We start from the raw sequence: 72,089 nt of genomic DNA on the forward strand, positions 1-72,089 counted from the left end.
ATTAGCGTTGATATATGGCTACACGGTTGGCACTAATTGGTTGCTATGATAATGGGCGTGATTGTGGGCCTTATTAGGCCTCATTTACAGATTTCGAGATTCCCTATTGATTGTTATGGACTGTGGTTTGTAGGTGAGATTTTGGTACGCAGAAATAATCTTTTATCATGATGCATGATTTAACCCAGTTGTAATTAACCAGCCGTTTATGAGCTTCATTCTAATTGAATATATATATATATATATATATAAGTTTTAATTAAGCTATATAAACTCAAATCTTCCTGCTTCTTTTAACGACATATTTTCAGTTAAATTTCAGATTAAAAAAAAAAAAAAAGAAAAGGAAAGGAAGTAAACGAAACCCGATGTCTTGGGCTGCGGGGCCTTCATTTCATCATTTCATCCGAAGGAAACTTTTATAGTAAGAGATTACAAAATTCAAAAACTGATGAAAGTGAGCTATTTGCTAACTGTTGCAGCTCACATACAAACAAAATACCAAAAATGTTTAATTATAAAACTAAATTATAGGCATGCGAATTAATATTTTTCTTTTGACGAAAAAATTAAAATGATAAAACTGTTAAAGAATAAATATAAACCATAACTAAATGCTTGTTTAGCGCTTATAGTTAGCTATTTCTAACCAGTTTTGTTAGAAGTTGAAAGCGTCTAGTTTTATTATTATTATTAATTTTTTTTATAAAAGCTCTATCTCTGTACTCCTGGGATATAAAAGATCAGATTTCATTAGTAGAATTTTCTCTTCTTTTCTCTCTAGATCTAGTTATTTGTTTTTTTTTTTTTTTGGTTTTTGATTTTGTTTTTTTTGTTTTCCCTTGCTTTCCAAGTTGATTAGTATATGATTGTGTTTGTTTATTTATTTATTTATTTTTTCTTGCTTTCCAAATGTAGAAACAAACACGTAGCAAGGATCATAATACTTAATTGGATTCGGATAATTACTCAGACTAAGAACAATTTATCAAGTTTTTTCAACAAGGCTATAATATAAAAATTAGAAAGTCTGCCTAGTTACTTTGCTAGTATCTAATACCAACAAAAATAATTAGCATCTGCTAGCTTCAAAGATAAAACAAACATGAATAACCCACAAATTAACAAACAATCGGAAGCTGCATGCATCAAAGAGTTCATTCACATATTATTTTTGTTAAAGAAAGTTGCATCAAATAATTCATTCACATGTTATTATCTATAAAAATCAAAATATTGGATAATTAAGATGGTAAAGATAAAATATTGCATTGCCGATCAATATTTCATCAATACCATAAAAAAGCAACATGACATATATTTGATCTTCATGATAAAATAGTTAAAACTTAAAATATTATGAACCAAAAAGATATGTATATATATTATTTCTGGAAACATTAATTTCAATGGATATATTACTTCATGCGAAAGAAAAATAATTATATATTTGCAGGGGAATGAGTTTTGTATCGACTTTAAGTCTTGTTTTTAATGTCTTATGCTGAGTGGGGAATTTGCTAAGCTAGTCCAAGAAAAATAATAATTAGAAATGAAACATACAGAAAAACTGAAGCCATATTATTATTACAATTTTTTTTATCTCGCAAATCATTAGAGGTTAAATTACTCGATGAATTTTTTGGATAAGCAACAACAGGGAAACACCAAGACACATAGATGTAATACATAAACTTAAAAAAAAAAAAAAAAAAAAAAAGAGCATAAATTTGAAAAAGGAAAAAAATTTTCTGGAAGTATATTTAATCGAACTTGGTGGACATACACTCAAAATTATGTTCAGTTAGATATAAAGATATATTTGCTCAGAAAAAAAAAAATAATAATTCAAGATATAGCACATCCTAAAAGTATAATCAAAACGAAACAAACTATTTACATCCAAAAAGCATAATAAAAACGAAACAAACTATTTACGTCCTAAAAAAAAAAGGTTAAACCGGAATATATATCTATATATATATATATATATAAATTTCTTTTCCCTATATAATCGTATAAACCAGAATATATATTGTTTGTGGAAAAAAAAAGAATAGTTTTATTCAAAAAAAAAAAACTTTAAAAAATATTTAAGACAACCTTGATCATCAAATTAAAAGAAAGATAACAAATTAATCCTGTTGCCAAATTAAAATAATGATAAAGAAAATTGTATTACCTATAAATTCTTGCATTGATGGAGTGGGAAGAGCCAGATTTCTTGATCTCAAGGACTCCATCGATGAATCTTGCAACCTATACGTAGCTAAGCTTTTCTCTCTCTCTCCCCGTATATGTATAATATTTATATGTATATATGGGAATAAAGTTTGACTTCTATATTCGTATATGGGAATAAAGTTTGACTTCTATATTGGTAGTAGTATTCCTTTTTTGGCAATCTCAATGATACAAGCGAGTTTGACTTCTATATTGGTAGTAGTATTCCTTTTTTGGCAATCTCAATGATACAAGCTTTTAAATAAAAATAATAGAAAAAAATAAGAGACACACAAAAGATAAAACCTCTTACACAAATTGATTAAACTAAAGGCCTTTAAATAGGTAATACACAAGCAAAGAAAAAGCAACAAACTGCTACTAGCTTTAAACGTGGATTGACCACTCCTGCCATAATAAACCACTACTAACTTTAAACGTGGACTGACCACTCCTAGCCATAACAGACTCTTAAACCATGCCACAACAAACTCCTAAAACATAGACAAAGTAGTAGATCTCCTACTGACCAAGTTTTTTACAATTATTTGGATAACAAACAATGGATACTCCTATTGACCGGTCTATTAACATAATTTTTAACACCCTCCCTTAAACTGATATCTCCAGAAATTAGTTTAGGAAAACAATGTTTAATATTCTACAGTACTCCATTCTTTAAACAGCATCCTTCAAAGAACAAACTCCAAGCTTGTTTCGAAACTTCCTACAAACAGCAGACTTGAGAGGCTTGGTCAAAATATCTGCAACTTGATCTTCACTTTTGCAGAACACCAAATTAATAACATCATCCTTACATAAATTGCATAAGAAGTGATACCTCACAGCAATATGTTTACTCCTTCCATGCAATATGGGATTTTTAGAAAGCTTGATTGCAGAAACATTATCACAATAAATTAAAGTTGGACCTTGCTGCTGGTTGTGTAAAGCTTTTAGTATTCTTTGCAACCAAATAGCTTGACATAAACTTGATGCTGCTGCGACAAATTCTGCTTCAGTAATTGACAAAGTCACTATTGGTTGCTTCTTGGATGACCATGTAACAGCTTCAAAATTCAGCATAAAAACAAAACTAGATATACTTTTTCAATCATCTAAGTCTCCAGCATAACCACTATCTGAAAAACCTATCAATCTTGACTTTCCACCATATTTATATAAAATTCCAAAATCTGTTGTACCTTTTAAATAGCGAAAAATCCTCTTTGCTACCAAAAGAGGAGCTTGAGTTGGATTCTCCATGTATATGCTAATTAAGCTCACAGCATCCATAATATCTAGTCTTGTTGATGTCAAATACATAAGACTTCCAACAATTTGCTTGTAAAGAGTAGCATCAATCATTCTACTTGTTCCCTTCCTTGTAAGCTTTAAACCAAGTTCAGTGGGAGTTGAGACTGAATTGCAATCCTTCATATTGAATCTGTCTAAAATTTCCAGAATATATTTTTTTTGTGAAATAAAGACACCAACAGATGATTACACCACTTCGATGCCAAGAAAGTAACGCATCAATCCCAAATCTATCATTTTGAATTCATTCATACATTTCTTAAAATCATCCAACATATCTCTATCATTACCTGTATAAATAAGATCATCAACATATAAACACACAATCAGCATCTTTTCATCATCTCCAAATTTTGTATTGTTAGTGTAATGTTACTTTTGTTGCTGTCATAAGTTGCTTTGTAATAATTAGTTACTGTACTTTCAGCTTTTGATAAAAACACTGCTGTATTAGGTAGCCAAAATATGACTTGTCTTTTTTTGGTAAAATGAATACCGCAATAGTAGGTAAAAATTAGATGGTTTACTGTTTCTGAAAACTTGTGGGTATATGTTATGTCCATAATGAACGAGGGAAAAAACACACCAGTTTAAGCTTCTTTCTCTTTCATTTTTGCTGTATTTTTTGTTCTAAAAATCCAACAAATAGTATTAGAGCTCTAATGATCTTAGTGGGGTTGTGAGTGAAATAGCAAAAAAATACAGAAACCTTCCTTCTACCTTTCCTTCCTTTTTAAATGGCTTCAACTCATTTTTCTGCTCTATCACCTCCTATATTTTCTGGAGAAAATTATGCCATGTGATCTATAAAAATAAAAGCTTACCTTCAAGCTTTTGACTTGTGGGAAGTAGTAGAGACCAAAAGAAATCCTCCTCCTTTGACAAAAAATCCCACTATCGCTCAAATAAAGCAACATAGTGAGGAGGTTGCTAAAAAGTTTAAGGCTTTATCTGCCTTACATGCTGGTATTTCAGAAATGATGTTCACCAGAATTATGGCTTGCACTACAGCTAAAGAGGTCTGGGACAAGCTGAAAGAAAAGTTCCAGGGAAGTGCAAGAACAAGAAGATGCAGGTATTGAACTTAAGGAGGGAGTTCGAAACTTTAAGAATGAAGGATTCTGAGTTGGTAAAAGACTTTATTGATAGACTTATGAAGGTAGTAAACCAGATCAGAATTCTTAGAGAGGAGCTAGAAGATAGAAGAGTGGTGGAGAAAGTGCTGGTCAGCTTACCAGAAAAGATCGAAGCAAAGATCTCATCCTTGGAGGAGTCAAGGGACCTGAATCAGATTTCTTTGTCAGATCTTGTTAATGCTTTACAAGCAACTGAACAAAGAAGATCTATAAGACAAGAAAAAACTTCAGAAAATGCTTTTTTAGCATTACAAAAAGGTAAGGCTCCAGCAAACAATAATCAAAGGAAGCAGCAAGGTGGAGGAAGTAATGTCAAAGGAAAACATGGTGATGGTACAAGTAAAGAAGGTGAAAGAAAGAAGTTTATGAAGTGCGCATATTGCAAAAAGGACAACCATCCTGAAAAATATTGTTGGTTTAGACTAAATGTTCAATATAGAGTTTGCAAACAACTGGGACATATTGAAAAAGTTTGCAAAAACAACGGAGGACCAGTGCAACAAGCACATCAAGTACAAGTTGCTGATGAAGCACGGCAAAGTGAGGAAAGGCTATTTGTTGCTACATGTTATGTAGAAAATGGAAGCAAAGAAGCTTGGTTGGTGGATAGTGGCTGCACTCAACATGTGACTCATGATGCTGATCTCTTCAAGACCTTGGATAGAAGCTTTGTTTCCAAAGTAAAAATAGGAAATGGAGATTTTATTCAAGTTCAAGGAAAAGGAGAAGTGGCTGTGGAAATTTCAACAGGTACTAAACTCATTTCAAATGTGTTATATGTACCTGAAATTAATCAAAACTTGTTAAGTGTGGGACAAATGCTTGAAAATGGATATTTTTTGAATTTTCAAGATAAGTCTTGCATAATATATGATCAACATGGAAGTGAAATTCTAAATGTTGGAATGAAAGATAAAAGCTTTATGGTAGAGTGGAACAAGAAGGAAAATAATATTTTTTATGCCAAAACTAGCGATGAATCTAAGTTGTGGCATAAAAGACTTGGTCATTTTAACTATGACTCCTTGAATCTAATGCATGAAAAGAAATTGGTGGAGAATATGCCTGCTGTTAGCAAAAACCTGGAAGTGTGTGAAGTGTGTCAGCTTGGTAAGCAACAAAGGCTACCATTCCCTTCGAAAGGCGCTTGGAGAGCCTCTGAAAAGCTTCAGTTAATTCATAGTGATGTATGTGGACCTATGAGTGAGAATTCTATCAACGGTAGTAGATATTTTCTCACTTTCATAGACAATTTCTCCAGAATATACTGGGTGTATTTTCTGAAACAAAAACCTGAAGTTGCTGAGATTTTCATCAGCTTTAAAGCCATGGTAGAAAATCAAGCAAAATGTAGCATCAAGGTGATACAATCTGATAATGGGACTGAAGATACAGCTCAAAATTTTGAGTTGCAATGCAAAGAAGCTGGAATTCAACATCAGCTGACATCTCCCTATACTCCTCAGCAAAATGGGGTTAGTGAGAGGAAGAACAAGACTATTATGGAGATGTGTAGATGCTTGTTGGTTGAGAAGCAATTACCAAAGAAGTTTTGGGCTGAAGCAGTAAATACCTAAGTGTATTTGCTAAATAGATTACCAACTAAAGCATTGGAGTTTAAAACTCCATATGAGGGTGGTATGGGGTCAAGCCTACTGTGGAGCATTTGAAGATATTTGGGAGCATTTGTTATATACATGTTCCTGAAATTAAGAGAGACAAATTGGATCAAAAAGCTGATATGGGAATTTTTGTTGGTTACAGCAGCAACACAAAAGGGTACAGAGTATATCATTTGAAAACTAACAAGCTAATTGTTAGTAGAATGTTAAAGTTGATGAAGCTGCTATTTGGAATTGGGAAAATAGTGAAGTTCAAGCCTCAGAAAAGAATTTTATCCAAGAACATGATGAGATTCAGGAGGAGAATGATTCAAATGATAAAGATGTTGTTGGAATTCGAGGTACAAGATCCTTAACTAATGTATATGAGAAAAACTTCCGAGGTATAAGACCTCTGGCTGATGCATCCGAAATAAGCATCCGAGGTACAAGACTTCTGACTGATGCATCCGAGATAAGCATCTGAGGTACAAGACCCTTCACTGATGCATCCGAGAGAAGTGTTCGAGATACAAGACTCCTGTCCGATGTCCGAGCTATAAGATCCATGTCCGATGTCCGAGATACAAGACCCCTGTCCGATGTCCGAGATACAAGATCTCTGTCCGATGTCCGAGCTATAAGATCTCTGTCCGATGTTTGAGGTACAAGACCCTTGACTGATGAATATGAAAGATGCAACCTAGCATTGAGTGATCCAATTACTTTCAATGACGCAAATCAGTTCAAGACATGGAGAGAAGCCATGAAAATGAAAATCAATATGATAAGCAAAAACAAAACTTGGGAATTGGTGAACAAATCCCAAGGCAAAAAGGTCATTGGAGTGAAATGGGTCTTTAGGACCAAGGTCAATGCTGATGGTACACTAAATAAGCATAAAGCAAGATTAATACTTAAAGATTATGTGCAGCAACCTGATATTGATTATAGAGATACGTTTGCACCAGTTGCGAGACATGAAACAATCAGATTTCTACTAGCACTTGCCGCTCAAAAGGGCTAGAAAGTTTACCATTTAGATGTGAAATCTGCATTTCTAAATGGTTACCTGCAGGAGGAAGTATATGTTGAACAACCTGAAGACTTTGTTGTTCAAGGAAATGAAGACAAGGTTTATAAATTGCATAAGGCCCTTTATGGCTTGAAACAAGCTCCCAGAGCTTGGTATAGCAGAATTAACTCACACTTTGTTGGAAAAGGATTTAAAAGGAGTGAGAATGAGCCTACTTTATACGTGAAGTCAGGTTCAAATGATGAAAAATTAATTGTTTCTCTATATGTTGATGATTTGTTTGTTACAAGAGGAAATTCACAAAGTATGTTGGAGTTTAAATCTAAAATGCAAAAGGTGTTTGAAATGTCAGATTTATGAGTGATGAACTACTTTCTTGGCATGGAGATATATCAATTTAATCATGGAATTTTCTTATTCTAAAATAAGTATGCTGTGAAACTACTCAAAAAGTTTGACATGGAGAAGTGTAATTCAGTTGACACTCTAATGGTTTACAATAAAAAATTTGAACTCGAAGATGGTGTTGCTAAGATTGAAGTTTCAACCTATAGAAGCCTTATTGGAAGTTTGTTGTATTTATGTGCTTCTAGACCTGACATTATGTTTTCTGTGAGTTTGCTTTCCAGATTTATGCATGCTCCATCACATATGCATTATTCTGCAGCTAAAAGAGTGCTAAGGTACATTTGAGGCACCATAGAATATGGTGTTTGGTTTTTGAAGCAAGAAGAAGGCAAGTTGATGGGCTATGTTAATAGTGACCGGGCTGGAAGCATGGATGATTCAAAAAGTACTTCAGGATACTAATTTTCTCTTGGTTCAGGTCTTTTTTCATGGAGCTCACAAAAACAGGGTGCAGTTGCTCAATCCACAGCTGAAGCTGAATATACTGCTGCTGCAGCTACTTCAAATCAAGCTTTATGGCTAAGGAAGTTGCTTGATGATTTAAATGAGAGGTAAGAAGAAGCTACCACAATATACTGTGATAAAAAATCTGTAATTTCCATTGCTGAAAATCCAGGACAACATAGAAGAACAAAGTATATTCCAATCAAATATCATGCTGTGAGAGAAGCTGAAAGAAATGGTGAAGTGAAACTGGTTCATTACAGTTATGAGGTCCAGCTTGCTGATATTTTGATGAAAGCTTTGCCAAGAAACAGGTTTGAAACATTAAGAAATGATCTTAAAAATTCCACTAAAAGTGCCAAGGAGGAGTGTTAGTGTAATGTCACTTTTGTTGCTGTCATAAATTGCTTTGTAATGATTAGTTACTGTACTTTCAGCTTTTGATAAAAACACTACTATATTAGGTAGCCAAAGTATGGCTTGTCTTTTTTTGGCAAAATGATTACCGTAGTAGTAGGTGAAAATTAGATGGTTTATTGTTTCTGAAAACTTGTGGATATATGTTATGTCCATAATGAACGAGGGAAAAAACACACCAGTTTAAGCTTTTTTTCCTTTCGTTTTTGCTATGTTTTTTGTTTTAAAAATCCAACATGTATAAAGTGTGCATTCATAAGGACATCTAAGAAAACCATCTTTATCAAAAGATAAATGAAGTTGTTTGTTTCCAACCTCACATGGGCAAATAAAGCCTTGGCAATAATTAGAAGCATGGAAGCAAAAACTAGGATGTTGACTTTTGCATGTAATTCAGAAGAAAGTCCCCTTAACAATTCCAAGACCTTGACTTTTGCCTTGGCCCCCGCCTCATGGTACCTGAAACAGTAAAGAACTAATTTTATCAACATTCAAACATTAAAAGAAACAGAAACCTTAAAACGAAGAAGAAAAGTAGCTTCCATGTCAAGAAAAATAAACACCTTGTTAAAGCGTCCTCTACCTTTGCTGTAGTAAACCACTCTTCTCCTACCTTTCTACCTTTTGAGTCTATAGCTGGTTTAAGATGTCCAATCTGTTCTTCCCCAGGTGTACCCGCCCATACAGAAGGCATAAACAGTTTTCCCTTAAAACCAAACAGCTTCATGCGAAGGCATAAACCGTTTTCCCTTAAAACCAAACAGCTTCATGCTCCCGAGCATATAATATTTCTCCCCTTGGGCCTCCAAGTGGGGCAGTCGTGGCCTTTATTCTTGAAATTATAGGCAGGAAATCTTCAGTAACCTACCAAATTGTAGAATGCTGTTGGGTTCAAAGAATATAAAAATATTTATATAATTTTCTAAGTATTTCATGGCCAAATAAAATATCACATGTTTTTCCATTTTTCTGTATGATTTGAGAAATCTAGATTGTAGAAGAGGTAACGTCAAACATGTGAAATGTTGAATCACTCAGAAAATGGGCGAAAAAAGAAGGAGACAGAGAGAGAGAGAGAGAGACAGACTGTCTCAGCCTTTACAAATGATAAACTCATATGAATACTGGAGACTTACTGCAAGAGATAAAGCCTCAGCAGCCACTTCTGCTTCTCTAAACTCTTCTTCAATGTGTATCCTCTTGACACGACCTTTCCATGCAGACTCCATATCCTCAAAAAACTCACTAGGAACAATAGAAGAAGAACTGATTTTTGAATCATTTTCACCATCTAGAGAGATCATTCCACTAATTTTGACTGAAGTCCATTCGCATTCACTTACCTGGCAAAAGAACGAGGATAGTTAGAATCATGCATAGAATATTTAACCTGAAATGAGAAGAACCAGACATTCACAAAATCTATTCTGTCATGCCTGAGGGTGTGTTGGATAGGAAGGTTACTCGTGCTATAAATTCACGGATTGCGTAAAAGCAACAAGGTTATAATTTAATGGATTGTAAGTAACCAGTGCAAAGCATTAGCTGCTTCATCACTTATCTATGATGGATGAATAATTATTTTCTTTTGTCAAAAAGTGAAAAGTAACAAATTCAACCACTTACTAATGTCTCACAGTCAATTTTTAACCCAGTTGCCACCCATGTAGGATCCATCAACAACTCCAGGATTTCTCCGAGCTCAGAATTTCTATTCATGTGTAGAATTTCATCGACTACATTTTTAATTCTACAAAACTCAATATGATTAGCCTCCCTCAGTTCAAGTAGCTTCACAAGCTGCACAACATACAAAAGCTTGTGAATTACACGGATATATATGTGATGCAGATTATGATACCATTAGTAAAAAATAATACCATACTAATAGGGAATAGGTATAATAACCATGTACTAAGAGGGGTAAAAAATAAGAAAATATAAAATAAAAGGATCTTCCAACATCAAGACTCCAAGAGCAATGATGGAACCAATTCAGTTGCAAAAGGCCACAGTTGATATGATAAGTAATCGAAAGTATGCCAAAAAGCATTTAAAAGTTATGTCGTATTCTGTAGTTTTCTTATTGAAAAAACTTATGTTTTTTACCATGCATTAACTCATTCACAAGGTCGGAAAACAACCTTTGCAGATGAAACACAAGTAAACTCAGGAATTGAACAGGTGACATTGCTCATAAGTTTGCACGTTGCTGTGTTAAGGAAAAGAGAAAATAAAATTAGTCAGCACCAAAAAGCTATATAAAAGATGACATGAATAAACAGAAAAGTTGCTTCTACAAAACACATCAGAGGTTAAGTCGTCATACAAATAGCGGACTCACAGTTAATAAATATCATCAACACTTAAAAGTTTAATAGTTTCTAATCATGTGGACAATGTCACTTTAAGAGCACACAGACAGTGGTTCATATTCCCAGTCTCCGTCTAAGGTTAATTACATTGAGCGTTTATCAAATACTACACATACTTCGTACTAATATTAATTTATTTATCAAGATTTTCTGATAAGTTTCTATCACTAAAGGATCAAGAAACTTCCAGCCAGTTTACAACTCACCTTGAATTGTAGATGCAATTTCATAAGCAGGAGGGTTGAGAAGAATATCTCTAACATACCTGAGAAATTATAAAATAACAAATCTAAGGAACAGAAAACTATCCAAGACTCACAAGCAAAAATAAAACAGTAAAAAAATAAACACGTGGACCCTGCCACACAGACACAATGTTATCATAATATCAGCATGAAAACATAACTGTATGAATTTGAACTGGTAGTTTATTGACTGCAAGCAGAAACATAAAAATACAATCTAGGACTTCTTGCACTTGGTGCGAAAGCATAATCAAAATAAAACTATATGTAAAAAAATCATGAAGGATGATAGGAAATTCAAGAGCAATGCTGTACAATTTCAGAGAAGCATGATGTTCAAGATACTGCTGTTGCCGGAAAATATCATGGTATCCTTTAATCTCAGAAATCCCCAATAAAGAATAGCATTAAAAAATAATAGGCAAGAAAGATATATACAATAGGCAAGCAAATGCAACAAAAATCAATATTGCATTCACACCTGTCCCATTGCATCATGCATTAAAGGCATGCAAATACTTACAATCCAGGTAGACCTGTGTAATTTGGAGGAAGCAACATCTTCAACAAACAAGGTATACCTTCCGTCGGTATGGCACCTGGAAGTATGCAAAAAAACAAAATATTGTTTAATATGACCGACTTCATAAATCTAGCTATTTCATATCACCCGAAAAATAAATCATAACACGTCCAATGAAGTAAAACCAACCAATCTGGGTTGCTGTTCCTAGGGTTAAAGGCCGGGGTCTATTTTCTGAAGACACAGTGACATTCCTAAATGTAATCATCAGCAAGGCCATAGAGTTCTTTAACCTAAAAAATGAAAGAATTATTATGCGATGTTTTCTTTTTTTTTTTTTTTTTTTTTTTTTTGGTGAGGGGGTTTCATAAAGAATTTCAAGAAAAACAAATTCATGAGAAATATGAACCTTAGACAAAAGCTCAGTGACAGGATTGCCTTCAAACCATTCATAATGTCTAGAAACACATTCTCCCCACAGCAGGCCTCCCTCACCAAATTCTCCCCAGTGACAAGTGCTGTGAAACAACCTCTCAATCCATAAGACTGTAAAAGCAGATCAAATGTGGAGAAAGACAAGCGCACATTTTTGTATCTGTAATTGTGCATCATGCACCATCATGGGGAATAATAATTAGAGAAAAATCTCATTTCTAAGAAAGAAAAGATTATGTGGATAAAATATTAAGAAGCTCGTACGAACCCGAGGAATTGTGCCTCAAAGATGTATGAAGGAATAAATGATGATATCTACAAGTACGAAGCTTTGTAACTAAGGCCTCTTCAGTCAAACCATCTTCTGACGAATATGTTTTCATAGTCTCGAGAACTAAATTTATGCAATACCCTCTTGCCGATCTTGAAATTCCTGAAAGCAGCACATATTATTATGAACCATGAGCCTGCAATAGTTCATGTGAAATGATTTTGTGCCTTTGACTACGATGCCACTGGTAGGGGGGGGGGGGGGGGGAACCTACAATCTTAAGAAAGAGATAACAATAGAAGCACCTGTTTTTAGGTGCAAGTAAGAGGAAAAGACTAATATATAGCCTTAACCAATCAAGGACAATAAAATCAGATGACAATAATAAAAAATGCATCATGATATCTACCAAAACAACCTTTTATTGTAATGACATGTTCTAGCCATACCAACCACAGGCATTGGTTCTGGAAAGTCAAGATCATGATCAACACCAGCAAGTCCAAAGACATAAGGACTACCAGGATGTGCATGCCTGCATATTTAAGAACAAAAGTCAGATACAAAAACCATTTATTTAAGACAACATTAAAATCCAGAAGGTGCTGCATTTAGATTTTTATAATTAAAAAATGTAGGGAACATCTACCCAGATATAAAACGACTTTTGCGGGAGCGAGCTTGAGTTGGACCCTGAACTTCTTCTACTATGCACTACAAGGGCCAAAATAAGCATTCAATAAACTAGTGAGTTAATACAAATAGTAAGATTGCACAGCATAAAGTTGTCCAAGTTCAGCCATGGATGTATAACAAACCATCAAAAGGCCACAACATCCAGAAAATATGTTCAGCAAGAATATCCGATCATCCAAGCACTATGTTTGGCCCTTAGTGGTTGAGTAATTACTACAGAATATTCATTCTGTAACAAATAGAGATCTAGAGATGTAATGCAGACCACATTTAGTCCACAGAGCTTTATTATCTCATTTGTTAAGAAACAGGGTGAATAGTCCATACCTCCATTTTGAAGATATATATTCCCATTGTCATTCAACTTTTCAAAAAAATATACATATATATATATATATATTGCTATTGGAATCTTAATATGTAATATACTAAGATAGTGATTCATCAATTTATGCAATTGGAGGCTTTTTGACTTGATTAAGCAACCAATGTACCAAGAATTTTACACCATTATTACTGTACTATGCAAAATGAAACCATTATATATATATATATATATTGCTATTGGAGTCTTAATATGTAATATAGTAAGTGATTCATCAATTTATGCAATTGGAGGCTTTTTGACTTGATTAAGCAACCAATGTACCAAGAATTTTCAACCATTATTACTGTACTATGCAAAATGAAACAAGAAATTAGATGAGAGATGAGAAAACCTAATTCATCAAATCAATCAAAGTCGTGAAAACTAAAAATTACAACGTGTAAAAGTATGAATATAGATATCAAGTAAAGAGCAGAATACACAAGGGCTCCATTAGTTAAATATGCCAGTCAGAAAAGGAAAAGGAATCTTGCACGAAGTACGTCAAAACTTTGATCTTTATTTTTGTGTAAAAATAAAAAGATCATGAACAACATCGCAAAAAGTGCTGCTACACATACCACTGAGTACCCGTTTCTGGTCAGATCATCCAAAGTTTGTTGAAGATTCTGCAAATTGCATGCAGTGAAGCATTAACCATCAAAGAGAATGAAGAGAAATATATATTATTTATTGCATACTAAATACTGAACCAAACTACAGAATTGATTCGCATTTGCCAAAATATCCATCAATATGTCCTTCAATTGGGTTATATTGTAAATATTTATTTATGCAGGCAAGCTAGTTGGAGACAGGTTAAGAAAGCAAGATCCTAAAACCACATATGTAAAAAAGAATAATTCATATACGCTGTTCAAAAATGAAAAAACAAAAAAAATTAAAATTAGAAGTGAATTCAGTGAGCGGGCCAATGTTGGCTTGCTATTGAGGCTCAGTAAATGCCATTCCCTTTTACCTTGGCAAAAACCTATCTACACCACAAGATGCCAATTCATCTCTGTTATACAACATACAATTCCAATCCAGAAGGCAATATGGCCTTTTGTAAGATATATATACCCTTCCAAATATTATTATTTTGTTGACAAGGAAAGAACATGGCAATTTGGGATCATATGACAGGATGAAAATTTAAAGCAGAAAAAAGAAGCTAAATGTAACAGTACCACAACTGGGCAACCAGCTCTTGGAATGCTATCTGAACGTAGACCTCCAAAAGGATTCAAACCTGCATATTCAACCAGAATGCAGGCATCTATTCCAATGGCTTCATAAAAATCACCAACCTGTAAAACCAAAACAATGTGCACCAATCATTGACTTTTGATAGGTAGTCATTCTACATATTACAAGAATTTAATATGAGGCAATGAAACTATGAACTTTAAAAAAATACAGCCATATGGCCAACAACAAATTAGAAACATACTCTGCAAAGCAATACTTCACGTGGAAATTTTGACTTGAATTGTAAGATCTCCCAGTTGAGTGTTCCTTCCTTCAGGCTAATGTCAACATAAGTAACTAATGAATGATTTTAAAGAGAAAGGAAACCACATTGTTGGATGCTTTTAAGAAAGAGGGAGATTACTGTTTTTCAAATCATGCAAAAATAATTTTGCAGTAATATCACTCAGAAACATACTTAAAAAGGACACTGTTTATACTATTGCCAAAACTCTCCCATCCTCTTTAGACCAGGTAACAGATTATCTACATGGGAAACCAATTCTTAAAAGTAATAGAAATTATAACAGTCTCTGTCAACTTAGATGCAAACCTATTAAAGAGCCCAAGTTTTCTCCTCCCAAATCTTTCCACTGCCTAAAGTAGGGAAAGATGATTGCAACCTTCACAAATTACAGTTTGATTACTCCTCTAAGTATGCATGATAAGACATTGTGAGTAAATTTTAGCATTAAATTGAATAAAAATCCTCCCAGCACCAATAGGAGGAAAGAACAATGGAAAACTCATCAACTACTCTTGTCCCGTTCTTGTTTCCCAGAACCATAAGCATATAAAAATAATAACAATAAGATAGACTAAAAGCACACCTCCCATTTTTCAAGTTGACATCCAAGCCTAGCAAATTGGAATACTCAAGCCTTTTAAATAACTGGATGGTTGAAGGCTTCCTGCATGCTTGCATCCTCTGTAACAAAGACATACAGCTAACATTGCTCGTAGACATCAAGAAATACCATATCCAAACAAGTTGGAGCTTATCTAGAAATTTGACAAAATTGATTAACTAGCACACCTCCTTCCACCACAGAATGTTAGAAAGCCCCTTCTCATCGAGGACATTCAAAGCTTTAAGCTTTTTGGTAACTTTTGCACTTCCTTTTAAAACTTTCCGATCTTTGAAACAATAAATCTTGCCAAACTGCCCGCTGTTGTTTGTCCACAAATTCCCCAGAGTTAGAAAGTTGACTTACAGCAACAAAGCTGCTAGCTTTAAATATTAAATCCAAATACTGTCTATAAATATGAACCAAAACTTTTGACCAATAAAAACCATAATGTAGATTATTTGACTCCATGTAAAGAATACCCTATATGACACCTTATCTGACAAACTTATTCATATAAGACCCCAAAAAAAAAAAAAAAAAATTCTTCATTAAGCTCTGCAGTATCTAAAAAGTCATATTTTTGTAATCCAAAATTCCAAAATACATAAACATTATTAATTTGGTGAATAATGACTGGACCACTGTAAAAAACAAGCAATAACTCCATATTCTCTGAAAAGATTCTTCGCACGTGGGGTAAAAGGGCACATTATCCATGAGCTTAAAAATCCCTACTTTTAAGAAGAAAATCAAATAAAACACTTTCCCAAAATGTTTCCACCGAACCCTTTTGCACCAAAGAAGCATACCCAACACCGCAAAGAATACAAGAGCCTAATTCAAGCAGAATTACAAACAGAACCCACAATGTATTAATATAAAGCAACTACATTTAGCATGGTTAGTCACATTTTAATGAAATAAAATAAGAGTAAGAGAAATTACAAGAACACTGGAAAGGGATTGAAGGAGCTGTATCGACGAGGAGAGGAGTGAAGAAGATGAGCCAGAGAACGCCAGCGGGGGAACGAAACGACAGCGCTTCTGGTAGCCACCCAGTACATGGTGGTGGTGGTGGTGGTAGTTACACTTCACTTCACTTCACTTCCTTAGAACAGAATGGATTAGAATTTACTTTACCCAAAGTTTAGAGAATCTGATTTTCACCCCTTCTTTTTTGGTTTCTAGGGTTTTGGTTTTGTGGAGAATGTTTTTCCCTTTTGTCTGAGCTCTGCTCTGTTTCTGAACTTCCCGCCACAGAAGAAGAGCAACAATCACAGACAGTAATATACTGTCAAAAAAAGAGGAAGAAAAAAATCACACACAGCAGTAAAAACAAAATCTCCAAAAAATAAAAAAAGTCAAAAAATTCATTTAAAAAAAAAAAAAATACAGAATGAAAAAGAAACGTTTCAGCTTTTGCCAAATTCAAAAGAAACGTTTCGCTGAGTTTTGTGGATTCTGATTTTTCTTTTTTTCTTTTTTCTTTTTTTTTGATACTGTTGGAGTTCCAGAATGATATTTCATTCTTTTGTTTTTTTTTTAAAAAAAAAAAGGAATGTGAAAAGACAGTCCAAGCCCCTGCACACGTGCGACTCACGCTCATAATAAAAAACAATGGATTTGGAATTCGGAAAATGCGTTTTTCAAAGATTAGAAAGCATGCCAGCTGCGTATATTCGAGTATAAAAGATCCAAAAGTACATATTGTTGGGCCTAAAATGTCCCAAAAGTATATATTTTTTTTATTTAATTTTTTTTTTCCCCTTGGGCTCTATTATTATTGTTATCATTTTTTTTTAAAATTTGATATAAATATATTGTAGAACAAATCAATTTAAAATAACTAAAAGTATAAAATTTATACAATATAATATGAAAACACGCACATCGACTTTTTAGAGTTTGATCGTCTATAATAGATATTTACATTTTCAGGAAGATCCTAATTTTATCTAATTTTATCTGGTTTTGTAATAAAGTAATTCTGTTTTTATTCATATATGTATATAGATTCATACAGTATTTACACGATGTTGTTATAATCAATAAATGGAACTTGGCCGGAATCATAAAAATCTATTCAATTTTTTATTTTTTCAAAAAACAAATGTGCCCTTCTTTATTTTTTTTTTCTGATATTATATATAACAAGTTAAAAAAAAAAAATCTAAGGATAACAGAACCAAAAATCCAATTAAAAACTATCACTTACTTATTAACGAATACATTAATTCAAATATATAATAATATTATATATTTATTGGTGCTTATCAATAATATTATATCAATGATCATTTTGTATAGAAAATCATGGTGCTTATCAAAATTAAAAATGATGCAAGGAAAGGAAAAGTGATAATTTTCTTATGAAAATCCAAGTGCTTATTGATAATATTTTAGAAAAACGGTGCAATATTGCTGGAACTGGGCCATTTGTGACAATTTAATATAGTAATAGTATCTTTATCTCTTCTAGTCGACGGGCTATTTAAAGTCTTGTCATTATAAACAAAGAACATCATCTCGAAAAATGCTGTTAGGCATACAATTCGAACATTGACTACCAAATATAAAAAAGAGAAAAATTATATGGTTGATTAATTGAACACTAAATAGTGAATCAAAGGTTGATTTCCATTTGCCAAAGTATCCGGCAATGCATCATTCAGATTGGGTTATTAGACTATTCAAGTACACAACCTCTGAAAATAGAAACCCAGATCCTAAAACAACAAATGCAAAATGCATAATCAAATATGCTGATTAAAAATAAATAAAAGATTACCGTCCCAATTGAAACCAATGAGGTTCCCCAAAATTGGTGCCAATGCCAAATTGATATTTTTTAGAAAAAGTGATTTATTTATTTATTTATTTTTTTTTTGGTATAGGTTCTGTTTTTATTCAGAGAAAAAAATTGATATATTTTTTTTTTTTGTAGTATCTATTTATCATGGGATCATATTTAATTCTATTTGGATGATTCTAATGATTCTAATTGTAGAAAAATTATATATATATATATATATATATATAAATCTTGCTTAAGCAGCATTAATAGTGGTCACAGGAAGCCTGAAAAATTAGCTGCAACCTGCAACCAAATAGAAAAAGAAATGATTATTTCTTTCCAAAATCTTCAGCCAAAATCAAGTCCACAAATTAGCTCGTAATAACAACCCGAATAAATGAAATAAATATGCACATGTATAGCTTGATTTAATTTGTGTATATTTATTAATTTCAATTAGAGCCACTTTCAGATTGTGTCAAAGAGGTTAATTATATATAAGACAGGCAGGATATCTTTGAGTTGACATGACATTCTGAAAACAAATCACATCAGATTGCAGAAAATACATTTAGCTTAGTTAATTTAAGTAGAATATATGAGTTATTTTTATTTTTATTTTTTCGCAAGGTACTTTGGTTTAATACTAATGACCAATTAAAAAAAAGTTTATTACTTTTATATTTTCAGATGGTCTATTTATAATAAAAATGTATATTTCATTATCACATTTTTTAATAAATTAAATCAGGAAATAGGGAACACAAATTAAAAACCCAAATATATCCAAAAAGACTGCAACAAAAAATTGACTTTATAAAAAAAAAAAAAAAAGAAATTAAAGATTGAGAACTAAGATTAAACATTATAACTGAAAAAAAAATGCAAAATAAATCGTATCTGATTGAAAAAACACAAAATTTTCACATTAGAAAAAAAAGAAACCAATATAAAATTTTTTTAAAAAAAATCTTGAAAATTATGAACTGCTCAAATAATATCAAAATCTGACAACGACGCCGGAAACGGTCCCCTTCTGGAATCGCCTTACCGCAATCGAATGTCGAACAGCCGAAGTGCAGGAGGTGGAAGCGGTGGAGGAAGAAGCGGCGCACAAATCGCCCGAAGCGGTGTTGAAGCCGGCGGAGTCTGCATTGAAGCAGGTGGAGTCGGTGGATTCAGTAAGCGTATTAGGATACGAGGATTGCTGATCAAACTCAAAGATTTCACAAAGAGGGTCAGCAAATGGGAACCGCTTTTTCGGACGAGAGTACGGAGTGGGTGGTAGCGGTTGAGTTTCCATGGCCGAATCTCTGTTTGGCTCGAAAGAAAGTGGTGAAAAAAAAAAAAAAGGACAACAAAAAAAAAAGGGGGAAGAAAATGGAAATAAGAGGGAGAGAGAGAGTTAGTGTAAATGTGTTTGATTGGTTATTTATAATTTTCTTTATATAGTATATAATTGCATTAGATTTTTAATGGTTACACACACACACACGCGTGCCCGTAATATGACGAAGTTGGTTAGTTTCAATAGTTGAATATTTCTTCAAATTGTTCGGAAACTGAAAAATTTTTATACACACATAATATGTTGCCATAAATATTTAGGGAGGATTTTTTTTTTAATGATAAATATTGAATATTGCTTCATATATATATATATATATATAGGAAGAAATATATTTTTATTTAATATTTGAATAAGGATATAAATAAATTATTATTATTATTATTATTGAATGTCTATAAGGAATTTAAAAATTATATCTTAATTATCTCTGGATGGAGCTTCAGTTTAATATAAATTTCTATCAAATAGAAATTCTATTTGAATATAATCATTATACAATTCTATTTGCATTGAACTGCGTATATATTTTCATAAATACAGCTCTAGCTAAATCCTTTCCAATATTCTTCCATTCCATCCATTGCAATATGCTTAATATTACGAATAATTTTGAATTATATTGTTCAATAGGCTTTGGTGATGTTTTGATATCATATTGAATATAATATTTCTTATTTTTCGTATTTCTAAAATATTTCCTCGAGCAAGAATTTTTTAATTTTATGCTAGTTGACTGCAGAGACCTGAGGGTTGAGTTCTGCCTTCTTGAATTTTTTTCTTTTAAAAATAATGATATAATTAGATTGCACATATCCATTCGTAGATTTTTATTTTTTATTTTTGATAAATCCATTCGTAAACTTTAAGCTTGCATTTATTATATTTTGTAGTTGATAAATGCTATTAAATTGAAAACTAATTTGCAGTATATAATATAGTATATACTAATTGATTATTTATAATTTGAAGGGAGGGCTTTTTTTTTCCCTGAATTTTGCTTATTTTGTTTTTTTTGTTTTTTTTTTTTTCACATGAATGTTATGAAATAAGAAAACTTGTTTGAAGAGGATATTTAAATCTATGAATTATACATACTCCGAAGAACAATCATCTTATCTTATGTTTAGCTTTTTTATGAATAGAATTGAGAAAGCCAATGGAAGAATATTATTCAGAAAAATCTTAAAAAACAAAGCATAGGATAGGAGGATTGCTCTTCTAGAAATATTCTTGGATTGACGAATATTCTTGGATTGATATTTGTTTAATACCAAAGAAACAGATTTTCTTTTAAAAATAAAATTTAAAAAAATTGAAGAAATATGCATGACTTGTATTTTCTTTCTCTGATTTATGTAATATAAATGAAACTTTTTCCTTTTCAATTGAATTTTTCCTTCTGTTAACTTAATACTTTGTTTTTTTGTTTTTATTTTATTTTTGGATTAGTAGGATTTAAATGATGTATATTTATTTATTTATTTATTTTTGATATTGTTGATTAGGCATTTATGATTGTTAAAAAAAGAAAAAGGGAAAAAAAAAGAGCAGGCCTTTTATTTATGATGTTTAGTGTGTGTTCTTATCCATCGTCTCTAAAATATTTCCTTGGGGGATCGGCAGGAGTATTTTGTTTACGTTCATATAGAGACCTGGAGTTGAGAGTTCTGTTCTCGAACTTTTTTGTTTTTTAGTTTTTTTTTGGTTTAAGTTATTATTATTATTATTTTATTTTTGGCTTTTATTCAAAAAAATTCTTTTTTTTAAAGAATAATATAATATTCATATATCAAACCTTTCATTAATAGGATTAGGACTTCTACCTTTTCGCATGATGGTGGGTTTTTTGATATCCGCAGCAGAACCTTGGTTAGACTTTTTGTTTTTTTGTTTTGTTTTTTTTTTTGAGGGTTCCTTTTCAAAGATGTTTTTTTTTTATTTGTTTTTGTTAAGTATTTAGAGTTTTATGATAAATAAAGAATTCTAGATAATCGTATATAAATATATAATTTAATTTTTGAATGGAGATAAATATTATGATTTAAATTTTATCAAAAAAAATTAGATAATCTAATTTAATTATTTAAATGGACATGATAAATAAAAAAATTTTAATTTATTAATTTATCGAACTACTTTAGAAATTATCAAAATATATATATGTAAACTTATATTGATTATACTTTGAAAATTTTTCACATTTATCTTGATATTTTGAATTTTTTTAATTTTTAAAAAAAATTTTTTTCTTACAAAGTATTCTTTTTCAATACTGTATAATATCTAGCTAGTTTAAACACAAAATTTACTAAAATAAATTCAATTCAGTTCATAAAAGCTTTTTATCGATGTTGCCCTAGAATTTATCCATCTCACCTTCTATTTCGAAAACTTTCATTGGTTTGTGTCATTTTTTTTTTTTTTTTAACATACATGTCGAGGATATATTTCCTATTGCCCAAGTTACATATTTCTTATTGCCCACGCTTATTATCGTAGGAAGACAGTAGAAACAAGACTTCCATCAGACACAAAATTCTTGCAAGTTACAAACTCTTTCTCTCTCTCTCTCTCTCTCTCTCTCTATATATATATATATATATAACCAAAAAGAATTATATCTGTATTTTCATTATTATGTTGCTTTAGAGTTGCCGACATCCAGGTAAGTATTGTGGACATTTTTCTTGTTATTAATCTGAATTTTTTTTTAAATTTTTTATTTTTCATGTGAAAGTGATGTATATTGAATGGAATTGTTCCAAACTTCTGGTATGTGATTAATTATTATTGTTATTAGTATGTAATTAATTATTATGGTTTGATTATTATTATTGTTTTTTCATCAATGTCATAAAAAAAGAAAACTCACTCTAATCCATGAATTATGCATACTTAGAAGAGCAATCATCCTATCCTATATTTGGTTTCTTCAAGAATAAAATTGAGAGAGCAGAGAGCTAATGAAGATCCACTTTTGAAAGTTTTAGAAAGGAAAAAGCTAATTGAAGAATATTACAAAGAAAATCTTGAAAAACAAAATATAGGATACGAGGATTGCTCTTCAGGAAATATTCTTGGATTGTGATTTCTTTAATCCTAGAGAAATAGACTTTCTTTTATAAATTTTTTTAAGTAATATGTATTATGTACTTTCTTGTCTCTGATTTATGTCACATGAAGGTAATATATGTTTGAACCTATATGTTCATTGCTATCTCAATTATAGTAGCTTATTTTCTATTAGGGTATGTTTTTGGTCAAATAGTAGGGAATTGAATGTAGAAAGTCTAAAAGAATTCGATTCTTGTGAACTACTTCTTTCTGTGTGCTTAATTAACTTTTCTCACAATGATGCTTCAAAGGTCTAAGAAATTTGCTTAAACATTCGTGCTTAATTAACTTTTCTCAAAATGATGCTCCAAAGGTTTAAGAAATAATTCTTAAAAATAGTAGCAATTTTTTTTTTTGAAAATTGAAAAAAAAAAATTTCAATCAGTCTATAAGTCAGTACAAAGATATTAAATTAAAAATAATTGAGTAATATATACTATAAAAATTAAATAAATTAAAATGAAACTTTTCTTTATTATTAATTTTTTTTTCCAAGTGATGGATTTTTCTTTTTATATTTCCTTTAACCCGCACTGGATTGATTTGTTTTTAACCTTGATTGGACTTTTTTTTTTTTTTGGGGGGGTTCCTTTTTAATTCCTTTTTAAGGAAACCTTTTTTATTTTTGTTAAGTTTTTTAAGTTTTATGATAAACAAAGAATTCGAGGTAATCCAATACATTTTATACAATTTAATCTTTGAATACAGATAAATATTATGATGTAAATTCTATTAAAATAGAATCATATAATCTAATTCGATTATTTGCATTGATTAACACATTAATTGATCGAACTACTTTAGAAATTATCAAAAAAAAAAAAAACAAAAATAACTACACAAATTAACTTTGTGGTTTGAAAGTTTTTCACATTTGTCCTTATATTTTAACTTTTTTTATATAATTTTTTTTCCTTTATAAATTATCCTTTTTCAATATATAATAGATTATTGTATAATGTTCATCCAGTTAAAATACAAAAAATTACTAAAACAAATTATGTTCATAAAAACTTCTTTACCAATATTGTCCTACATTTTATTTATTTCACCTTTTATTTTGAAAACTTTCATTGGTTTGTGTCATTTTTTTTTTTTTTAAACATAATTGTTGAGAATATATTTCTTATTGTCCATGCCTATTATCCAATATCTCCACGTTCAGTAGGAAGACAGTAGAAACAAGACTTTCCAGCAGACACAAAATTCATGTAAGTTACAAAAACTCTCTCTCTCTCTCTCTCTCTCTATATATATATATATATATATATATATATATGTACATGCAGGTAAGTATTGTAGACATTTTTCTTGTTATAAAACTGATTTATTTTTTTTAATTTTATTTTTCATGTGAAGGTGATATATAATGAATGAAATTGTTCCAAACTTCTAGTATGTGATTAATTAATAATTTTGCTTTTTTGTTTTTTTTATTATTTTATTTTTTGGTTTTCTCTTTTTCTTTTTCATGATTTTTTTTTCATGAATCTTATAAGGCAAGAAAACTCACTCTAAAATTATATTTATATTCATGAATTATGTATGCTCCGAATAACAATTACCCTATTCTATGTTTAGCTTCTTCAAGAATAAAATTGAGAGAGCTAAAGAAGATCGATTTTTGAAAGTTTTGGAAAGTAAAAAACGAATGAAGGAATATTATTCAGCAAAATCTTGAAAAGCAAAACATAAGATAGGAGAATTGTTCTTTAGAGAATATTCTTGGATTGATATTTACAAAAAAAAAATAGGCATTTATGATTGTTCAAAAAAAAAAAAAAAAAAAAAGAACAGGCTTTTAATGATGTTTAGTGTGTATATACAAATACTTTTCTATCATCTTTAACATATTTCCTTGGGGGATCGGCGGAAATATTTTGTTTACGTTCATGCAGCTAGCGGATTAGCAGGACACAGAGACTTGGATTTGTTCTGCTCTTGAATTTTATTATTATTATTTTTTAAGTTGTTATTATTATTATTATTATTATTGACTTCATTCAAAAGACCCCTTTTTATGGAGTAATATAATATTCATAGATCATTCCTTCTTCTTTTTCAGACTGAAATAAAAAGTCTTCGGGCCGTATGTGGGTTTTGTCCGCACCAAAATTGACTTGTTTGTAATCTTGATTGGACTTTTTTTTTTTTTTTTTTCCTTTCCAAAGAAATATTTTTTGATTTATTTTGGTTAAGTTTTTTGAGTTTTATGATAAACAAAGAATTCTAGCTAATCCTATATATTTCATACAATTTAATCTCTAAATGAAGATAAATATTATGATCCAAATTCTGCTAAAATGGTATCATATAATCTAATTCAATCATTTGAATAGATCTTATAGATAAGAAAATTCTAAAACATTAGTTCATCCAAATACTTTAGAAATTATCAAAAAAACAAAAATAAAAATTAAGTACACAGAATTGTTGTTGAAAATTTTTCATTTATATTTATGTTTTGATCTTTTATTTTATTTTTAGTTTTTTTTTTCTTATGAATTATCCTTTTATCAATATTGCCCGAGATTTTATCTATCTTACCTTTTATTTCCAAAATTTTCTTTGATTTGTGTCATCCCTTTTTTTTTTATTTTTTTTATAAACATAAATGTACATAAATGTCGAGAATATATTTCTTATCGCCCAGGCTTATTATCCAATATTTCCTCATTCAGTAGGAAAACATTAGAAACAAGACTCGCAAGTTACACCAAGACGCATCTATTTGACTTTCTTGAAATAGTAAATTGCCCTTCATTGAATGTCTTGGATGGAGCTTTTACTCTCAAATGGCACGATTGAGATGTCTCGTAGGTAGGTAAGGGTCAAGCATTTATCCTTATAATACGTTGTTTCATAAAATAGCACGAACTCGGATTGGTCTTCATTGCGCACTATCTCCTCTTTGGCTTTGAGTGTATAACCTCTGCTTGTTGAATCAAAAAAATTTATTATTTCGAGGCGAAAGCCTATAAAAAAAATCATGGTCGGGAAGGTTATTGATAACACGACTTATTGTGGAGAAGCCTACATACTCTCTCTCTCTCTCTGCATACATATATATACATATATATATATATATAGAAATGTTACGATATGGTATGTTTGCATACAGATCCCCATCAAAGTCAACAATTTTTTAAAAAAATATCAGTTTTGATGCGGATCCATATGTAAACGGATCACACCGTAGTTTCCTACTATATATATATATGAATATATATGTATATAAGCAAAAATAATTATACCTGTATTTTTGTTATTAGGTTGGTTTAGTGTAACACCCCGTCCCAAATCGCACCGGAATCCGTGCACGTTGACCGAGGTTGACCGTTGACCGTTGACCGAAAGGGGTCAAAAGTTGACTTTTTGACTCGGTGAGAATTTTGAGTTGACTAGGGTACGGTGGCGAAGTGCATGACTCCCTGAGTTCGTAGACTAGTAGCACGTCGAAAACGGAGCTACGGTTTGAAAGTTATGGGCAAAACAAGTTGAAGTGTAAACTGTCTAAAAGGTGCCGGGAGTTGACTTTTTCTTGTGATGTAATTGTGAGTTGACTCTTGTATGGTTGTAAAGTACTCGTCGATACGAGTTCATAGACTAGCGGCACGTCCGATTTGGACATGTGGTTTGAAAGTTATAGACCTGTAAAGTTTTTCAAATACTGTATTATTTTAATATTATTTTTTTTTACACGCATAACGAGGTGCCACGTGTGACTCAATGAAGGTGGCCATGTGTCACCATGGTGAAATGCCACATGTCAACCATGTGAAAAAAAAAAAAAAAAAAAAAAAAAAATCAAATTATTTTATTATTTTTGAATAATAATATTATTATTAATATTATTTAATTATTTCTTTTTCTTTTCCTTTTTCTTTCTCTTTTTCTTTTTCTTTTTCTTTTTCTTTTTCTTTTTCTTTTCTTTTCCCCACGTGGGAAAACACCACCACTTCTTTCTTTTTCTTTTTCTTTTTCTTTTTCTTTTTTTCTTTTTTTCCTTTCTTCTTCCCCGAAACACCAAGCACGCAACAGTTATTTTTTTTTTTTCTTTTCTCCCCACCGGCCGTCCCTCTCTCTCTTCCGTGTTTTCAAATTCCGGCCACCCATAGCCCTCACGCGCCAGCCACCAAGGAAGCCCGCCACCTCACGAGCTTGGCCGCCAAGTTTCACGGCCAGCCGCCGCCGGACGCGCGCCGATCGGGCCGGAGAAGCCGCCGGCCGGCCAAGTTTCTCTCTCCTCTTTTCTTGTGTTTTCCGGCCAGCCCACTCCCAATTGAGCCTCCTATCCCCCTATTTTGGGTCCTCTGAATCCAAAAATGGCCTCCAATCCCAGAAATTCGAAGCGGTTTGCGAGATATGGGGAAGTGAACACCGGTCGAAACTTTCCGACCAAATTCCGGCTACCTCCGGCGGAATTGGGGTCGACGGAGACCGGATTGGTGATCCTCGTCCCACAAGCTTCGATTCGGTATATCATTCGACCATTTTGGTTAAAGTTTGTGTTTGAGCCCCGGGTACCGGGTATTATTTACCCGAATAAAATATTAATTTATTTGACTGTCTGTGAATTTTGTTCTAGGAGCACCGGTGAGTCGTAGAATTGATCCCGTAGTGGATCATGGGTTAATTGCGTGCTCAAGGTGAGTGACCCACCTTCAAATTAATTTTGGAAATTTAATTGGTGAATATATAATGTGTGATTTAAATATTTGGAATTTAATTTCTATGTGCCAAATATTTATTTGAATTATTGTGGAATTATTTGTGAATTTATCGGATTTAAGAAAATGTGTATTTCACCAATTTATGCCATGTGGAATTATTTTATGGTTTTGAGGATTTTGAAATTGGTGTGGTTTTAATGGTAAATTGGGCACGATTTGATTTTCAAATATTTCAAGGAAAATATTTGGTTATGTTGGTGATTTCAATTTTTATGAAATATGCCCATAAAATATTATGGGATTTGATTATGATATTTCGAGAAATTATTTATGCTTGGAAAAAAAAATGTGGATATTTGAATTGATGGATTTGGGAGTTGGTGGATTTGAAAATCATGGAATTTATGGTATGGATTATAAGGAAATTGTGGAGAATTTCCCGGTTCAAGCGGATGGATTATGCCCGCTATGCTTATGAAAAATGTGAAATTTGTTTTATGATTTAAATTTATGGATTTTATAATTTTTAGATGCACCGTGCACGTACTGGTGTTCTGATTATGTGATATGGTATATGTGATATGGTTAGTGTGCACACGGTTGTGATTAGCGCGCAGGTGGGTGTGAGTAGCGCGCGGTTGATATTATGAGGGTGTCCTGTGGATGCCATCGGAGAGGGCGGCCACCCCCCTTTGGCCGGGACACCAGGTTAGCAGCGGCGCTGTGGGACGCCACACGACCGTATGCCGGTTTCTTTCTATAACCTCCTGTCTGGCGGTACCTTGGGACGCTGGGTACTGTTGGCGCCACTGGTATATAGTGGGTGCATCAAATTATTTTCAGAACTGTGTTTTAAAAATAAAATGTTTGGAAACTGAATTGGAATTAAAAATATAATTGTTACCGCTTCTGGTATTTAATTGATGTCTTGGTTTTCGGGGAATATGGATAAAGGGTTTTGTGAAATTGTTTTAAAAGGGGAACCTTTCCAACTGAGAGAATTGTAAGGGTTTTGAGAGAAAATATTATTTCCAAATAATTATTATTTATATACCTATTACCGTGGTATGATAGTGTAGAGTAGTAGGGTCGCTCACTGAGATGATTAGCATCTCACACTCTTAAATTCCGTTCCTCTAGGTACCAGATTGTCGGTGTTCACTCGGAGCGGACTTGATCTTCCTCGCTGTTTTAGTTCGGCAGTACCCTGTTATTCTTTTATTGCAGTTGTAATATTTCTTTCACTCTTGTTGTATTTATTTTGCACTGGATTACTGTATTTATTTTTTTAAGTACTGCAATTTGTGGAACCAATTTGTAGTTTGTGGGAGGAATAAGGGGATATTTTTGAAGTGTGTTTTCAGTGCAGGTAAATTTGTGATAAGTAAATCCCTTAGGGGAGGTGCTGCCGGATTTTCCGTTGGAAGGTTCGGTGGTATTTCCCTGGGATCAGGGCTGTCTAGGGTTCCGGAGGAGGAATTCTGGACGGGTCCTGACAGTTGGTATCAGAGCTCTAGGTTCTAGTATTCCTAAGGGACTGTGCATTGTTGTGCATCCTATCCGTGTTTAATCTCTCGTTTTACCCGTGTGAAAGCGTTCTTTCTGTTTGTCTCGTAGTAAATTCGTTGCCCGAGTTTGAATAACTCTAATCTTCGAGGGTGTCAATTAGGATCATCTAGCCTAACGGGAAATTCCTATGGCCTAGTCGATGGTCGAGGATGCCTTTTCTTTTTGAAGGTCAAGCTTATCATCGTGAATGGTATCCGTTTCGTTCATGGAGAAGAATGATGATTGCCTAAGGATGTGTGTCGATCGATTTCAAGGCGTCAAAATATTTTTCCAATCGATTATCAAAATTAAATGCTTTTCAACGTGGTATTGGAAATTAAAGGTGTTTTATTCAAGTATTTTTGGTTTGTGTTCGTACATGTATTTGTATGTTATATCGTTTGATATTATACTGCACCATATGGAGGCGGCGAACCAATGTGGTCCATGTAGAGCTAGCCCCATGATCATGTTGCCTATGAGCCCGGGGAATTGGACGGCCAATATAGGCAACCACCCTGGTTTGTATTGGTAGCAGAGTGTCGGCGACAGTTGGAATCATGGATTACGTAACATGTAGAAGGTATCGTACGTACCTCCATTACAAGCGTGCATATTTTATTTTATGCAATGGATTTTAAGATATGATTTTCAATGTGGAGTTTTAACAATTGCCTATGCAAGTTAGGTATATTTGAAAAATATATTTTATTATTTGTTTTATGTTATGGTTTTTCCAAAAGCGACTTAAGGTTAAGTATCGCCAATTAAGAATCCAAAGCAGGGTATCGTTGAGTTCAAAAAGGAGATCCTAAAGGAAGCACGTGATTCAATGTATGCGATACACCCCAAGGGTATAAAGACGTATGGAATGCTCACTGGATGACATGGTGGTTTGGCACGATAAAGGAAGTTGCAAGATCCGAATAAAGGTACTTAGGTCACCGATAAGTAAAAGTAGGGAGATGTAAACATGGATTTCGTGCTTAAACTATCGTTCACAAAGAGAAGGTACGACAGCGTTTAGAGAATCAAGCAAGATCCGGATAGCGACTAAAGTTCTACTTGGTGGTTGATGAGGTTAATGAGATGAGGATGATTCCTTAGGCATGGTTGGATGTTTAAGCATGGTTATTTTTCATTCTAGAAGCTAAGATCTTGATATCTTATTTCCTTGGAGATTTAAGGTTCGTATTGATGGTGCTTCATCGATTCAAGGTGGTTGATATTGTTGGTGATAATTTACAATGATAAGGAGTATGATTTTTGGGACGGAGTTAGAATTTAAGAAGTGTGGAATACTTTATTGGGTTAAGGATCTAGTGATTTGTTCATAGTATTGGTGGTGATGCTAGAATTAGGATTTAAATTCTTTATTGCTTGAGGTGTGGATTCATGGAATTTATTTGAAATGGGGGAAACTTAGGGTTTTCAAGAATGGTATTTGGATGTTGAGAAATTTTATTCATGACCTTGTTGAATTTAGTTAAAAGAAAGATTGATGTTTGTCGAGGTTAAGACTATTGGTTAATCAATGAGGAGCAAGGGTTTTATAATTGTAAGTACTAGGAGGGTAATCGAAGATAAGTGAATTAATCTCAACCTTAACTTGGTGATACCAGTATTTGAGGAAATTAGACTTAAGTTCTAATCTAACCTTTTAAAGTGCTGATCGAGTCACGAGAGTTGGTTGTTGGTTTAAGGATGCATGCTTTAGAAGCACCTTATGGTTAGCGTTCGACTATGACCAAGACTTGTAGATCGTGTTCTTGTGGACCAATTTGACTATCCTTAATTAGTGGGCATGAGAAGGAAAGTTGCACAAGAGGGAAGTTAAAGTCACTATTAGGCGAATGTAGTGGCAGATGCTTTGAGTAGGAAGGCTACTGGATCTCTTGCTCACGTCCAAGTCATCCAACTACCTCTCATGGTGGAGTTGAAGAAGATGGGGGTGTTAATGCATATGCACCCTTCAGGAGTTCTTATGGCTAGCTTCCAGGTACGACCGGTGTTGGTGGATCGTATAGTAGAGACCCAAATGGAAGATCCTAAGTTGAGGACAATTAAGGGCAAGGTACAAGAAGGTCTTGATCCGGAATTTTCCATAAGGAGGGATGGAGCCCTCGTGTATAAAGGACGACTTTGCGTTCCGGATATCCCAGGACTCAAGAAGGAGATTTTGGAGGAGGCGCACAGCTCGATGTATGCGATGCATCCGGGAAGTACCAAGATGTACCGGACGCTTGTTAAGTATTATTGGTGGATTGGTATGAAGAGAGAAGTGGCAGACTTCGTATCAAAGTGTTTGATTTGTCAACAAGTGAAAGCAGAAAGACAGAAGCCTTTGGGACTACTCCAATCTTTACCGATTCCTGTGTGGAAGTGGGAAGAACTCAACATGGACTTCGTATTCAAGCTTTCTTCCACACCTAGAAGGTACGACGGCATTTGGGTAATCATTGATCGTCTCACCAAGTCGGCACACTTCCTACCGGTGCGAGAACGTTTTTCACCCGAGAAGTTAGCCCAGTTGTTCGTGTAAGGCATACGTGGGATCAGTTCAAGATGGCCTTCTCTACTGAGTTTTGTCCTCCTGCCTACCGTGAAGCAAGAAGGAGAGAGTTCGAGGAACTACGACAGGGGAACATGACGGTGACAGAGTACGAGAGGAGATTCCGAGAACTATCAGGATTCTGCATGCACCTGATTCCCGACGATCACACGAAGAAGGTGAGGTTCATAGACGGATTGAAAGAGAACATCGGCTACACCCTTTCTGGATCAGTACATCCCACCTATCAGTCCGCCAGGGATGCAGCGCTCGAGCTAGAGAGACAGGAGGAGATACACAGACCCTCGAGGCGCAGATCATTCGAAGGATCGTATAGCGGAGTACCTCGACAGGGAGCAGCTAAGAAGAGCCATAGCTCAGGCTCAGACAGTGATGGGTTAAGCCCACGAGGCAGATTCCAGAGGAGAGATAGTTATCGCATGCCCCAGCCAGCTCGCCATTCGATCATTGTGGATGCAAGCTCGTATCAGCAGTCACGCATTGGTTCTCCGCGGATTTGTCCACTTTGTAGGGGGAATCATTCTGGGCAGTGTCAGATGGATGGTTTATGCTTTCGGTGTGGGCAGCCAGGTCACATAAGGAGGGATTGCCCTTATGGTAGTGGCAGTGTGCTAGAAGCAGGTCGACGGACACAGCATACAAGGGTATTTCCAGGATAGAGTTCCCAGGGGAGTCAGCCAGTAGGAGTTTCTTCGGGATCAGTACAGCCGTCTGCAGGATCGAGTCGAGGTAGAGGAAGGAGAACCCAGCAGACAAGTCAAGGCCGGGTGTTTGCTATGACGCAGCAGGGAGCCAGGACTACGCCCGACGATTTCACAGATCAAGGGATGGAAACAGACCTGATCCTGTTGGATCTATCCGGACTTGAAGTAGTGTTGGGCATGGATTGGTTGGCAAGGAACTACTTAGTCGAGGAAGCAACGTGGGAACCCGAAACACAGATGCGTGAGCAGTACCCGTATCTGTTCCAGTGACGTGCGGAAATTTCGAGGACGAAATTTTTGTAAGGGGGGAAGGCTGTAACACCCCGTCCCAAATCGCACCGGAATCCGTGCACGTTGACCGAGGTTGACCGTTGACCGTTGACCGAAAGGGGTCAAAAGTTGACTTTTTGACTCGGTGAGAATTTTGAGTTGACTAGGGTACGGTGGCGAAGTGCATGACTCCCTGAGTTCGTAGACTAGTAGCACGTCGAAAACGGAGCTACGGTTTGAAAGTTATGGGCAAAACAAGTTGAAGTGTAAACTGTCTAAAAGGTGCCGGGAGTTGACTTTTTCTTGTGATGTAATTGTGAGTTGACTCTTGTATGGTTGTAAAGTACTCGTCGATACGAGTTCATAGACTAGCGGCACGTCCGATTTGGACATGTGGTTTGAAAGTTATAGACCTGTAAAGTTTTTCAAATACTGTATTATTTTAATATTATTTTTTTTTACACGCATAACGAGGTGCCACGTGTGACTCAATGAAGGTGGCCATGTGTCACCATGGTGAAATGCCACATGTCAACCATGTGAAAAAAAAAAAAAAAAAAAAAAAAAAAAAAATCAAATTATTTTATTATTTTTGAATAATAATATTATTATTAATATTATTTAATTATTTCTTTTTCTTTTCCTTTTTCTTTCTCTTTTTCTTTTTCTTTTTCTTTTTCTTTTTCTTTTTCTTTTCTTTTCCCCACGTGGGAAAACACCACCACTTCTTTCTTTTTCTTTTTCTTTTTCTTTTTCTTTTTTTCTTTTTTTCCTTTCTTCTTCCCCGAAACACCAAGCACGCAACAGTTATTTTTTTTTTTTCTTTTCTCCCCACCGGCCGTCCCTCTCTCTCTTCCGTGTTTTCAAATTCCGGCCACCCATAGCCCTCACGCGCCAGCCACCAAGGAAGCCCGCCACCTCACGAGCTTGGCCGCCAAGTTTCACGGCCAGCCGCCGCCGGACGCGCGCCGATCGGGCCGGAGAAGCCGCCGGCCGGCCAAGTTTCTCTCTCCTCTTTTCTTGTGTTTTCCGGCCAGCCCACTCCCAATTGAGCCTCCTATCCCCCTATTTTGGGTCCTCTGAATCCAAAAATGGCCTCCAATCCCAGAAATTCGAAGCGGTTTGCGAGATATGGGGAAGTGAACACCGGTCGAAACTTTCCGACCAAATTCCGGCTACCTCCGGCGGAATTGGGGTCGACGGAGACCGGATTGGTGATCCTCGTCCCACAAGCTTCGATTCGGTATATCATTCGACCATTTTGGTTAAAGTTTGTGTTTGAGCCCCGGGTACCGGGTATTATTTACCCGAATAAAATATTAATTTATTTGACTGTCTGTGAATTTTGTTCTAGGAGCACCGGTGAGTCGTAGAATTGATCCCGTAGTGGATCATGGGTTAATTGCGTGCTCAAGGTGAGTGACCCACCTTCAAATTAATTTTGGAAATTTAATTGGTGAATATATAATGTGTGATTTAAATATTTGGAATTTAATTTCTATGTGCCAAATATTTATTTGAATTATTGTGGAATTATTTGTGAATTTATCGGATTTAAGAAAATGTGTATTTCACCAATTTATGCCATGTGGAATTATTTTATGGTTTTGAGGATTTTGAAATTGGTGTGGTTTTAATGGTAAATTGGGCACGATTTGATTTTCAAATATTTCAAGGAAAATATTTGGTTATGTTGGTGATTTCAATTTTTATGAAATATGCCCATAAAATATTATGGGATTTGATTATGATATTTCGAGAAATTATTTATGCTTGGAAAAAAAAATGTGGATATTTGAATTGATGGATTTGGGAGTTGGTGGATTTGAAAATCATGGAATTTATGGTATGGATTATAAGGAAATTGTGGAGAATTTCCCGGTTCAAGCGGATGGATTATGCCCGCTATGCTTATGAAAAATGTGAAATTTGTTTTATGATTTAAATTTATGGATTTTATAATTTTTAGATGCACCGTGCACGTACTGGTGTTCTGATTATGTGATATGGTATATGTGATATGGTTAGTGTGCACACGGTTGTGATTAGCGCGCAGGTGGGTGTGAGTAGCGCGCGGTTGATATTATGAGGGTGTCCTGTGGATGCCATCGGAGAGGGCGGCCACCCCCCTTTGGCCGGGACACCAGGTTAGCAGCGGCGCTGTGGGACGCCACACGACCGTATGCCGGTTTCTTTCTATAACCTCCTGTCTGGCGGTACCTTGGGACGCTGGGTACTGTTGGCGCCACTGGTATATAGTGGGTGCATCAAATTATTTTCAGAACTGTGTTTTAAAAATAAAATGTTTGGAAACTGAATTGGAATTAAAAATATAATTGTTACCGCTTCTGGTATTTAATTGATGTCTTGGTTTTCGGGGAATATGGATAAAGGGTTTTGTGAAATTGTTTTAAAAGGGGAACCTTTCCAACTGAGAGAATTGTAAGGGTTTTGAGAGAAAATATTATTTCCAAATAATTATTATTTATATACCTATTACCGTGGTATGATAGTGTAGAGTAGTAGGGTCGCTCACTGAGATGATTAGCATCTCACACTCTTAAATTCCGTTCCTCTAGGTACCAGATTGTCGGTGTTCACTCGGAGCGGACTTGATCTTCCTCGCTGTTTTAGTTCGGCAGTACCCTGTTATTCTTTTATTGCAGTTGTAATATTTCTTTCACTCTTGTTGTATTTATTTTGCACTGGATTACTGTATTTATTTTTTTAAGTACTGCAATTTGTGGAACCAATTTGTAGTTTGTGGGAGGAATAAGGGGATATTTTTGAAGTGTGTTTTCAGTGCAGGTAAATTTGTGATAAGTAAATCCCTTAGGGGAGGTGCTGCCGGATTTTCCGTTGGAAGGTTCGGTGGTATTTCCCTGGGATCAGGGCTGTCTAGGGTTCCGGAGGAGGAATTCTGGACGGGTCCTGACATTTAGAGTTGCCAACAAGGCTAGATTAAATAAGCTGTACATCCCGGTAAATATTGTAGACATTTTTCTTGCTATAATCGGATTTTTTTAAAAAAAAAATTATTTTTCATATGAAAATGGATATGTATTGAATGAAATTGTTCCAAACTTCTAGTATGTGATTAATTTATTATTTTTATTATTATTATTAGTAGGAATAGGCTTTTCTGATGTTAATGGTTTTTGTTTTTTTGTTTGTTTTTTTAACTTTTTTTATGCTATAGATGTTAACGGAATTGCTATGAACGCATAACGTTGAGACATCTTGCATGCGTTTTAGCTGGTAAAATTTGTTTAAGCACACTGGACGATTTCTCATGAAGAAAATATTTATACATATTTAAGTTTATATATATAAAAATGTTTAAATTTATATGCATATTTAAGTTTATATATATATATATATATATATATCTATGTTTATGTTTCTCTGTTATTGCTTATCCAAATAATTAACCTCTAATTATATCTGTATTTTAAGATAAATTAATTTAGCAAGCATTGTATATGATCCATTATAATAGGTGATCAATGAAATTCAAAATTTATGAATTTATGTTATTAATATTGAACGATTATCCAAAATCACCAATGCTAATAAATAGTTGTTTTGTTGTATATATATATATATATATATATTTTTTTTTTCCCGCTGCCGATTAAGTGATGATTGTGTTTGAAGGAAGGAAATTAATAAACTTGTTGCTGAAGCAGGAAAAACAAAATTGGTTTAATGAGATTGTGTTGCTTATATTTATATATGAACCATTTAGAATTGATGAAGTGAAGCCCTTGGCGTTCATTGTTGCCTGGTGAGTTCTTTAATTTCATTTATATTGATAATTTGATACAGAATTTTGAGAATCTGATGAGAAGGAGGATCATATTCTAATAGAAAACATGCCTTGAATAACATAATTACATAATCACAATATTGCAGCACAATAAAGTATGAATGAATAATTAGTGATTTTTTTATTTTTTATTTTTTTAAGATGAGAAGTTGATCATAAATAAATACCCAGCTGAAATGCATTACTACCAAGATTAATTATAATCTTAACAGATAATATTATGTAGCATATAGGAGCATAGAATTTCTTGTTAATTATAGAAGTATAGATCATATAGTTAACTATACAATCATCAAAGAATAAAAACAATCAATCTCTTTTTCTAAGTCTTTCGCAACTTGCCGCAGTTTTAGAAAATTCCAATCCTTGAACATCTACTTCAACCCTTTTATTTTATTTTATTTTTTAACAATGAAACTAATTTCAATTTCCAATTAAATTTCAAATATATATTTTTTTGTTTTTCTAAACAAATTTCTATAAACGTTGATTGAATATGTGAATTTTTTTTGGGGATGTGCAAACCATGCACATTGAGGAAGTGCTGATCATTACGGCTCCAGAAAACAGTTTGGAAAGGTGTACTTGAGAAAGGAAAAAAAATTTTTTTTTCAAGATTTGGCCCAAACCAAGGAACAAATGCCTTTGAACTTGAAATCCAAAGGGAGCCGAATAAATTCTCAAGAAAAAATTAGAATTAAAATTCGGATATAATCTAGATACATATCATTTTGATAGAGATTTTGATAGACAATTAGAATGGATTGCTTGTTAAGATGTAATTAGTTTCATATAGATATAGTATGAATTTTCCTTATCCATCGTCTGTAATATATTTACTTGTGGATGGATATTTTCTTAATTTGTTCATATGGCTAGTTTTCAATTTTTTGTTTTGACATGTAATTCTTTGTTACGTATAGAAAATATATATTAGTTTTTCATATATTTGGAGTTTTGGCAGGAATCACCAATACTATGTTGAGATTGAGAGGGTAGATCTTTCGTTGAGAATTGGGATCCACTGTTCACATATGGTTCCAGCTAGCTGTTTTCATTATCCTATTTTCCCTTTTTTTTTCATTTAAAATTAAAAATAATCGAAATATATTAGGCCTTACTAAGTCTAAAAATTAGCGTTGATATATGGCTACACGGTTGGCATATTTGGTTGCTATGATCATGGGCCTGATTGTGGGCCTTATTAGGCCTCATTTACAGATTTCGAGATTCCCAACTGATTGTTGTGGACTGTGATTTGTAGGTGAGATTTTGGTACGCAGAAATAATCTTGGGGAACTTGGCCTAATGCCTTTTTTTTAAAGCCTCTAATGAAATATACCTCTCATTTCTTAGTTTTTTTTTAATCTGTCCTCTGCTTCCCATTTTATCTCCAATGAAAGTAAAAAATTACTCTACTTTTCTTTCTTCATTCCTTCAGTCCGAAAAACCCAGAGTCTTTAGTTTCTGCACTCTATTTTTTTATTTTTCTTCATCCCCCAGAAAACCCACACACAATCTCATTTAGAATAAAAAAAAAAAAATCCATGCTCCATCTCCCTGCATCTCTTACTTCTTCTCTTGCAAACATATGAAAGACTAAGGAAAAATTGCGTTTAAGGTAAGGATCTGTGTATTTTGATTTTTTTTTTTTAGCTTGGATTTTTGCTTGATTGGCGAAAGGCGAAGACGATGATTGGAATGGAGGAAACTAGTCGAAATCAAGTAGTAGTAGTAGTAGTAGGTTATACAATTTAGTGGGGTAATTAAATATTATGAGTGAGCTTTAGGGTCGGTTTCTATATTGCTTTAAGGTTAGAAACACTTCACGAGTGTTTGTTGAATTTTTTGATTGCAACAGAATATTAAAGGAAATTGAAAGAAAAGAAAACCCAAAAAAACAAAATTGAAGAATAAGTTGAAAGCGATTATGGTTAAAATCTGCTCCAAATGTTGAATCATTTGTTTTCTTGTTTATATGACACTCACCATCCTGCTAGATATCATAATTTAATTACATAACTTCATTTTGATTTTATGTTGGTTTCTTGTATATGGTTATGAAGGTGAGCGGTAGTTGTGCAGAGGAGCTATACTTGGAAAGTTTGCAGCATCAAATAGAAAGTGATCTTATGCCAAGTGCCTGATGTGACCAAAGTGATTCTTATGGTATCCTTTTAGTTATATGTTCAAAGATGTTATACCTGCTATATGGACCATGAGGTATACTATCTATGTTGTTTAGTTTGCCCTAATTTCTTTCTGTTTAGTTTTCAGCCAAGGTTGGAATTTCTTAAGCTTGGCTGGTGGAACATTATTAATTTTCAAGTTGATTACAAATATGCTGTTGGGGATAGGATAGGTGAACTGTCTTATACTTACTCCTATTTTATGAATTTGAGGTTGGTTGCCGAGATGTGGTATTAGTTTGCTTGTGGTTTTGTATTATAGGCTAATGGCACTCAAGACTTCCATGATAAACTGATATTTACAGATTGAGAAACCCATACTATTGGTTACAATTCAAAAAATGTGCTTGAAAATGCCTTAGGTCAAGTGCATATGGTTATCCTTGTGCATTTGGTTATGAGGTTGATGTAATGTCCCTCCTTAACATATTGAAGTTGTGGGTTTATTTATTTATTTATTTTTGTCTATAAGTAATAATCGCTGCCCCCACACCCTTTCTTTGAATTTCATGTAACAATTGGTGTATTACTAGAGTGGATATCACAATGGTCTCATAGCAAGAGAAGAAGCTGTAGCGCAAGAGGGATTTAATATTGGCTTTAAGGAATCAGTCCTTGTTGGGTACAAATGGGGTCTAGTTAGAGGTGATACCAGGTAAAAGAAAACAAAAGAGGAAAATAATTTGAATGCTCTATTGCTTATAGAGTTTTTAATGAAATTGCTATAAGCATATGATTAAAAAGGAATTTAAATGCTCTGTTGCTCATAGAGTTTTTAATGAAGTTGCTGTAAACATATGATTAACTTCTTTTCTCTGCTACTTTTGTTTTCCTATTTTGTCCAATCTACATCCCCATGAACTACCTTCACTTTAGTTCCTGAGGACTTGAAAGAGAGCATTTAAATTCTCAAGATGGTAACCAAACTCTCAAAGACATGAATTGTATGGTTGCTTTTCATAAGGGTTTGACAACATGGGCTAAGTCGGTGGATTCTACTATGAATCATAGTAAAACCAAAGTCATCTTCCAAGGAATTTCTCTTACCCACTACCATTAAGTTTACTTCTTTCCCATCACCAATTTTTTTTTTTTTGAAAACCAAAAATTAATTTCGTGAATTTCTCTGATGCTTTTTTTTTTCTTTCTTTTTTTTTTTCCCTTTTCATATTTAGTGGCAAGGGATTGGAATGAGCTAGGGGTGACAAACTGTGGAAATGAGACAAAACTCCTAAGTGGATCAGGCTATCGAGGCGGATTGCCCGAGGAATTATATGTGGTGAAAGATGTATTAACTTGAATGAGAAAACATGTTCATCTGCTGGACATAACAACTCTATCACAACTCAGAAAAGATGCATATCCTGGCTTTTATAATGGGTTTAGGCGCATGGATTGTAACCATTGGTGTATTGTTGGACTTCTAGATACTTGGAATCAAATTTTTATGCATTTCTCATAATTGTTATGCTAGTTTTGGTATTTTTAGTTTATAAAAATGATCATATGGTTGCTTAGGTCCTTCCTCCCATAGATCACCATTTTCAAGGGAATCAAGTTTCAAAAATGACCGATCTTTTCATTTTCAATGTCAACTAGATATTGAGAGTTAAACATCATTAATGAAACTTTACAATCCTGGATAATTTAGAGTATTTAATATATTCATAATTTGAACCATAAATTTGCACGACTCTTTGATTTTTTTTCCCCTGGTAAATATGTCATTTAAAGGCCCACTCTTTAATTCTTTGGTTGTTAAATATGTCATTTGATAGTTTGGACCTTGCATGTTACATTAGTATATGAGTCTTGGGAAAATTGCATGGTGACGGAGGAATGAAGCAAGGCTGCATAAGTCAAACATATGCGGGATGCAAAGTGGTTTAGACTAAGACAAAGTTTTGAATCAAATTTGCACAAAAATTTGATTATTGTTGGGACTTCGGTAATTACCAATGAAACCTATGGCAATCAATTTGTCCTTACTTGAAAAATTACCGTAGGTTTCATCGATAATTACCGAAACCCTTGTGGTAATCACATTTTACCAATTTTTTGGGCCCCACAAGTCCCCTTACGTGTGTTAAATGAAAAACCATGCAAAATATGGATTCTAAAATTATCCTAAGGAGGGAAAACCCCAAAATATCTGAAACATTTCTCAAATTGGCCAAAAAATTACGATGACTGTAGACCTTCGGTAATTCCCGATGAAACCTTCGGTAACCAACATATACCCTCTGGAAAAATTACTGAAGGTTTCATCGGGAATTACCGAAACCCCTATGGTAATCACATTTTACCAATTTTTTGGACCCCACAAGTCCCCTTACGTGTGTTAAATGAAAAAACATGCAACATATGGATTATCAAATGATCATAATGAGAGAAAATCCCAAAATTGCTTAAAAAACTCTCAAATTGACCAAAAAAATACGATGACTATAGACCTTCGGTAATTCCCGATGAAACCTTCGGTAACCAACATATATTCTCTGGAAAAATTATCGTAGGTGTCATCGGTAATTACCGAAACCTTAGTGGTAATCACATGTTACCAATGTTATGGCCCCCACAAGTCCCATAATGTGTGTTAAATGCAAAAATATGCAAAATATGGATTCTAAAATTATCCTAAGGAGGAAAATCCCCAAAATCTCTGAAAAAGTTCTCAAATTGGCTAAAAATTTATGATGACTGTAGACCTTCGGTAATTTTCGATGAAACCTTCGATAACCAACATATACCCTCTGGAAAAATTACTAATGGTTTCATCGGGAATTACCGAAACCCCTATGGTAATCACATTTTACCAATTTTTTGGGCCCCACAAGTCCCCTTACGTGTGTTAAATGAAAAACCATGCAAAATATGGATTCTAAAATTATCCTAAGGAGGGAAAACCCCAAAATCTCTGAAAAAGTTCTCAAATTGGCCAAAAAATTACGATGACTGTAGCCATTCAGTAATTACTGATGAAAGCGTCAGTAACCAACATATACCCTCTGGAAAAGTTACCGAAGGTTCATCGGGAATTACCGAAGGTCTATAGTAATCGTATTTTTTTGGCCAATTTGAGAAATTTTTAAGCAATTTTAGGATTTTCTCTCCTTAGGATAATTTTAGAATCCATATTTTGCATGTTTTTGCATTTAACACACATTATGGGACTTGTGGGGGCCATAACATTGGTAAAATGTGATTACCACTGGGGTTTCGGTAATTCCCGATGAAACCATCGGTAATTTTTCCAGAGGGTATATGTTGGTTACCGAAGGTTTCATCAGGAATTACTGAAGGTCTACAGTCATCGTAATTTTTTGGCCAATTTGAAAAATGTTTCAGATATTTTTGGGTTTTCCCTCCTTAGGATAATTTTAGAATCCATATTTTGCATGGTTTTTCATTTAACACACGTAAGGGGACTTGTGGGGCCCAAAAAATTGGTAAAATGTGATTACCATAGGGGTTTCGGTAATTCCCAATGAAACCATCGGTAATTTTTCCAGAAGGTATATGTTGGTTACCAAAGGTTTCGTCGGAAATTACCGAAGGTCTATAGTCAGCATAAATTTTTGACCAATTTGAGAACTTTTTCAGAGATTTTGGGGATTTCCCTTCTTAGGATAATTTTAGAATCCATATTTTGCATGTTTTTGCATTTAACACACATTATGGGACTTGTGGGGGCCATAGCATTGGTAAAATGTGATTACCACTGGGGTTTCGGTAATTACCGATGATACCTACGGTAATTTTTCTTGAGAGTATATGTTGGTTACCGAAGGTTTCATCGGGAATTACCGAAGGTCTACAGTCATCGTATTTTTTTGGCCAATTTGAGAGCTTTTTAAGCAATTTTGGGATTTTCTCTCATTACGATCATTTGATAATCCATATGTTGCATGTTTTTTCATTTAACACATGTAAGGGGACTTATGGGGCCCAAAATATTGGTAAAATGTGATTACCATAGGGGTTTCGGTAATTACCGACGAAACCTACGGTACTTTTTGAAGCAAAATCAAATTGAACGTTGTCATTTTTTAATGCTGTTTGATCACTTACTTTGTCAGAATTTATCATTAATAATGCTACATTTAGCATGTTATTGGTTGGAACACACATGATTGAAGTTATCGGATGGAATTGTGGTGATTCATTTACGAGGGTGTACAAATGTCAATTACTGATGATGCATCGTCATTACCATTGGGCCGTAATATCATCCGTGCAATAGTAAGAAACATACAAACAACTGAACCAAAAACTGAACACGGAATGATATATTATCAAAACAATACGACATATGAATTTGACAACAAAAGAACACATAAAACCAATGTCTATTATGCCAAAACACATGTTACGCGGTTGAGCAACTAATTGCATTCCTGACTACATTGCATACACACGCATACTGCATAACATGGCCCCATTGTCTAAATATAGCATTGCGCAATTGATGGGTCTTAGGTTCAATGGTGCTGGTGGTTGGTAGTGCTATCAAGAGGTACGGCGGCGGAGCATGATTGGCTGCCATGACCAACCTGTTTGCACCTCCCGCATCTATATTGATGATGCTCCTCTCATTGAGATTGAATCCTCTTCTTTCTCAGTCTTCCTGACTGTTTGCCAATTTGAGGTGGAAGTACAACCTGGTTTATGACATCATCTAGAGCATGCCATTGACATTTATCTCCAAGTGGATATATGGTTTCCGAATATGCTTCACGGAGTGAGTCAACTAAGTAATGCGCTGAGCAAAGGAAATATGGAAAAATATGTCGATGCTTACATGCTGCAATTGCATGGACACAAGGAAATCCATCAATGTCAAATTCCTTGCATGAGCACGTCTTATTTTCTAAGTTAATAACTCCAACGAACATGCCATGGCCAATAACTTGAAACTCATATAAGTTCATTGGCATATCACATAAGCCTCTGCCATTATTTGAGAGCTCCTGCATGATTTTTTCCAACCAATTGGTAACAATAGTTTGCATTGCAGCTGCGTTAGTTCGACGTTCATACCAGCTGCGTTAGTTTGACGTTCATACCAGCTGCATTAGTTCGACGTTCATACCACCACCTTTGCAAGACATCACGAATGTGATCTAGTAATGGCAAAACAGGTTTATCCCTAGCATCAATAAACACAGAGTTCATGCTCTTTGCAGTGTTAGTTGTCATTATGTTGTATCTATTGCCCGGAAAATGTGATCTAGCCCATTTTGAAGGACTTACATCCTTGAGATATTGTACAGCTTCAATACTAACCCCTTCTAAAAGGTGCATGGCCTTATCAAAATCCTCAACAATATATGCTCTAGCTGCATCATTAAAAGTTGATATAATTGCATTGACATTACCTTTAAACTTCTTAGCACATAAATTTGTACCAAGATGATATGTGCAATGGCCATGGTGATTATTAGGGAAAACTGTACGTATTGCTTTTGCAATGCTCTTGTGTCTATCCGATATAAAAGCTATATTCGGATCATCCCCAAAAGCTTCTTTAAAGCTCTCAAAAAACCACGTGTAAGCCGCATCCGTCTCCCCAGGGCCTATTCCATAAGCAAGTGGATAAATTTGATTGTTCCCATCAAAACATGATGCAATATATAACAAACCTCTATATCTATTCTTCAGTGTAGCTCCATCGATAGCTACGACTCTCCGCATATGCTAAAACCCTTTAATGCTAGCTCTAAGTGCCATAAAAAAATATAAAAATCTGTTTTGATCGTCAGTTTCAATTCGAGTAAACGTGCCCGGATTTTGGCTCTTCAAAACGTGACTCCATAAAGGAAGTTTTGCATATGAATCTTCTGGCGTGCCTCACAAACCTGACAGTGCAACTTCTTTAGCGGCCCATGCTTTGTTGTAGCTTATGTTTACTCCGTAATTAGAGTGAATGTCATGCACGATATCTCGAGGCTGGATGATGTCTCCGATAACTGAACTTGTTGCTTGACGATGATCCCTTTTCATGATATTTAAAGAGCAAATATGCTCATCCTTGAAGGCCCTACTCATGAAGGCCTCTGTATTATCACCATGTAGTTTGGTAGCATGCATTCGCCACATGCAATTGTCGTTTGCACATACAACCTCATATCGGACTCTATCTGACTTCTTGACCTTGAATTCAAAATTTCTCCTTAGTGCATAAAAACTAATCTTCTTCTGTAGCGCATTCTTACTCGCAAAAAGTTGGTTGATTCAAATGATTTCATGGGCATTGACGGATGAGAAGCGATTGTCAACCCTAAGTTTAGCCATGGTTGCGGTAGAATCTTGTCGAATGTCCAAATGGTTTTCAGTATAAGGAGAGGCAAGCACATCATCATTCACATTATCAATTGGACTACTACCATAAGGAGACTCACCATGTCGACTATCACCAGCTGAAAGTCCCGAATATTGGGTCAAACAAATGTCTCGTAACCCATCTTCACTACGATCAGTGTTGACCTTAACCTCAAATTGTTCATCTTGATCATAATCATGTTCACGATATTCATTCATATCATTAGTGTCGAAGCGCTCATTATCATGACCATGTTCCATAGATTGCACATTGTTTTCACAAATTTGATTTTCATAGAATCCGGGTTAAGTTTTCGGCACATGAAGTTCGGTCGCTGGGGACTGCATGTCAGTATCAGAGGTACAAGTAGCTGTCTCGGGAACTGCAGATAGTGGGGCAATAGTCATAAATCCTGAACTTGTAGGTATCCTATTCCCAACACATCCAGCAGTATTAATACTCTGTGGAGCCTTGGATAACACATCAATAATAAGTGGAGATCTGTCTTGAGGTCTGTGTGAACTATACTCTTCTATAAAACTTTGTACGTCTTCATCATTTTCCACAATGTACGACTCACATGACAAACACACATGGTATATGAACTTGAAGATTAATTGATGTTGTGTAAAATTAAAGTTGAGAGCGTTGTAGACAACATCTTCAAGTTCTGCCAACGTACAATTCCTTTTGATACGTATAATCTTCGTTCTTTGACGTTGGTATGTCCAGGTACCTTCAGAACATATATTCTATGTTCCATCATAGAACAGTAAAACTGAAATTTGTGACATTGAGCACAAAGGGTTTACCAATTCAAAACATACTAAGTATCTACTTGTCACAAGCTTGTGGTAATTCGTGAGGTCGTATGACTAAAAATAATTGCAATCGTAGAATCTTTGCTGGAAGGTTTAACTATAATCCTGAAGCAAAAGTAATGAAAAAATACAAATGCATTTTCAGTAAATGAGTACAGAAAATAAGCCAAACAATTATGTTATTAACGCCTAGTGGAATAGCATTTTAAATGCAAATGAGTAGAATAGCATTTTAAATACAAATACATATGCATTTTCAGTAAATGAGTAAAGATAAAATACTAATGCATTTTATATAAATGAGTACAAATGCTTGTGGTAATTCGTGAGGTCGTATGACTAAAAATAATTGCAATCGTAGAATCTTTGCTGGAAGGTTTAACTATAATCCTGAAGCAAAAGTAATGAAAAAATACAAATGCATTTTCAGTAAATGAGTACAGAAAATAAGCCAAACAATTATGTTATTAACGCCTAGTGGAATAGCATTTTAAATGCAAATGAGTAGAATAGCATTTTAAATACAAATACAAATGCATTTTCAGTAAATGAGTAAAGATAAAATACTAATGCATTATATGTAAATGAGTACAAATGCTGTTCAATTACTGCATATTAACACCTAGTAGAATAGATACTCTTGACAGACATAGTAGATCAAGTAGATTAAGATGTTAAATCTGTGGCACATGTGTTAAATCATAACATAACGTTAGCTTGAATGGATGCAATATTGACAATGTGGTGTTCTGTGGATTATTTTGTTAAACATCATAAATATAGTTACATTTAGCATGTCATTCGTTTACAATAACATTAGAGAAGTGGACAAATTCAATTGTCCAATCGGTTAGCTTTTAGAAAATGGAAAAATGAACTATTCCGATGGAGCCGCCGTTAAATTTTCCAACAAGCAAGTGTTTCATAATTACCGATGGACCGTATGTAACAAACAAAGGTTGTAACTTTCAAATGGAAATTTTCGAACCATTTATGGATTGTTTTACATAAAATAGCACCAACATAGAACTTGCACTTATATATCATGTCAAAATGTGACAAACAATGAATCCAATATAAGGGAAAAATGTATACATATCTGTACACATATTTAAATATATATATATATATATATATGTATATATATACACATACCAAAAAATCTTTAACTCTGATCCGCAGAAACGTACAATTTAATTACACCCTTTTGAAGTGTATGGGCTCCATAATGAAGATTTTCAGTCTTATTGTCATCACAAAAGGTTGGGGGTATGCAGGGAGAGTGAACTGAACTGAAGGTGGTATTGTGTTTTCTGCAATGTTCGTCAATGCAAAGAAAGGCTGAAAAGTACGTAAACAACAAAAGAGAAAGAGAGAGGAAGACACACAGAATTCATTTAATGTGGTAGCAAGGAGAGTAAGAGAGAGGGATAGAAGTTAATGAGGGTAGATGAGAAATGAGAGATGGTAAAAAAAATTATTTTAATATTTTCCACTTTATTCGATAGTTAATGAGAAATGAGAGTAGATGAGAAATGGGAAACTGTTACATTTATTTTACACTTTCATATCCATTTATTTAAATAGTTTCCACAAGTGCACAATTAATTCCCTCCTAACAACTCTCGTTTGGACATACTACCATGGAGCCGTTCATGTAAAAGTGATTGGAAGAAGCTTGCAAGTTGGGAATCACATTTTACAATCTAAAACTAACTACATTTCAATGCATACCATTCAAACAAGTTCTAATGGTCAGAAACTAGAGAGCCAATATTTGAGAACTCAATTACCATCCATTTAAATTATCATCCTTCTTATTTATTGCTTTTCCACATATCAAATAATATGGAGAATTTAATAATGAAATTGGATCCTTACACATCATATTGACACGAGAATCATGTACAAAAACTAAAAACAAAATCTGAATTAGCAAGAGGAAATTGTACAAGTGTTTTATGAATAAAAACTAGAGAATATTACAGCTCCTACAAAAGTATACATCTTAATAAATTTATTTGATACACATACTGTCTCAATTTGACCATGCCAAAAGTATAAAATAATAGAAACAGAGTAGTTATCCGTGGGGTGTGTCCCTAATTTCAGCTTCTGAGGGATTTTTGATACCATCATCAGTCTAAAATGGAAATGAAGTTGTCCATTAGTACAAGAGATTGAAAACCGTTGGGTGGTTCTATTGCAAAGATGTAAGAGAAATCAGATAAAAGCATTAAAAAATATGGCCCTCTGACAGATCAAGAAACTGGTATGCAACGTAACTATCATCCAAGTATGTTCACTGTCAGAACTACCGAGTAAGGCTTCTCTCTCAAGATGTAACATTTATACTTTCTTGGAATTCTTTGTCTTCGAAGAAACAAGCGCATGCCTACGACAAGACAGTGGAATGAAAAAAAAGTAAAACTAAACATTTAGGAATATTCAATCAGAATGAGGACACAAGTGAAGGTGCAACTCATACCTTCCTAGATGCATAGATGCAATAGGTCCTCCATATCCAAACATCCCAAACAAGGGCTGCATAACTAAGATATGCTTAAAAGATAAATTTCAATGAGTAAACACTAAGAAGACAGTGGACACAAGACATAAAGTACAAACAAATTGTACTTCGAATATGGAGGAAGAAATGCATGCTAATAAATAATCAAGAGAAACAGAAAATAATAGAAAAGTACATGTAAGAAATAAGAGGTAGACTTCTCTTTATATTAGAATGAAACATGCTCAAGCTACAAAAGTCAGTGTCTAATTTTCACAATATAAATAAGTGTATACACAAGATAAAAGCAGAATAAAAGGATATTGAAAACAGATTTTACCATAAGGTATGGAGGTTTTAACCCTATTGCCTGTCCTCTCGAAGACTTGTGAAGTGATGCACCCATCTTTCCCATCCAATGGAAATTATTTCTATTGATTTGTTACCAATGAACCACTATTGCCCTTATGGTTCCATGGACTACTATTCCAACTATCATCTTCATCCGTTTATATTCCCTAATGTGTTATGCATACTCGCTGATCTGCAATGGTTGCACCCCGGCATATCATTACAAGGAATTAAGGAAAGAGAAAGCAAATCAATTGATCCACCATATCTCCAATCAATAGCAATCTCGTCAAATTAAAGAGTTGATGTTAAAAATACTTAACAGTTCAACAATTCAATTCAAGGGGAATATTGACACCTAATGAAAACTAAACTTTGTTATACTATAGGCTCGAAACCTTTGAAGTGGGATTACTATGAGAAATCCATAAATCATCAGTCATCAATAAATGGATTTCATTTGCAAGCACTGGTGTAAAAGAACATGAAAAAAAGAAGAAGAAGAAGAAGAAAAAGTGGAAAATAGACTAGAACTAAAAAACCAAAATTTCTTTGTTTATTTTCTACTCCATTGTACAAAAATGAATGAGAGGAAAGGCAAGGGGATTGACTGTTCAGTTATACCCTCACAATTTTATTTTCTTAGCTCATGTAGATGAGTACTCATTTTAGATGAGTGTAAACAACAAGGTATACTAAGTAAGACAGTGGTTTCTAGAGCCTAAGCATCTTTGAATGTCACATATACAGTATAGGCATACTCACCAGACCTATTTCCAGCAAACCAATAACTCAATTATACCAACATACAATTTATGCACATGTGCAGAGTAGCAAGTTAGAAAAGGCTAAAAATAACCACTCAATTGAATCTAACCTGTAAAGAGAAACAAACAAATAAAAGGTCTTCTAAAATTATATTGGGACAGAGAGGACCCTTTTGTGTTAATAAGAATTTCAAAGGAAATATGGCACTGGATGGATAGTTACCTCTCTATATGGATCATAATCTGGAATCGTTTCTACAGCATGTAATTTATGAGGACATAAAATTGTAGAATCTATATAATAGAAGGCATTCAAGTGTGCCTTTTTTTTTTTTTGGGCAAAGGTGGCAAAGGAAAGCAATGATAATTTGGAAATTTCTCCATGAAGTTTCAGCTTTTATACAGATAAGATTCAAATTTTGATCTTGTCTTCTTAGTCTGACATTGATAATTACATGTGGAAATAAACCGTCTTGAGGAAGTTATTGTTCGTTCGGAGCATTATTAACCATCACATTAATATTGAATAATGAAACAATTTCCCAACTTATTGCCATGCTTGGAGTTTGAATTTTATTGAAAAAAAAAAGGATAAAGAAAGAGAAGACAATTCCTAACATGCTTTCATGAAAAAGTTAAAATTTCTATTATGTTTACATTTCAATCTCATTTTAGAATATGAACTTCTCAGTAATATTAGCTTTAGCCTCTTGACCAAATGATGGAAAGAAAAATATCTTATATTCTCCACATATAGAAAAATATTTTATATTCTCCACATATACCTTTAGAAATCCATTAAAGCAGGGGTCTTATGGAATAAATTAGCTTTTACAAGACACTCAAATGGACTAATTGACATATGGATATTTAAAATGACAAAAGAAAAAAAAGAAATTAAATAATTGTAATATAAATTCCAGAAAAAATTCTTATCTTTTGACCACTTTCAAACCAAATAACATCCAAACAATTTGATGAGTTTATGAACAATAAATTCATATATAATCAACGACCAAACCATCATTTTGCAGATTTCACTCAAGGAAAAGGAATCATAATTAGTAATTAGAAGTTGTGCATAAGGACTCTACCTGATGATTTCAACATCCTCAGTTACATCACAATAAGTGAAAAAAATCATAAATATCCTTTTTTGTTGCTTTTGGAGATAAGCTTGTAACTTCTGTAGTATAACCACCTGGGTACATTGCCTTTTAAAACTAACAAAGAATGGAATTGGGTGAACCAATGAAAAGGGATTTAAAATAACAGGAAAAACTACAACCAAAAGCCAGATTATATAATTATATATAGCAAAATTTATCATAAATTTAATATTAACATTTCATGGTAACAAACAAAGGCATTGTTTAATCCTTTTTTTTGAATGAAGAAGACCATGTTTTGGAGGAAGAAACAAAAGGGATAAGGGAAATGTCAGAAGCTGACGCAAGACTTTATCATGTAATTGGGATGACCTTGCTTTGTGTGACAATGCTCATAGAAACCATATCCTTAGTGGTCCTTATCGCACTAAGAAGTCTAAGATAACTGGGTGCTTCTTATCCCTAACATCTAGTGAAAACAATTATCTTCCAAAACCAGAAATTAAACATAATGTTTAATAATTCTTAAGCCCAGATTAGTCTCAATTGTTAAAAATTACTGATGGATGTCATGTAAATTCATAGAATAGACTATCCGACAAAGCAATTCATAGATGCATTTTTTACCTGCTTATGGGTTATTAATTAACCAAGATTTAAGTATTGGCCAAATTGTAAAGTCCAAGCTCATACATTGTGTAACAGAAAAGATTATTTTCATCGAAATTCACTGAAGCAAACCATAAATTCAAATGCAAAGAAAACCAATAAGATACAACTGCAATAGTTTCAGCAAATTCAGAATATATTTATATATATATATATATATATACAGCATTAAACATGAAAGGCGATGACTGGTTGACTATTGAACTTTGATCACAAAAAATATATAAACTAAAAAAACTGCTTGAAATGCAAATCTTACCAAATATAAAGATTACCTTCTGTAACTCATTGCCCAGTGAGAGATTTTCCAAGATTCAGCATCATTTTCGGTCTCGAAGATTCGAATTCAAAGTTTGCACCAAAAATCGATGATGGTTTTGATGAATTCAATCTTTAGATGGTACGTTTGGTTGCTGAGAAAATGTGGAAAAAGGAAAATTTTAATAACCGCTTCGAATTCTATTTAGGATCCAAATGGGAAAGAAACCAACAAAATAAAAAATAAAAAATTGTGAAAACAAAATGAAAATTGGATGAGGTTGTTGTTTTAGTTGTCTTAGTGAGTCAGTGAGAAACAAAGGAATGGGAAGAGTGATGAGAAGAAGAAGAAGAAGAGGAGGCGGAAGGAGCAAGGAGTTTGTTGTAGACCTGCTCACCGTCTAGGTAGACGCCTAAGGCGGCGACTCTGAGGCCAAAACCAGGAAAGGCGTGGCGGAGCTGATTGGTGAGCCTAGGGTGCTTCCTCCACTCGTCCGTCCTCCTGAAGCACTCTCCAGTAGCTGCTTTGCCCATTTTCTCTCACTTTCTCTTCCTCTTTTCTTCGTGCTCCGTCCATGGCACTTTTCAAAAGAGTAATTTGGGTATATTGAAAAATAAAAAGGTAAAACAAAAACATTTGAAATGAAAGGGGTATATTTCATTAACCCCTCTAAAAGAGGGGTATTGGGCCAAATTCCCCAATAATCTTTTATCAAGATGCATGATTTAACCCAGTTGTAATTAACCAGCCGTTTATGAGCTTCATTCTAATTGAATATATACATATATATATATATATATATAAATTGTAGTTGTTGGATTAAGTATGGATGCTAGTGTCATTATGTTAATTTTTCAGTTTTAATTAAGCTATATAAACTCAAATCTTCCTGCTTCTTTTAACGACATATTTTCAGTTAAATTTCAGATTAAAAAAAAAAAAAAAGAAAAGGAAAGGAAGTAAACGAAACCCGATGTCTTGGCCTGCGGGGCCTTCATTTCATCATTTCATCCGAAGGAAACTTTTATAGTAAGAGATTACAAATTTCAAAAACTCATGAAAGTGAGCTATTTGCTAACTGTTGCAGCTCACATACAAACAAAATACCAAAAATGTTTAATTATAAAACTAAATTATAGGCATGCAAATTAATATTTTTCTCTTGACGAAAAAATTAAAATGATAAAACTGTTAAAGAATAAATATAAACAGTAACTAAATGCTTATTTAACACTTATAATTAACTATTTCTAACCAGTTTTGTTAGAAGTTGGAAGCGTCCAGTTTTATTATTATTATTAATTTTTTTTTTTTATAAAAGCTCTGTCTCTGTACTCCTGGGATATAGAATTAATAAAAGATCAGATTTCATTAGTAGAATTTTCTCTTTTTTTCTCTCTAGATCTAGTTCTTTTTTTTTTTTTTTTTTTTTGCTTTTTTTTTTTGTTTTGTTTTGTTTTCCCCTGCTTTCCAAGTTGATTATTATATGATTGTGTTTGTTTGTTTATTTATTTATTTTTTCTTGCTTTCCAAATGTAGAAACAAACACGTAGCAAGGATCATAATACTTAATTGGATTCGGATAATTACTCAGACTAAGAACAATTTATCAAGTTTTTTCAACAAGGCTATAATAAAAAAATTAGAAAGTCTGCCTAGTTACTTTGCTAGTATCTAATACCAACAAAAATAATTAGCATCTGCTAGCTTCAAAGATAAAACAAACATGAATAACCTACAAATTAACAAACAATCGGAAGCTGCATGCATCAAAGAGTTCATTCACATATTATTTTTGTTAAAGAAAGTTGCATCAAATAATTCATTCACATGTTATTATCTATAAAAATCAAAATATTGGATAATTAAGATGGTAAAGATAAAATATTGCATTGCCGATCAATATTTCATCAATACCATAAAAAAGCAACATGACATATATTTGATCTTCATGATAAAATAGTTAAAACTTAAAATATTATGAACCAAAAAGATATGTATATATATTATTTCTGGAAACATTAATTTCAATGGATATATTACTTCATGCAAAAGAAAAATAACTATATATTTGCAGGGGAAAGAGTTTTGTATCCACTTGAAGTCTTGTTTTTAATGTCTTATGCTGAGTGGGGAATTTACTAAGCTAGTCCAAGAAAAATAATAATTAGAAAGAAACATACAGAAAAACTGAAGCCATATTATTATTACAATTTTTTTTATCTCGCAAATCATTAAAGGTTAAATTACTCGATGAATTTTTTGGATAAGCAACAACAGGGAAACACCAAGACACATAGATGTAATACATAAACTTCAAAAAAAAAAAAAAAAAAAGCATAAATTTAAAAAAGGAAAAAAAATTTCTGGAAGTATATTTAATCGAACTTGGTGGACATACACTCAAAATTATGTTCAGATATATTTGCTCAGAAAAAAAAAATAATAATTCAAGATATAGCACATCCTAAAAGCATAATCAAAACGAAACAAACTATTTACGTCCTAAAAAAAATGGTAAAACCGGAATATATATATATATATATATATAAATTTCTTTTCCCTATATAATCTTATAAACCAGAATATATATTGTTTGTGGAAAAAAAAAATATTTTTTATTCGAAAAAAAAACTTCAAAAAATATTTAAGACAACCTTGATCATCAAATTAAAAGAAAGATAACAAATAAATCGTGTTGCCAAATTAAAATAATGATAAAGAAAATTGTATTACCTATAAATTCTTGCATTCATGGAGTGGGAAGAGCCAGATTTCTTGATCTCAAGGACTCCATCGATGAATCTTGCAACCTATACGTAGCTAAGCTTCTCTCTCTCTCTCTCTCTCTCTCTCTCTCTCTCTCTCTCTCTCTCTCCGTATATGTATAATATTTATATGTATATATGGGAATAAAGTTTGACTTCTATATTCGTATATGGGAATAAAGTTTGACTTCTATATTGGTAGTAGTATTCCTTTTTTGGCAATCTCAATGATACAAGCTTTTAAATAAAAATAATAGAAAGAAATACAAGACACATAAAAGATAAAACCTCTTACATAAATTGATTAAACTAAAGGCCTTTAAATAGGTAATACACAAACAAAGAAAAAGCTACAAACCGCTACTAGCTTTAAACGTGGACTGACTACTCTTGCCATAATAAACCACTACTAACTTTAAACGTGGACTGACCACTCCTAGCCATAACAGACTCTTAAAACATGCCACAACAAACTCCTAAAACATAGACAAAGTAGTAGATCTCCTATTGACCAAGTCTTTTACAATTATTTGGATAACAAACAATGGATACTCCTATTGACCGGTCCATTAACATAATTTTTAACACCCTCCCTTAAACTGATATCTCCAGAAATCAGTTTAGGAAAACAACATTTAATATTCTGCAGTACTCCATTCTTTAAACAGCATCCTTCAAAGAACAAACTCGAAGCATGTTTCTAAACTTCCTAAAAACAGCAGACTTGAGAGGCTTGGTCAAAATATCTGCAACCTGATCTTCACTTTTACAGAACACCAAATTAATAACATCATCCTTACATAAATCGCGCAAGAAGTGATACCTCACAGCAATATGTTTACTCCTTCCATGCAATATGGGCTTTTTAGAAAGCTTGATTGCAGAAACATTATCACAATAAATTAAAGTTGGACCTTGCTGTTGGTTGTGTAAAGCTTTTAGTATTCTTCGCAACCAAATAGCTTGACATGAACTTGATGCTGCTGGGACAAATTCTGCTTCAGTAGTTGGCAAAGTCACTATTGGTTGCTTCTTGGATGACCATGTAACAGCTTCAGAATTCAGCATAAAAACAAAACCAGATGTACTTTTTCAATCATCTAAGTCTCCAGCATAACCACAATCTGAAAAACCTGTCAATCTCGTCTTTCCACCATATTTATATAAAATTCCAAAATCTATTGTACCTTTTAAATAGCAAAAAATCCTCTTTGCTACCAAAAGAGGAGCTTGAGGTGGATTCTCCATGTATTTGCTAATTAAGCTCACAGCATACATAATATCTGGTCTTGTTGATGTCAAATACATAAGACTTCCAACAATTTGCTTTTAAAGAGTAGCATCAATCAGTCTACTTGTTCCCTTCCTTGTAAGCTTTAGACCAAGTTTAGTGGGAGTCGAGACTGAATTCTAATCCTTCATATTGAATCTGTCTAAAATTTCCAGAGTATATTTTTTCTGTGAAATAAAGACACCAACAGATGATTGCACCACTTCGATGCAAAGAAAGTAACGCATCAATCCCAAATCTGTCATTTCGAATTCATTCATCATACATTTCTTAAAATCATCAAACATATCTCTATCATTACCTGTATAAATAAGATCATCAACATATAAACACACAATCAGCATCTTTTCATCATCTCCAAATTTTGTATAAAGTGTGTGTTCATAAGGACATCTAAGAAAACCATCTTTATCAAAATAAGCATTTATATGACTGTACCAAGCTCTAGGAGCTTGTTTCAGTTCGTATAATGCTTTCTTTAATCGTTATACCTGATTTTCATGTCATTGCTTCTCAAATCCAGGAGGTTGATCAATATATACTTCATCTTCCAATGCTCCATGCAAAAATGCTGACTTCACGTCCAGTTGGTAGACAGGCCAAGAATTCTGAGCAGCGATAGATAGCACCATCCTAATAGTATCAAGCCTTGCAACTGGGGCAAACACCTCCTTGTAGTCAACATCATATTCTTGCTTATAGCCTTTAGCAACAAGCCTGGCTATGAACCTGTCAATTTCACCATCTTTGTTGAGCTTAGTTTTACAAACCCATTTGACACCAATGGATTTTTGACCTTTTGGAAGATTGCACAACTCCCATGTCTTGTGTTTCTCAATTTATCTAGTTTTCTCATCCATGGCTTTCTGCCATTTTTATCTTTGACAGCTTCTTTGAAAGTGACAGGATCACAATCTGCAAATAAAACAAAATGAGCAATTGAATCATCATCAGATAGGTCATCTCCATTTACATAATCTATCATCTAGGCTGGTCTCTTTCTTTGGCGTGGCTGATCACATATTATAGCATTTGTTGTCTCATGTTCACTAGAAGATTGTAGCTGCTGATCAAACCCATTTCTGTTTCAACAGATTGCATTTGCTGTCCATTCATATCTTCAGCTTCATCAAAGGTAATTGGAATCTGCTGCTGCGTTGAATTAGTTTCATTCCAATTCCATGTATTTTCCTGATCAAAAATCACATCTCTGCTGATAATTATCTTCCTCGTGAGTGGATTGAACAATTTATATGCTTTGGATGCTTCACTTACCCCGATAAAAACACATTTTTCACCTTTATCATCAAGCTTCTTCCTTTTCTCATTTGGAACATGTGCAAATGCAATGCAATCAAATATTCGAAGGTGATCTACATCTGGTTTTCGCCCACTCCAAGCTTCCTCCGGTGTCATGTTTTTAACAAAAAAAAGTAGGACTTCTGTTTAATACATGAACACTCCAATTTACTGCTTCAAGCAAAAAATTCTTCGAAATGTTCCTTTTAATCAACAAGATTCTCACCATGTTGAGGATGGTTCTGTTTTTCCGTTCCGATACACCATTTTGTTGAGGTGTATATGTGGCTGTGAGTTGTTTTTGAATACCTTGCTTAGCACAAAAACTTTCGAATTCTGTTGATGAGTATTCACCACCACGATTAGTATGAAAAGTTTTAATGGCTTTTCCTGCTTCCTTTTCAACATGTGCCTTAAAGCTTTTAAATGCACTAAAAGCTTCTGATTTTTGTGCAAAAAATATACCCAAGTTTTTTGACTTTAATCATCAATAAAAGTGATTAAATATTTTTTTTTATCTCCATTTGATGGGCCGGCAAATATCAGATTGAACTATCTCCAATATATTCTTTACTCTCCATGATTTTCCTTGAGGGAATGAGTTTCTGTGTTGTTTGCTAACAACACAATCCTCACAAATTTGGTCGGGATTCGTGATTTGAGGAAGACCTGTAACCATATGCTTTTGTTAGATAGTTTTTAATCCACCAAAGCTCAAATGACCATAACGAAAATGCCAAAGCCAGGATGAATCTTTCTCTTTAGCCATTAAGCAAATTTGTAGATTTTTGATTCGCAGTGGAAACAACCTGTTTTGACTCATATGAACAACAAAAATAGTCCTTCTGGAAAGATCATATATTTCACAAGTACCTTTATTTAGAGTTATTACATAACCCTTTTCTTGTAACTGGCCAGCACTTAACAAATTAATTTTCAAATTAGGAAGATAGAATACTTGAGAAATAATTTCTTCAAAACCGTTTTTGGTCTTTATCTTAATGTCTCCTGTTTCCATAACATTCACAGTAGAACAATAACCAAAACTTACAGTAGTGTGGAAATTTTCATTTAATGAAGAAAAAGAAGACTTACTTCCACACATGTGGTTACTACAGCTTGTATCTGCGTACCAAACATCTGGTTCAAACTTCTTCTTAACATGATTGGCCATCAATAATGTTTCTTTTGTTTCTTCATTTTCTGCAAAATTTGACTTCTCCCTCTTTTCTGTATCAGCTGGCAATTTTGTATAACACTCCGAACAATGATGACCAAACTTATGGCACTTGTAACACTCTATCTTGGATTTTTCAAATTCATGTCCTCTGCCTCTTCCATAAACAACTAATTGATCATCAGTAGCTTCTGAATATTGCCTGCTTCCATCTCTGTTGCTTTGGCCTCCCTTTCCTTTACCTCTACCTCTACCCCATCCTCTTGAGTTAGAGGATTGAGCATAAGTAGAAGCCTTTAAAGCTTGCTCATCTATGGTTGTGCTACGATTTATCTTCTGTTTATGAACTAATAAAGAACTTTGCAGTTCATCAAGTGAAAGTGTATCAATATCCTTAGATTCTTCAATTGAGCAAACAATATAATCACACCTTAGGGCTAATGGACGCAGGATCTTTTCAACAATAGCCACATCTTCCATTTTTTCACCATGGAATCTCATATTGTTTGCTATTCCCATAGTCTTTGAGCAATAACTAGTTACAGATTCACCATTCTTAATTTGTAGAGTTTCAAAGTCCTTTATCAAAGCTTGAAGTTGTGTTTCACTCTTGATGAACCTTGATATTTTTTCTTCATTAAATCCCATATTTGCTTGGAAGTATCTTTGCTAAGAATTGTCTCCAAGATAGCATGATCAATTGCTTGAAATAAGTCATTTTTTACCTTCAAATCCTTTAGCTTTAGGCCTTCAACTCTGTCTTTTTTGCCTCTACTAGAACAATACCAGCTACTGGTTTAGGTACACCAGAATCAACCACCTGTCAGTATTCTTTGGATCTAAAGAAATTTTCCATCAACATGCTCCAATGATCATAATGACCATCAAAATGAGGAATTGATGGTTGTACAAAATTTTCAGAGGCCATTTATCACTGCTACGATAAACAAAGAAATAAGTGTGATATGGACAAGTAAAGCTTTCACTATTGAAACTCTCCAACTCACCATACTGGCTCTGATACCACTGATACAAGCTTTTAAATAAAAATAATAGAAAGAAATAAGAGACACATGAAAGATAAAACCTCTTACATAAATTGATTAAACTAAAGGCCTTTAAATAGGCAATACATAAGCAAAGAAAAACCAACAAACCACTACTAGCTTTAAACGTAGACTGACCACTCCTAGTCATAACAAACTCCTTAAACATGCCACAATAGACTCCTAAAACATAGACAAAGTAATAGATCTCCTATTGACCAAGTCTTTTACAATTATTTGGATAACAAACAATAGATACTCCTATTGACCGGTCTATTAATATAATTTTTAACACTCAATTAGCTTGAAATTAATCCTCTCTATTTTTGTTGCACAGATGGATTGCTGTAAACTAGCTCTTTCCTAATCGATTACTTCAACCTTTTTCATGAGATTTTAGCTGCTCTTTCTTTCTTAATTCCAAGGTATAAATATATGAAGTTGATAATAGCAGTGCTCTACATGAATGTTGAGAATGTATTTCTTATTGCCCACGCTTATTATCCAATATCTCCCCACTAGTAGGAAGGCAAGTTATAAACTCTCTCTCTCTCTCTCTCTCTCTCTCTCTCTATATATATATATATATATATATATATGGAAAAAGAATTATATCTGTATTTTCATTATCTGGTTGGTTTACAGTTGCCGACAAGGAGATTAAATAAGCTGTACATCCAGGTAAGTATGTAGACATTTTTCTTGTTATAAATCTGATTTTCTTTTAAATTTTTCATTTTTCATGTGATTGTGATATTTATTGAATGAAACTGTTCCAGACTTCTAGTATCTGATAAATTATTATTATTATTAGTAGTAGTAGGAATAAGCTTTTCTGATGTTAATGATTTTCGTTTTTGTATTTTTTTTTTTTTTTTTTGTATTTTTTTTTTCTGTAGATGTCAATGGAATTACTATGAACGCATAATGTTGAGACATGTTTCAAATGTTTTAGCTGGTAAAATTTGTTTAAGTACACTGGACGATTTTTCATGAAGAAAATATTTGTACATATTTAAGTTTATATATACATATATATATATATATCTATGTTAATGTTTCTCTGTTATTGCTTATCCACAAAATAACCTCTAATTATTTGCAAGATTAAAAAAAGATATTAACCTCTAAATATTTTTTTAATATCTTTTTTTAGACCCATAACATGCTCATGCATGGTGTAGGAAATTAGCACAGGCAAGTAAGAATTGTAAATAAAGTAAAGCAATTCGAAATTCGCATGAAGAGTCCATCTAATTCCAAGCTTTCTCAAGAGCTAAGAAGCTCAACAGGACAGAACTAGAAGGAGTATCCAATGGAATATGATATTCGGAACATCTTGGAAAGCTAATTGTAGGAAATAGGTGAATTCTTGGAGTGGATCTTCTTGGCTTTCGTACTTAGAAAAGGGGGATCAAGTTGAATAATTAATTAATATTCATAAAAGAGAAGTTTGAATAATTAATTAGAATCTTAATTTTCAATTTATTTTTCCATTCCAAAATTAGTATAAACAAAAACGTTTTCTTTTTAGTTTAGTTTAGGTGTCTTGTTTTTTGTTTTTTGTTTTTAAGATTGTTTCGATTCTATAACATTTAAATGTTGCTAAATTTAGGGGTATATTTAATCGAGATTTAGTTAATTTTTATAAACTTTTATGGAATTGAAAAATTATGTAGTATCTAATTCAAATTCTTAAAGATTTCACAAAAATTTAGAAGTATTTAATATTGGTTTTAAATAATATCTTAAAAATCTATAAAAATTAATAGGTATTCAATTAAAACTTTTTGTAAGTATAAAAATCATGTATTATTCAAAATATCAATGAATTTTATTTACTTTTTAAAATCATAACTTTTGTTGATTTTTAAGTTAAAAATGGAAATACTTGTTTAAAAAATTCTACACTCATTTACCTTAGAATTTTAATTTTTTTTTTAAATGAATACAATTAAATTATCTCACAAGTTATTTTGCAGTACATTCCAATTTGAAAGAAAAAAAAAAAAAAAAAAAAACTCAAGTACTCATGTAAGGATGGTAACCCCATAAGGATTCAATCTTATAGGGTAGACAAATCCAGGATGGGAACGAGGTGGGACTAAGAAAATGTATTCCTAACCCCGTATATTTAAATTTATCTATATATGTATAATTATATTTATATATTTTATTTTATTTATATTTATTTATATTTATACATGTTGTTATGGTTTTTCAAAGTATAAACTTATTAGTAAAAATATATATTTGATATTAATAAACTAATATTTTTTAAAAAAATATTCAAATATATTTGATAAAAAAGGGGAGAAACAGGTTTCCTTGTCTCGTCTCATTTCATTTCTTCTAGTAACCAATTTGCAAAATCCAAGTGTCACAAAGAAAGGTGTAATAGACAGAAAGCACATTTAGCAATCAAATTCTTCAATCCACTCCCTTCTCCCTCCCATCTGGAAAAAAGGATTTTTTTTTTTTTTTTTTTTAAAAAAACAGAAGATTCCCAAGAAAAATACTGCCTAGAGTAAACAAATACATAATATTGCCGACAGAGTATCTATGTTGACTTGTCAAACCAACAATTTAACATGAAAGACCACATCAAACTCTGTACAGATTTGAGAAGTAATGCTAAAAAGATAAATGAAGTTGTTTGTTTCCAACCTCACATGGGCAAATAAAGCCTTGGCAATAATTAGAAGCGTGGAAGCAAAAACTAGGATGTTGACTTTTGCTTGTAATTCAGAAGAAAGTCCCCTTAACAATTCCAAGACCTTGGCTTTTGCCTTGGCCCCCGCCTCATGGTACCTGAAACAGTAAAGAACTAATTTTATCAACATTCAAACATTAAAAGAAACAGAAACCTTAAAACGAAGAAGAAAAGTAGCTTCCATGTCAAGAAAAATAAACACCTTGTTAAAGCGTCCTCTACCTTTGCTGTAGTAAACCACTCTTCTCCTACCTTTCTACCTTTTGAGTCTATAGCTGGTTTAAGATGTCTAATCTGTTCTTCCCCAGGTGTACCCGCCCATACAGAAGGCATAAACCATTTTCCCTTAAACCAAACAGCTTCATGCTCCCGAGCATATAATATTTCTCCCTTTGTGCCTCCAAGTGGGGCAGTCGTGGCCTTTATTCTTGAAATGATAGGCAGGAAATCTTCAGTAACCTACCAAATTGTAGAATGCTGTTGGGTTCAAAGAATATAAAAATATCTATATAATTTTCTAAGTATTTCATGTCCAAATAAAATATCACATGTTTTTCCAATTTTCTGTATGATTTGAGAAATCTAAATTGTAGAAGAGGTTACGTCAAACATGTGAAATAGTTGAATCACTCAGAAAATGGGCGAAAAAAGTGAAAAGTAACAAATTCAACCACTTACTAATGTCTCAAAGTCAATTTTTAACCCAGTTGCCACCCATGTAGGATCCATCAACAACTCCAGGATTTCTCCGAGCTCAGAATTTCTATTCATGTGTACAATTTCATCGACTACATTTTTAATTCTACAAAACTCAATATGATTAGCCTCCCTCAGTTCAAGTAGCTTCACAAGCTGCACAACATACAAAAGCTTGTGAATTACACGGATATATATGTGATGCAGATTATGATACCATTAGTAAAAAATAATACCATACTAATAGGGAATAGGTATAACAACCATGTACTAAGAGGGGTAAAAAATAAGAAAATATAAAATAAAAGGATCTTCCAACATCAAGACTCCAAGAGCAATGATGGAACCAATTCAGTTGCAAAAGGCCACAGTTGATATGATAAGTAATCGAAAGTATGCCAAAAAGCATTTAAAAGTTATGTCGTATTCTGTAGTTTTCTTATTGAAAAAACTTATGTTTTTTACCATGCATTAACTCATTCACAAGGTTGGAAAACAACCTTTGCAGATGAAACACAAGTAAACTCAGGAATTGAACAGGTGACATTGCTCATAAGTTTGCACATTGCTGTGTTAAGGAAAAGAGAAAATAAAATTAGTCAGCACCAAAAAGCTATATAAAAGATGAGATGAATAAACAGAAAAGTTTCTTCTACAAAACACATCAGAGGTTAAGTCGTCATACAAATAGCGGACTCACAGTTAATAAATATCATGAACACTTAAAAGTTTAATAGTTTCTAATCATGTGGACAATGTCACTTTAAGAGCACACAGACAGTGGTTCATATTCCCAGTCTCCGTCTAAGGTTAATTACATTGAGCATTTATCAAATACTACACATACTTCGTACTAATATTAATTTATTTATCAAGATTTTCTGATAAGTTTCTATCACTAAAGGATCAAGAAATTTCCAGCCAGTTTACAACTCACCTTGAATCGTAGATGCAATTTCATAAGCAGGAGGGTTGAGAAGAATATCTCTAACATACCTGAGAAATTATAAAATAACAAATCTAAGGAACAGAAAACTATCCAAGACTCACAAGCAAAAATAAAACAGTAAAAATAAACACGTGGACCCTGCCACACAGACACAATGTCATCATAATATCAGCATGAAAACATGACTGTATGAATTTGAACTGGTAGTTTATTGACTGCACGCAGAAACATAAAAATACAATCTAGGACTTCTTGCAATTGGTGCGAATGCATAATCAAAATAAAAATATATGTAAAAAAATCATGAAGGATGATAGGAAATTCAAGAGCAATGCTGTACAATTTCAGAGAAGCATGATGTTCAAGATACTGCTGTTGCCGGAAAATATCATGGTATCCTTTAATCTCAGAAATCCCCAATAAAGAATAGCATTAAAAAATAATAGGCAAGAAAGATATATACAATAGGTAAACAAATGCAACAAAAATCAATATTGCATTCACACCTTTCCCATTGCATCATGCATTAAAGGCATGCAAATACTTACAATCCAGTTTTTTTTTTTTTTTTTTTTTTTTTGGTGGTGAGGGGGTTTCATAAAGAATTTCAAGAAAAACAAATTCATGAGAAATATGAACCTTAGACAAAAGCTCAGTGACAGGATTGCCTTCAAACCATTCATAATGTCTAGAAACACATTCTCCCCACAGCAGGCCTCCCTCACCAAATTCTCCCAAGCGACAAGTGCCTGTGAAACAACCTCCCAATCCATAAGACTGTAAAAGCAGATCAAATGTGGAGAAAGACAAGTGCACATTTTTGTATCTGTAATTGTGCATCATGCACCATCATGGGGAATAATAATTAGAGAAAAATCTCATTTCTAAGAAAGAAAAGATTATGTGGATAAAATATTAAGAAGCTCGTACGAAACCGAGGAATTGTGCCTTAAAGATGTATGAAGGAATAAATGATGATATCTACAACTACGAAGCTTTGTAACTAAGGCCTCTTCAGTCAAACCATCTTCTGACAAATATGTTTTCATAGTCTCGAGAACTAAATTTATGCAATACCCTCTTGCCGATCCTGAAATTCCTGAAAGCAGCACATATTATTATGAACTATGAGCCTGCAATAGTTCATGTGAAATGATTTTGTGCCTTTGACTATGATGCCACTGGCAGGGGAAAAAAAAAAAAAACCTACAATCTTAAGAAAGAGATAACAATAGAAGCACCTGTTTTTAGGTGCAAGTAAGAGGAAAAGACTAATATATAGCCTTAACCAATCAAGGACAATAAAATCAGATGACAATAATAAGAAATGCATCATGATATCTACCAAAACAACTTTTTATTGTAATGACATGTTCTAGCCATACCAACCACAGGCATTGGTTCTGGAAAGTCAAGATCATGATCAACACCAGCAAGTCCAAAGTAAGGACTACCAGGATGTGCATGCCTGCATATTTAAGAACAAAAGTCAGATACAAAAACCATTTATTTAAGACAACATTAAAATCCAGAAGGTGCTGCATATAGATTTTTATAATTAAAAAATGTAGGGAACATCTACCCAGATATAAAACGACTTTTGCAGGAGCGAGCTTGAGTTGGACCCTGAACTTCTTCTACTATGCACTACAAGGGCCAAAATAAGCATTCAATAAACTAGTGAGTTAATACAAATAGTAAGATTGCAGAGCAAAAAGTTGTCCAAGTTCAGCCATGGATGTATAACAAACCATCAAAAGGCCACAACATCCAGAAAATATGTTCAGCAAGAATATCCGATCATCCAAGCACTATGTTTGGCCCTTAGTGGTTGAGTAATTACTACAGAATATTCATTCTGTAACAAATAGAGATCTAGAGATGTAATGCAGACCACATTTAGTCCACAGAGCTTTATTATCTCATTTGTTAAGAAACAGGGTGAATAGTCCATACCTCCATTTTGAAGATATATATTCCCATTGTCATTCAACTTTTCAAAAAAATATACATATATATATATATATATATATATTGCTATTGGAATCTTAATATGTAATATACTAAGATAGTGATTCATCAATTTATGCAATTGGAGGCTTTTTGACTTGATTAAGCAACCAATGTACCAAGAATTTTCAACCATTATTACTGTACTATGCAAAATGAAACAAGAAATTAGATGAGAGATGAGAAAACCTAATTCATCAAATCAATCAAAGTCATGAAAACTAAAAATTACAACTTGTAAAAGTATGAATATAGATATCAAGTAAAGAGCAGAATACACAAGGGCTCCATTAGTTAAATATGCCAGTCAGAAAAGGAAAAGGAATCTTGCACGAAGTACGTCAAAACTTTGATCTTTATTTTTGTGTAAAAATAAAAAGATAATGAACAACATCGCTAAAAGTGCTGCTACACATACCACTGAGTACCCATTTCTGGTCAGATCATCCAAAGTTTGTCGAAGATTCTGCAAATCGCATGCAGTGAAGCATTAACCATCGAAGAGAACGAAGAGAAATATATATTATTTATTGCATACTAAATACTGAACCAAACTACAGAATTGTTTCTATTTTATTTAAATTTATCTATATATGTATAATTATATTTATATATTTTATTTTATTTATATTTATACATGTTGTTATGGTTTTTCAAAGTATAAACTTATTAGTAAAAATATATATTTGATATTAATAAACTAATATTTTCTTCAAAAATATTGAAATATATTTGAAAAAGAAGGGGAGAAACAGGTTTCCTTGTCTCGTCTCATTTCATTTTTTTTTTTGTGAATCTCTAACTTACCCCATTTTGTTGTTATTTATATACTATTGGTGTACCCATTTTAGTCTTTTATAATAAAAAAATAAAAAATATTTATTATAGACTGCTTGATTTAAAATATTTGATACTTTTTCAAAATTTTTTTGATATTTTTATTTTTTCTAAAAGCTCGAAATAAGAAAAAAAGTCAAAAAATTCATTAAAAAAAAAAAAAAAAAAACAGAATGAAAAAGAAACGTTTCAGCTTTTGCCAAATTCAAAAGAAACGTTTCGCTGAGTTCTGTGAATTCTGATTTTTTTTTTTTTTTGATACTGTTGGAGTTCCCGAATGATATTTCATTCTTTTGTTTTTTTTTTTTTTTTTTAAAAAGGAATGTGAAAAGACAGTCCAAGCCCCTGAACATGTGCGACTCACGCTCATAAAAAAAACAATGGATTTGGAATTCGGAAAATGCGTTTTTCATATATTAGAAAGCATGCCGGCTGCATATATTCGAGTATAAAAGATCCAAAAGTACATATTGTTGGGCCTAAAATGTCCCAAAAGTATATTATTTTTTTTATTTAATTTTTTTTTTCCCCCTTGGGCTCTATTATTATTGTTATCATTTTTTTTTAAGAATTTGATATAAATATATTGTAGGTGCAATTGATATTGTTTCCTTGTAGAACAAATCAATTTAAAATAACTAAAAATACAAAATTTATACAATATGATATGAAAACACATACATCTACTTTTTAGAGGTTGGTCGTCTACAATAGATATTCGTATTTTTAAGAAGATCCTAATTTGATCTGGTTTTGTAACAAAATAATTTTGTTTTTATTCATATATGTAAATAAATTCATGCAGCATTTACATGATATTGTTATAATCAATAAATGGAACTTGGTCGGAATCATAAAAGTCTATTCAATTTTTTATTTCAAAGAACAAATGTGTCATTCTTTATTTCTTTTTTTGATATTATATATAACAAGTTAAAAAAAAAAAAAAACTAAGTATAACAAAACCAAAAATCCAATTGAAAACTATTACTTACTTTTTAACGAACACATTAATTTAAATATATATAATAATATTATGAATAAATTATTGGTGCTTATGAATAGTATTATATCAATGATCATTTTGTATAGAAAATCATGGTGCTTATCAAAATTAAAGATGATGCAAGGAAAGCGAAAGTGATAATTTTCTTATGAAAATCCAAGTGCTTATCGATAATATTTTAGAAAAACGGTCCAATATTGCAGGAAGTGAGCCATTTGTGACAATTTAATAAAGTAATAGTATCTTTATCTCTTCTGGTCGATGGGGGATTTAAAGTCTTGTAATTATAAATAAAGAACATCATCTCGAAAAAAGCTGTTAGGCATACCATTCGAACATTGACTACCAAATATAAAAAAGAGAAAAATTATATGGTTGGTTAATTGAACACTAAATAGTGAATCTAAGGTTGATTTCCATTTGCCAAAGTATACGGCAATGCATCATTCAGATTGGGTTATTAGACTATTCAAGTACACAATCTCTGAAAATAGAAACCCAGATCCTAATACAACAAATGCAAAATGCAAAATTCGTAATCAAATATGCTGATTGAAAATAAATAAAAGATTAACGTCACAATTGAAACCGATGAGGTGCCCCAAAATTGGTCGGAGGCTCACCTAAAATTCTCTATATATATATTTTTTTTTGTAGCATCTGATTTTATTCTAAAAAAAAAAATTTGATATTTTTTTCTTATACAGTGTTTTTTTTTTTTTAATGGATCCATATTCAATTCTATCGGACGATTTTATTTATAGAAAAACTATATATATATATATATAAATCTTGCTTAAGCAGCATTAATAGTGGTCATCGGGAAGCCTGAAAAATTAGCTGCAACCTGCAACCAAAAAGAAAAAGAAATGATTATTTCTTTCCAAAATCTTCAGCCAAAATCAAGTCCACAAATTAGCTCCTAATAACAACCCGAATAAATGAAATAAATATGCACATGTATAGCTTGATTTAATTTGTGTATATTTATTAATTTCAATTACAGCCACTTTTTTGAATTAAAAAAAAAAAAAAATTCAGCCACTTTCAGATTGTGTCAAAGAGGTTAATTACATATAAGACATGATATCTTTGAGATGATATCTTTGAGTTGACATGACATTCTGAAGACAAATCACATCAGATTGCAGAAAATACATTTAGCTTAGTTAATCTAAGTAGAATATATGAGTTACTTTGACTTATTTTTATTTTTATTTTTTCGCAAGATACTTCGGTACTAACGAGTGAGTTCAGTTGATACTGACACCACCATTTATGCTTATTATTTTGGGTTCAAGTCAGTTGATACGAGTATTACTATTTATGTTTATTATGCTGAGTTTGAATTTATCAGAAAACGTTGGAGGACAAAAAATACATAGGGCATAACCAAAAAAAAAAAACTTTGGAAATAAGAGAGAGAGAGAGAGAGAGTTAGTGTAAATGTGTTTAATTGGTTATTTATAATTTTCTTTATATAGTATATAATTGCATTAGATTTTTAATGGTTACATATACACATATAATATAATGAAGTGGACTAATTTCAGTAGCATCTCTCATAGTGTACGATTTCGATTAGGAATTATTCAGAAGCTGGAAAATTTTTGTAATTTAGATAATATATTAAAAAAAATAAAAATATACACACGTAATATGTTGCCATAAATATTTAGGGAGGATTTTTTTTTTTAATGATGAATATTGAATATTGCTTCATATATATATATATATATATTTATATTAATATTTGATTTGCTGTTATATATATATATTTTTAGGAAGAAATATAATATTATTAGTTAATCAATATTTATATAGATTTTGAAATGTTGATATTTATTTTTATTTAATATTTGAATACGGATATAAATAAATTATTATTATTATTGAATGTCTATTAAGGAATTTAAAAATTATACCTTAATTATCTCTGGATGGAGTTTCAGTTTAATATAAATTTCTATAAAATAGAAATTCTATTTCAATATAATCATCATACAGTTCTATTTGCATTGAATTAAGTATATATTTTTATAAACACAGCTCTAGCTAAATCCTTTCCAATATTCTTCCATTCCATCCATTGCAATATGCTTAATATTACGAATAATTTTGAATTATATTGTTCAATAGGCTTGGTGATGTTTTGACGTCACGTTGAATATAATTTTTCTTCTTTTTTGCATCTCGAAAATATTTCCTCGAGCAGGAATTTTTATTTTTATGCTAGTTGGCTGCAGAGACCTAGGGGTTGAGTTCTGCCCTCTTGAATTTTTTTCTTTTAAAAATAATGATATAATTAGATTGCACATATCCATTCCTTGATAAATCCATTCGTAAACTTTAAGCTTGCATTTATTATATTCTGTTGTTGATAAATGCTATTAAATTGAAAACTAATTTGCAGTATATAATATAGTATATACTAATTGATTATTTATAATTTGAAGGGAGGGCTTTTTTTTTTCCCCTGAATTTTGCTTATTTTGTTTTGTTTTGTTTTTTTTTTTTCCATGAATATTATAAAACAAGAAAACTTGTTTGAAGAGGATATTTAAATAAATGAATTATACATGCTCCGAAGAACGATCATCTTATCTTATGTTTAGCTTTTTCAATAATAGAACTGAGACAGTTAAAGAAGATTAATTTTTGAAAATTTTGAAAAGAAAAAAGCCAATGAAAAAATATTATTTAGGAAAATCTTGAAAGACAAAGCATAGGATAGGGGATTGCTCTTCTAGAAATATTCTTGGATTGACAAATATTCTTGGATTGATATTTGTTTAATACCAAAAAAACAGATTTTCTTTTAAAAATAAAATTTTAAAAAATTAAAGAAATATGCATGACTTGTATTTTTCTTTCTTTGATTTATGTAGTATAAGTGACACTTTTTCCTGTTTATGCAGTTTTGTGAATTTTTCCTTCTGTTAACTTATTAATTTTTTTTTTGTTTTTATTTTATTTTTGGATTAGTAGGATTTGAATGATGTATATTTATTTATTTGTTTAATTTTGATATTGTTGATTAGGCATTTATGATTGTTAAAAAAAGAAAAAGGGAAAAAAAAAAGAGCAGGCCTTTTATTTATGATGTTTAGTGTGTGTTCTTCCATCGTCTCTAAAATATTTCCTTGGGGGATCGGCAGGAGTATTTTGTTTACGTTCATATAGAGACCTGGAGTTAAGAGTTCTGTTCTCGAATATTTTTGTTTTGTTTTTTTGTTTTGTTTTGTTTTTCTTTTTTTAAATTTATTATTATTATTATTATTTTATTTTTGGCTTTTATTCAAAAAAAATCCTTTTTAAAAGAATAATATGATATTCATATATCAAACCTGTCACCAATTGAATTAGGACTTCTACCTTTTCGCATGATGGTGGGTTTTTTTATATCCGCACCAGAACCTTGGTTGGACTTTTTTTTTTTTTTTTTTTTTTTTTTTTTTTTTTTCGGGTTCCTTTTCAAAGAAGTTTTTTTTGATTTATTTTTGTTAGGTTTTTAGAGTTTTATGATAAACAAATAATTCTAGATAATTTTATATAAATATATAATTTAATCTTTGAATGGAAATAAATATTATGATTCAAATTCTATCAAAATTAAATCAGATAATCTAATTCAATCATTTGAATGGATATGATAAATAAGAAAATCCGAATATATTAATTCATTGAACTGTTTTAGAAATTATCAAATTATATATATATAAGCTTATATTGATTGTACTTTGAAAATTTTTCACATTTATTTTGATATTTTGAAATTTTTTAATTTTTTTTAAAATTTTCTTTTTCTCACAAAGTATTCTTTTTCAATATTGTATAATATCTAGCTAGTTTAAACACAAAATTTACTAAAATAAATTCTATTAAGTTCATAAAAGCTTTTTTTATTGATGTTGCCCTAGATTTTATCCTTCTCACCTTCTATTTCGAAAACTTTCATTGGTTTGTGTCATTTTTTTATTTTTTTATTTTTAACATACATGTGGAGAATGTATTTCCTGTTGCCCAAGTTACATATTTCTTATTGCCCACGCTTATTATCGTAGGAAGACAGTAGAAACAAGACTTCCATCAGACACAAAATTCTTGCAAGTTACAAACTCTTTCTCTTTCTCTCTCTCTCTCTCTCTCTATATATATATATATATATAAGCAAAAAGAATTATATCTGTATTTTCATTATTATGTTGCTTTTGAGTTGCCGACATCCAGGTAAGTACTGTGGACATTTTTCTTGTTATAAATCTGAATTTTTTTTTTAAATTTTTTTATTTTTCATGTGAAAGTGATGTATATTGAATGGAATTGTTAAAAACTTCTGGTATGTGATTAATTATTATTGTTATTAGTATGTAATTAATTATTATGGTTTGATTAATTATTATTGTTTTTTCATCAATGTCATGAAAAAAGAAAACTCATTCTAATCCATGAATTATGCATGCTCCGAAGAACAATCATCCTATCCTATATTTGGTTTCTTCAAGAATAGAATTGAGAGAGTAGAGAGCTAATGAAGATCCATTTTTAAAAGCTTTAGAGAGGAAAAAGCTAATTGAAGAATATTACTAAAAAAATCTTGGAAAAGAAAGTATAGGGTAAGAGGATTGTTCTTCAAAAAATATTTTTGGATTGAGATTTCTTTAATCCTAGAGAAATAGACTTTCTTTTATAAAATTTTTTAAGCAATATCCATTATGTACTTTCTTGGCTCTGAATTATGTCACATGAAGGTAATATATATTTGAACTTATATATTCATTGCTATCTCAATTACAGTAGGTTATTTTCTATTTTTGGTCAAATAGTAGGGAATTGAATGTAGAAAGTCT

At 32.6% G+C, this 72,089-nt stretch overlaps 3 protein-coding genes and 3 long non-coding RNA genes across 41 annotated transcripts; 2 read left to right on the forward strand and 4 right to left on the reverse strand.

The window, feature by feature from the left end:
* Positions 1-8,749: 8,749 nt before the first annotated feature.
* On the reverse strand, positions 8,750-17,079 carry LOC125423401 (DNA mismatch repair protein MSH1, mitochondrial-like). Of its 4 annotated transcripts, none has more exons than XM_060815266.1 (18): positions 16,542-17,077; positions 15,782-15,914; positions 15,576-15,673; positions 14,948-15,023; positions 14,685-14,804; positions 14,076-14,123; positions 13,081-13,145; positions 12,881-12,966; positions 12,429-12,593; positions 12,135-12,243; positions 11,915-12,018; positions 11,726-11,801; positions 11,164-11,222; positions 10,727-10,794; positions 10,209-10,382; positions 9,719-9,925; positions 9,166-9,446; positions 8,750-9,041 (listed from the first exon to the last, which is right to left on the reverse strand). In XM_060815266.1, the coding sequence occupies exons 1-17, from the start codon at positions 16,658-16,660 to the stop codon at positions 9,333-9,335; spliced, it is 1,821 nt and encodes a 606-aa protein (XP_060671249.1). In that variant the 5' UTR covers positions 16,661-17,077; the 3' UTR covers positions 8,750-9,041; positions 9,166-9,332. The 4 variants fall into 4 exon arrangements, with proteins under 4 accessions (XP_060671249.1, XP_060671248.1, XP_060671251.1 ...); XM_060815265.1 differs by having other exon boundaries at positions 9,146-9,446; XM_060815267.1 differs by lacking the exon at positions 8,750-9,041 and having other exon boundaries at positions 9,328-9,464; positions 16,542-17,079.
* Positions 17,080-26,856: 9,777 nt separating this feature from the next.
* LOC132803293 (uncharacterized) lies at positions 26,857-29,030 on the forward strand. The gene is made up of 3 exons (XR_009638368.1): positions 26,857-27,332; positions 27,444-27,504; positions 28,669-29,030. It is a non-coding gene; the product is annotated as an uncharacterized LOC132803293 (long non-coding RNA).
* Positions 29,031-33,372: 4,342 nt separating this feature from the next.
* LOC125423404 (uncharacterized) lies at positions 33,373-40,102 on the forward strand. 3 transcript variants are annotated; one of them, XR_009638490.1, is made up of 5 exons: positions 33,374-33,865; positions 33,977-34,037; positions 35,202-38,072; positions 38,518-38,813; positions 39,174-40,102. It is a non-coding gene; the product is annotated as an uncharacterized LOC125423404 (long non-coding RNA). The 3 variants fall into 3 exon arrangements; XR_009638489.1 differs by having other exon boundaries at positions 33,375-33,865; positions 38,518-39,295; positions 39,517-40,102; XR_009638488.1 differs by having other exon boundaries at positions 33,373-33,865; positions 38,518-40,102.
* Positions 40,103-47,622: 7,520 nt separating this feature from the next.
* On the reverse strand, positions 47,623-52,420 carry LOC107435369 (uncharacterized). 28 transcript variants are annotated; one of them, XR_009638424.1, is made up of 7 exons: positions 51,837-52,420; positions 51,448-51,601; positions 50,505-50,633; positions 48,633-49,413; positions 48,272-48,335; positions 48,070-48,178; positions 47,623-47,926 (listed from the first exon to the last, which is right to left on the reverse strand). It is a non-coding gene; the product is annotated as an uncharacterized LOC107435369 (long non-coding RNA). The 28 variants fall into 28 exon arrangements; XR_009638417.1 differs by having other exon boundaries at positions 47,623-48,178; positions 48,272-48,345; positions 51,837-52,418; XR_009638410.1 differs by having other exon boundaries at positions 47,623-48,178; positions 50,505-50,611; positions 51,464-51,601; positions 51,837-52,417.
* A 4,955-nt stretch (positions 52,421-57,375) lies between these two features.
* LOC132803141 (uncharacterized) lies at positions 57,376-58,630 on the reverse strand. Its single transcript, XM_060815396.1, has 3 exons — positions 57,901-58,630; positions 57,764-57,813; positions 57,376-57,474 (listed from the first exon to the last, which is right to left on the reverse strand). Exons 1-3 carry the CDS (start codon positions 58,628-58,630, stop codon positions 57,376-57,378), a joined length of 879 nt encoding a protein of 292 aa, XP_060671379.1.
* A 2,730-nt stretch (positions 58,631-61,360) lies between these two features.
* On the reverse strand, positions 61,361-66,172 carry LOC125423227 (DNA mismatch repair protein MSH1, mitochondrial-like). Of its 4 annotated transcripts, none has more exons than XM_060815531.1 (9): positions 65,815-66,158; positions 64,969-65,033; positions 64,776-64,854; positions 64,026-64,135; positions 63,375-63,433; positions 62,938-63,005; positions 62,420-62,593; positions 61,944-62,200; positions 61,361-61,839 (listed from the first exon to the last, which is right to left on the reverse strand). In XM_060815531.1, the coding sequence occupies exons 3-9, from the start codon at positions 64,782-64,784 to the stop codon at positions 61,602-61,604; spliced, it is 915 nt and encodes a 304-aa protein (XP_060671514.1). In that variant the 5' UTR covers positions 64,785-64,854; positions 64,969-65,033; positions 65,815-66,158; the 3' UTR covers positions 61,361-61,601. The 4 variants fall into 4 exon arrangements, with proteins under 4 accessions (XP_060671514.1, XP_060671513.1, XP_060671516.1 ...); XM_060815530.1 differs by having other exon boundaries at positions 64,772-64,854; XM_060815534.1 differs by having other exon boundaries at positions 61,702-61,839; positions 61,964-62,200; positions 64,772-64,854; positions 65,815-66,172.
* Between the last annotated feature and the right edge of the window lie 5,917 nt (positions 66,173-72,089).

This window comes from Ziziphus jujuba, chromosome 3 (genome assembly GCF_031755915.1).
Source record: "Ziziphus jujuba cultivar Dongzao chromosome 3, ASM3175591v1".
NCBI classification, from domain to species: Eukaryota; Viridiplantae; Streptophyta; class Magnoliopsida; order Rosales; family Rhamnaceae; genus Ziziphus; species Ziziphus jujuba.

Coding starts and splice junctions, on each gene's coding strand:
- LOC125423401 (XM_060815266.1), bottom strand. CDS start 16,660: ATGTACTGGGTGGCTACCAGAAGCGCTGTCGTTTCGTTCCCCCGCTGG. Junction 12,967..13,080: donor AAAAGTCGTTTTATATCTGG/GTAGATGTTCCC, acceptor TTAAATATGCAG/GCATGCACATCCTGGTAGTC. Junction 10,383..10,726: donor CTTGTGTTTCATCTGCAAAG/GTTGTTTTCCGA, acceptor TATGTTGTGCAG/CTTGTGAAGCTACTTGAACT.
- LOC125423227 (XM_060815530.1), bottom strand. CDS start 64,852: ATGCACATCCTGGTAGTCCTTACTTTGGACTTGCTGGTGTTGATCATG. Junction 62,594..62,937: donor CTTGTGTTTCATCTGCAAAG/GTTGTTTTCCAA, acceptor TATGTTGTGCAG/CTTGTGAAGCTACTTGAACT. Junction 61,840..61,943: donor GTAGAGGACGCTTTAACAAG/GTGTTTATTTTT, acceptor TTACTGTTTCAG/GTACCATGAGGCGGGGGCCA.
- LOC132803141 (XM_060815396.1), bottom strand. CDS start 58,630: ATGGGATTTAATGAAGAAAAAATATCAAGGTTCATCAAGAGTGAAACA. Junction 57,814..57,900: donor TAGTAACCACATGTGTGGAA/GTAAGTCTTCTT, acceptor TTATGGAAACAG/GAGACATTAAGATAAAGACC. Junction 57,475..57,763: donor TTGAAGAAATTATTTCTCAA/GTATTCTATCTT, acceptor ATATGGTTACAG/GTCTTCCTCAAATCACGAAT.